At 36.4% G+C, this 60,948-nt stretch overlaps 2 protein-coding genes and 1 long non-coding RNA gene across 3 annotated transcripts; all 3 read left to right on the top strand.

Annotated features, from left to right (window-relative positions):
* Positions 1–13,098: 13,098 nt before the first annotated feature.
* LOC104247406 (LEAF RUST 10 DISEASE-RESISTANCE LOCUS RECEPTOR-LIKE PROTEIN KINASE-like 1.2) lies at positions 13,099–17,703 on the top strand. Its single transcript, XM_009803417.2, has 4 exons — positions 13,099–14,028; positions 15,971–16,003; positions 16,092–16,340; positions 16,433–17,703. Exons 1-4 carry the CDS (start codon positions 13,260–13,262, stop codon positions 17,404–17,406), a joined length of 2,025 nt encoding a protein of 674 aa, XP_009801719.1. The 5' UTR covers positions 13,099–13,259; the 3' UTR covers positions 17,407–17,703.
* Positions 17,704–17,797: 94 nt separating this feature from the next.
* On the top strand, positions 17,798–22,132 carry LOC104247405 (LEAF RUST 10 DISEASE-RESISTANCE LOCUS RECEPTOR-LIKE PROTEIN KINASE-like 1.1). Its single transcript, XM_009803416.2, has 4 exons — positions 17,798–20,197; positions 20,316–20,357; positions 20,744–20,974; positions 21,054–22,132. The coding sequence occupies exons 1-4, from the start codon at positions 19,477–19,479 to the stop codon at positions 22,031–22,033; spliced, it is 1,974 nt and encodes a 657-aa protein (XP_009801718.1). The 5' UTR covers positions 17,798–19,476; the 3' UTR covers positions 22,034–22,132.
* Positions 22,133–52,697: 30,565 nt separating this feature from the next.
* LOC138880307 (uncharacterized) lies at positions 52,698–54,121 on the top strand. Its single transcript, XR_011402841.1, has 3 exons — positions 52,698–52,759; positions 53,685–53,745; positions 54,047–54,121. It is a non-coding gene; the product is annotated as an uncharacterized lncRNA (long non-coding RNA).
* Positions 54,122–60,948: the final 6,827 nt, after the last annotated feature.

Genomic DNA, 60,948 nt, shown 5'->3' with positions numbered 1-60,948 from the left:
CACTTACTAAACACTTTACATTGCCCTGTTATTCATTGTATTCTTTTAAGTACATGTTCATTTGTAGGAAAATTCAGTGGATACAATGTTTGGAATATGAGAGGTCTATTTGCTGACTTTATGTTTTTTAATTAAAAAAGTTTATTGTATAGTCTTTACACATTCTTGAAATATATTCTCACAAGATTTTTAATTTATTCAAAATGGATCTTTAGACCGTATTCTGACAGGTTCATAAGTTGCAAAAAGAAAAGTTATCTCTTAAACAATTGTCGCAAAAAGGGACAACGGACGAAAATTGGTATAATAGTCGCCCGTCTAGTCTCTTATACTAAAAATAGCCGACGAATATATAATATATGTATAAATTTATATATATAATATATATATATATCACTGTGTATAATTAATATAAATTGTATATACTGGCTAAAAAAAGTAAACATTAAATATGACCGGTCATTTGTGTAACAATCCCGAAAAAGAACAACGAAGATATTGGGCCAGATAAGTTGGGCCTTTTTGGATTGTTAGCTATGCTCTGCTCGCTACGGGCTACGTAAAAGAAGCTATGATGGTTATAGCCCAAATTAGTAACTATTGTCCATAGCCCATTTTAGAGAATATGTAAATAACCATAGGAGGTTATTGTAAAAATAGCACGAGCTAGCCAGTTTTTGGACTGGTAATTAAAAAATACTCAATGTTTGCAAAGTCATTAAAAAATAATCACTATTTTGTTGCAACACGGAAAGTTCCAGCATAATATACTGGAGATTGGAGCATTTGTGTATGAACTTCCATCATATTATGCTGGACATGTATATTATACTGGAACTCCAGTAAATTATGCTGGTATTATACTGCAACTCTAGTATAATATACTGGAGTTCCAGTATATTATGCTGGAGTATTTTTCGGATTTTGAACAGTGTTTTTGTTCAGATTTATCTTTACATGAAAAATGGCTAAATTTCGATTACTTTTAAAATTGTGGCTATTTTTCAATTATCACTTGTAAATCTGACTATTTTTGAATTTCTCTCAAGGTTGTTTGTTTTGTAGGACTAGGGGAAATTACAATATTGTCAAAGGATGTCACTAAAATGTCATCGTTAATTGTCATTACCAAGGCCCATACTTTAAGGGGTCGTTTGGTAGGCGGAATAATGATACTAACCGTAAATGGAATTTAAGATTGTATTTATCCCTTGTTTGGTTATAGGTATTAGTTAGTGTCAGGATTAATTTTATATTAAAATAGTAAAATTAATTATCTCATATAAAAAGTGGTATAGTTAATTTCACGTGATTTCTCACACTTATAGAATATCCTAGTTTATCCCACCTTTATACCAAACGATCCGTAATAGTACTAATGGGAGTTACCGACTTACGTGTCTTCCATTCAATACGGTTGAGTTCAATTCCGACGTTACTTGTTACGTCTTACCTTTTCCCTCTCCTCATTTAATAGAATTGATTTTTTTTTTTTTTAAATAGGTTGTCAAATTGGGGAAACTATTTTTTTCTGACATTAATTAGGGATGAGAATTTGCTAGAAGAAATTATTAGTAGTAAGAATATTGTGGATGGTTCGTGTTTGAGCAAATAAGTGCTAAACCAATTAACAATGAATTAAAAGCCGAATCTTAGTTGAACTTAATAATTTTTAGACCGAATAAAATAGAGCACTGTGTAACGAGTAGCGCTCAAGAGCATTAAATAACGGATTTAATACACTATGATTGACAATAAATATGATAGCATAACTATGAAATAAATGTAAATAATGACAATGAATGTAATGGGAAAGGATCTACCACTCAATTATTATATGATTGGGATGTTCCTTTTCTCTGACTACGACGTGGAAATGTGAGAAGTCAAGATGGATGTGGAATCTTTGGGATTTATGGATAAAGATTAAACAACGTGTACTTGAATAAATCAATGAATAAGACAACTTTTTCGTATATTCTCTTGTCAACCTTTACAATATGTTCTTGTCAAAAAGAGAAGATCCCCTTTTGTTTCTTATCTCTTCCTATTTATAAGGGATATTCCCCAAAAATCCTAAAAAGTACAACATAAAGAATATCCAAAGGAATATTCTTTATGTCCACTTCTAAACCTATGCTATCGTTACTTTCTTATCTCGGCTGCCCGTTTTTGGCACCAAACTTTGTGAGAACAACCTTCAGTCGTTATATCATGGTCGACTCCGTCTTTTGTCTTACTTATCTGTTACCATTGAGTCACCAAATTTGGACCTATATAGTTCGATTTTTTGTTGTTGTTTGATCATAAGCAAAGGGTTGAAGGGCGGTAGAAAGCTGGGGAAGGAAGGTTGAAAATAATCTAAAATTGATCATATTAGTTGCATAGATAATTAATGAATGAAATGTATATAAAAAAGAAAATACCCTATTCATACTTGCCTCGAGGCTGCGATATAGTGGCAGAGCGCAATACATAATGTATAGATTAAGTATTTACCAAGAGTTTAAATCTTGTCAAAAATGAATTTTAGTATTTAATCCTAACATTCATCAAGATTTAAATCGTGCATCAGTTAATCCTCGAGGATTTCTCGATTATAAGAAGAACAATTCATATTTAGTCCATAAGCATTTGTTGATGATTGTGGAGATAGTAACTAAAAAACATTCTACTTACGAAATGACAAAATTATTTGCATTACTAACTTCTATTGAATTTATTATACATGTCCATTATTATAATTTGAGGATTTTTAAATTACGACCCCATCATATAATATTAGTTCTCTCAAGCTATTTTTGACGAATTATCCAGGTCCACTAGTTTAGATAATGGTCCCAAAAACTTGTCCATCGACGTCTTTATACTTGGGCTAGGTCATTAAATGATTTTCTGGTGCCACTTACAATTTGAAGTTTTATACAGACAAAATGATCATATAAAGATCTTGTGTGTTATTTTTACAAATTTGTATTATATTTTTTTCTATCTTTTGTAAAAAATATGACATAACTAAAATAATATTTGCGATGGATTAGAAAATTAAATCTTCGTCTATTAGGAGTGAGGCGTTCGAGCAATTCGGATTGCATATGAAAATATCGGTTGGATTTTTGATTTTCTGATTGAAGAAATGACAATCCAAATCCAATAAGTTCGGATTGGATTAGATTTTTTAAGTTCGGTTTTGAATTAATCGGTTTGGATATTCGGTTTGAACTTATAAGTTGAGATGTTTCTTCTCTTTACAAAAATAAATATCCAAATGAAGTACTCATGATAAAATTGCCTGAAAGTTCCTTATTCTCATCTCACCACAACCATCCAAAATTCAAATAATAAAATTATTATAAAAAAAATACAATAGAGACATTAATACGGTCGATAAGAAATAGAAATAGTAAAGTCATGTCCAAATAGAAAGTATTCTCATAGTAATATGGTAATTAATATTGAATATATGAGATAGTATCTAATGGGTAGGGTATTGAATTTATTACTATTGACATATGGATAATCGGCAAAATATAAAGTATAAGAATTTTGGATTTTTGGATATCCAAAAATTCAAAGTACCAAATCCAATATCCAATCTGAAATCCAAAAATTTTAAAAATTAAATTTTAAATCCAATCCGTAATCCAAAAATCCAAAAAATTCGAATTTTGAATTTGCCCAAACTATACTTACCCCTACCAAGAGGTTGTGAGTTCGAGTCTCTCCAAGAGCTGGTGGAAAGTTCTTGGAGGGAAGGATGTCGGGGGTCTATTTGGAAACAGCCTCTCTACCCTAGGGTAGGGGTAAGGTCTGCGTACACACTATCCTCCCTAGACCCCACTAAGTGGGATTATACTGGGTTGTTGTTATATTTACCCCTACCGTTTATACCACGTTGTGTGAGGTGGGCAGTGGCGAAACCAGAAATGTTTCTAAGAGTGTCCAGATTTGAAAGAACTAAAAAGAGTTCCTAACAAAGAGTGTTCAATATATATTTCATACACCTAAAATCAATATTTTACTTATATACACAGTATAATTTTTCATAATATTTCGGTAAAGGGTGATCAGTTGACCGCCCTTTATAAAAGGTGGCTTCGCCCCCGGAGGTGGGTATGAAATTTCTAGAAGCAAACGCCAATAAAATGTCAACCATGAGCTAAGTTGTCAGTCTGAAAAAACAAGTTGATCATGAAATTTGGTCGTTTTATTTTTAATTTAGAATTTTTTTAGCGCAAATTCAAATTAGTTGAGTCTCAAAATAAATTTTGAATATCAGATGAAAAATAAAGAGAAGCTGATCAAAATGGTTGGTCTGAAAATTGATTGTGATATTTACGTGGGTGTAAATCATGGGGATAAAACGAAAAACTAAATCAAATTTAAATTTGATCTTTAGGTTCAGTTTCTCTATTCTTGTTTTGAAGTTTGAAGTAGAAATAACGCTTTTCGTCCCTTTGTAATTGTCTAATTCCAATTTAATCCTTATGATATTGGGCTTAGCATATTTAACCTTTAATGAGATAACATGAATGTATATAGCACGGTATAGCTAGTTTTCGGACTAGTCATTCAAAAATAGTTAGCGTTTACGAAATCAATGAAAAATAGCTATTATTTTGCTGCAACAGAGACCGGTCCAACATAATATACTGGAGTTCGGTGCACCTGTGTATGAACTCCAGCATATTATGCTGGACCGATATACTTTGCTAACTTCAGTATAATATACTGGAGACTGGAGCACCGGTGCTCCAAATTTCAGTATATTATACTGGACAACTATACTTGCTGGAACTTCAATATATTATGTTAGAGTTCTAGTGTACTTATGCTGGAACTCCATCATATTATGCTGGAGTTCCAGCATACTTATGCTGGAACTCCAGTATAATATACTGGCGTATTTTCCGGGTTTTGAACAGTGTTTTCGCTTAAATTTATTTTTACATGAAAAGTGGCTAAATTTCGATTACTTTTGAAACTGGACTATTTTTGAACGACCAGTTGTAAATCTGGCTATTTTTGAATTTCTCCCATTACTATTGGAGGCAACAGTCCAAACAGAATGTTGACTACTACAAAGGGCAATTTGGGTATTATAACTATAACTCTTTTAAAAAAAAATTAATCCTAATAATATGGAAAAAAACTGCTCTATTTGTTTCATTTTATATGAATCTTTTTGCTTTTTGAGAGTTAATTTAACTAATCTTTGAAACTAAATTGGATTAGATTAACTCAATATTTTAAAGTTAGAATTTAGATATTTAAAAACTACAAGAAAAGTACTATAACTTGCAATTCTTCTCATGTCAATATAACGAAAAAAATTACTTCAAAATACTGGTCAAAGTTTACACGGTCTAAATCTCGAAAAGTAAAAAGGTTCACATAAACTAAAAGGGAGGGAGTAGATATCTTTCCGACGCATAAAAGAACATAAAAGAAAATTAATTGAATTGGTTTTACGCATGAATTTATCTTACACTAAAAAAATAACTACTCCATTCGTCCCAAAACGAATCATACATTCCGAATTTCGAGGGTGAAACTTCTTAGTCTTAAATATATAAGTATATATCAATTGCTTGAGTTGTCTAGAGGTGGACTTTCCATAAATAGCTACTACAAAATTAAAATTTCTTTTAAACATAGATGCTCTAGATAAACTATATGTAATGCTTGCATATAATCCACTTTACCCTAAGCAAATATCATGGATATCATTATTCCCTAAAGTGGAGCAAGAATGCTTGAGTAGATGGATTTAGACAATTTTGAACCACTTTGCGAGGGAACAATGAAACTTTGACAAATAGAGAATCCAATTGAGTGGCCAATAATGTAAAGAGACAATGACATGTCTATCAAGATATAAAGGTGATGTTGGCTCGCATTAAAGATGTGGTCGAGTGGTGATAGCACGGACTAGATAAACTATTAAGACAAAGGAATATTAAGAAAAAGACTTCAAAAAAAAAGAAAAATTAAAGTGGAAGAGTTAGCAAAGCAGAATAATTCATCATGTGCCAAACACGTGACCGTCACAAAAGAGACAAAATATTTAAAGGATGTAATATGTTATACTATGAATTATCATAGGAATATTAATCTGTATATTTGTAGAAAAATCCAAACATTACTTCAATTCTCACGTTGTGCTTTCCATCTATTTACTGGTTCTTGTGATGGTGTTATATTTTTTTTCTATGATCTTTATTGATGGTACTGATATTTGTCTATTTTCGTATTCCTCAGCCGAGGGTCTTTCGGAAACAGTCTTTCTACCCCTCGACATAGGGATAAGTTCTGCGTACACACTATCCTCCCCAGATCCTACTAGTGAGATTTCACCGAGTCGTTATTGTTGTTGTTATTGTACTTCAATTCTCATTATTCCTTACTCTTGTTATTAGAGTTCTTAAAAGAGAGAAATTATGAAGGGTCAATAAAAAAGAAGAGTTTAAGCAAAAAAAAAAAAAAAAGGAAGAAGAAGAAAGGAGGAGGAGAAGAGAAAAGTTTGAATTTGACCCACCCCCAAAAAAAAGAAAAAGAAAAAATCGACTCAGTAAAATATAGTAACTCAAACATATTACTACTAAATATTAATCATCCATAGATGTTGCTTTAAAAAAAATCTAGTTTCTTTGTTTAGGAGAATATTTTAAATTATGAACAAAAAAAATTGACCCTTCTAGAAAAACTATCAACTTCATGGTAAATAACTCCTAACCTTAGGATTTTACTAGTAGGATATGGATTCCTCCATTTTTAATCGAAAGTCGCAAATTCGAACTTCAAAAATTAAAATATTTCTAGTAGGAAGCATTTTTCCTTTTAATTGTTCTTACGCGGTACGGATTTGAATTAATCATGTTAATAAGTTTTGAATACCGAATGTTATATCACAAAGAGATTAAAAAAAAACTTAGGATATTCATCCTTTCTAGATTTTCCAAAGAATTTGAATGGTAAAAACTATGGGTGTTTATCGGGCTGGCTGGGACGGGCTGAACGGAGAAACCCCCAGCCCATTCGGTTAGCGGGTGGGCTATTAGCGGGCTGGGGATAACGGGTTGTTATAGGGCTGTGATTTTTCGGGTTTTTGTGGGCCCGTACGGGTTAAGGCTCACATGGGCTCGGGCGGGCTGGGCTCCAATTTCTATCTAGGCTAAATGGCGTAGGTATATTAATTCCAGGGTGACCGGGTTTTATTCCCTATAGAGTACCTAATATGATAATATCATTTTTTTTAATTTAAATTTTTTTTTTCTTATTCAATGTTATTGATAGCTAAGTATTTGCAAACTTTTAAGGTTAGAATTAAACTTTGAAGTTTAAAGTTTAAAGTTTTAAATTTGTATTTTAAAATTATAAAATTAAAATTAGAAAGTAAGTGGCTACAAAAAATTATTTAATAAGAGTATAAGACCAATAGGCAAATTCGTAAATGTAAGGAACAAACTCCGAAGGCTTTCATTTATATTTTTAATACTTCAAATTAATTTGCAAGTTCTTTTTTTTTATTTTTGAACTTGCAAATTTAAACTTAAAAGTTTACAATAATTATAAAAAGTAAGAAATAGTACATCACATGCTTTGCATCATTTTTGTAAGTTCTTCCATGTTAACATGAGGTTCTTGGTTTTCGGGATTGGTTGAATCTGAACCATAAACCATTATATCTCCAATTTCTTGGTCCTCCTCTTCGTCTACCTCGTCACGCCCTTGATTTCGCCATTCTGATCTTATCCAATCTCTGAAGCACACTAGAATTTCCAAAGCGTTGTTGCCCAATGAATGACGGGTATCTCCTAGTTGCTACCTTGCTTGGCTAAATGCGATCTCTGATGCGACTATTGAAATCGGCACATTTAGCACGTCTCGGGCCATGGCCGAAAGAACAGGAAATTGATTTGAGTTGCTCCTCCACCAACTCAGCGGTAGAAAATCCTTTGTGAGGGGCTCTGGTGACTTTTGCAAGTAGAATTGTAGTTCACCAATATTCCTGCTACTGGTTTGTTGATGCTCTTCTAGTGTAGACCAAATCTGATAATCTTGAACACAATCATCATCCATAGTTGTTCCAGATGTTGAAGGATTAGTTGAAGGAATATTTGCATCTACAACTGAAGAAGCATCAGCAATGTTAGCATAATAATTATATAAAGTTTGTAAATCTGTGTGTAGCTCAGAAATACAAGTGTCAATATCAGGAGTTTCAGTTGGGCCAATATCCATATAAGTATATAAAGCTCTAATTAATTGGCGACACTTTATCATTTTGATAGTAGGGTTTAAAATAGCACTAATTAGGTAAATATAGAAAATTGGGTAGAAATACTTTTTAAACTTATCTAGCATAGATTCAACAACAGTAGCATATCCTTCTTTCTGCTTCAAATTATGTAGTAAAAGAGAAATTTCAGCAATATGAACTAAACCATTTGAAATGGTAGGATAATAAAGCTCCAGAAAACTCAAGTGTAGCCACATAAATTTTTTGTAAAAATTGTATAACATCATGAATGACTTTCAAAGTTCTAGATGTTAACAAACGGTTAGGATCGGTACAATGAGAATTAACAACTTCAGTTTTAGGCATTCTATATTTATAACAACATCTTAAGAACAAATAAGTATAATTCCACCTAGTAACTATTTCTTCAGGCACGAGTCTTGGTTTTAGTCCATAGTGTACACATTTTTCCTTAAATGCATTTAATCTAGCACTTCTATTATTTCCTTGAATTACACCAACAACTCTCCTAACTAAAGTAATTTCATCTCTAAATAATTCAAGGCCACTCTTCACAATCAAGTTATAAATATGACATGCACATCTAACATGAAATATTTCAGGAATTGGTGGGTGTAGATGCAATTTTAATATTGTAATAGCAGCAGTGTTGTTAGAAGCATTATCAAATGACATACACAAAACTTTTTCTGCAAGATTATAAAATATAGCAACTTCATGTATAGTATTACTTATAAATGCACCAGTATGACTTTGATCTTCATCATATTTAAAAGCAATAATACATTTTTACATACAAAAATTATCATCTATCCAATGGCATGTAACAGTCAAATAATCATTTACATTCACATCACAACCAATATCAGAAGTAAGAGAAACTTTACAAGGAAGACTTGCGAACAAATAACGTATATATGTCTGATATTGTCCAAAAAGCCTAAAGATATCAGCTCTGCAAGTACTTCTAGGAATACCTTTAAACATAGGGTTATAAATTCTTTGAATATAAGTAACAAGATACGGTGAAGAAGCAAAACTAAAAAGTAAACAACCTAAAACAATCATTTTAGCTAATTCTTCCTGATCTTTCTTAATATCGTATTTTTCAAATAACCCACCAGTACTCGGGTTAAGTCTTTGTTGCCCAGATAACTCATCTACTCCCCAATCAAGAGGGTGTTTCTCTTCCATATGCCTACGAATTTGACCCTTTCCCCTCCTTTACCGGGCTCATGTTTATAATGTTCAGTACAAATTTTACATTTTACATAATTTTTTTGATCTTCTAGTCTTTCAAAAAACATCCAATACTTACTTCTTAATCGTCGATTCTTCTTAATAGGGAGAGGAGGCCTACTCGTTGCACCCCTAACATTTTGAGTTTGACTAGCATTACCAGGTGTAGGCGGTGGTGTGTCAAGATTATCGGGTGATTGAATATCATCTAACAAAGCATCTAAATCATCATCTACACCATAATTTTCTTGCATTCGCTCACAATCTACATTTAAATTTTTAGGTGAACTTTCAGAAATATGTGTAAAGCTACTAGAGGAACCAACACCACCTCTTGTTCTTTTTGAAGTTTTCTTACTACCACCTCTAGTGCACGCTTTTTTGGCCGCTATAAGTAAATCCATTATATAAATTAAAGTAAGAAATTAAATTAAGAAATTCAAGTAAGAAACTAAATTAATAAACTAAATTAAGAAACTAATTAATAAAATAAGTGTACACCAAATAAGAGAAAGAGATGGAACGAGTGTACCGGGATTCCTTATGCTGCACTAATTTTGAATTTTTGATATCAAAATTCAAACTTCAATTGATAGACCGAAACTTGATAGTTGATAATACTTGAATACTTGATAATTGATATCATACTTCACTTGAATAATTGATATTTGGTAATAATAATTTTGTAATGGCTAAACTAAATAATTGATGAAACTTGAAATAATAAATAATTGAGAATTTGAGATTTGAGAATTTAAGAACTATAATATCAAGAGAGAATTGAGAGTTTGATACTTGGGAGAGAATTAAAGTAGCAAGAGAGTGAATTTGTGAGAAAAAATGAAGAAGAAGGGGGGCTATTTATAGATTTTGGGGTGGGAGGGCTATATTATTAATGGGGGGGGCCGAAGAATTGACCATTTCTGCAATTTTTGGCCGTTCCCCAACAGTCATTTCTGAATTTGACCGTTGGGAACGGTCCAATTTAATTAAAAAAAAATTTAAACGATAACCGGGCTGCTAACGGGCTGCAGCCCGTGTTCAACCCGTTAAGCAATTTCGGGTTCAACGGGTTCGGGGCACCGATAATCTAAACGTGAACGTACACAACCCGTCCCAACCCGTCCTAATATGAACAATAGCGGGCTGAAGCGGGCTAAAAACGGGTCAGCCTTGCCCGATTAACACCCTTAGTAAAAACACTTTGAGCATAAAAATTGATCGTACTAAAGGTTGCTTATTGATCTAAAAAAGAGAATTTTCATAAAGCACTATCTTTTAGTGGTAATTAGCTATCTATAAATACCATTTGCTATATTACGGATTGTAGATACGTTTTCTGTTGTTATAAGATGTATTAGATGTATTTAAGCTACTGTATTCATGAATAGAGTAGCAAAAAATAGGCGTGAATCAGGGAAGTCCAGTTAATCAGTTGTTGTATTCGAGTGTATTCGACTGTATTCATGGCGTGGAACATGAGATTACAGCTGAACAAATTATTATATTCGACTGTATTCACGGCGTGAAACAGGGGAATACACTGTTTTTAAACGGAAAATGAATCAATTAACATAATAGACTCCTAATATAACTCAACAAACTCAATTATAACACACAAAATTTGTATTTTCGATTATAAAAAAGATTCTCAACCGAAAAATACCCCAAAAACATAGAAATCTTCAGAGAAATTATATAATACATCAGAATACATAAATTATATTAATTAAAAAAATATATGAATACATTCATGGCATATAGCGAGACAGTGAATACAATGAAAAACATAGAATACAACGGGATACATTGAAATACAATGAAAAAAAAGACAGTGAATACAATGAAATACATGAAATACAACGAGATACATTGAATTACAATGAAAAAAAGACAATGAATACAATGAAATACATGAAAATACAGCGTAATACGTTGAAAAACCATTGAAATATATGTAAAAATCCTTATTGATCTTCGGGTACGCATCCAAATTCTGTATTTTACTGATGAAACTATCCATATTTTGAGATCCTTACACTTTAATTTCTCTACAAATTATTAAAATATATACAGGAATTCAACCAAAAAAGTGGATTTGAAAAAAGTGGATTTGAGTTTTTCTTAAACTCCTTGTCGATGAAAGATGGATCGCCGATTGTTGGATTTATGAATCACGTGTTTCAACGAATTTCGACATAGAATTGGCGAGTTTTGCTCTTCGTCCTAATCCTCCTCTGATTTTGTGAATCTGAGAGGTTTTGTTATTATGAGGAAAAGGACAGAGAACATTCGCCGGAGAAGTGCATCATCGATGGAAGAGAGTGACATGTATCAAAATAGAGAGAGAAAGAAAAATAGTGTAACTGAATAGCGTATTTAGTGGCTTAGGGGTATGAGGTAACCAAAATCAGATATTTTGCTACAAACAATTAAAGGTATTTATAGAATATAATTTTTTTAAATGGTATTTTTTAAAAATAAATAAGGTGTTAACCTTTGCTATAGAAGGTAAAAATTCCTCTAAAAAAAGGGTAGCCCCGTGCACAAAGTACTTTGACTCACCCAGGATACGGAGAACGATCGTACATTAGGAGTATGATATAGACAACTTATCCTAATACAAATATTATTGGCTGCTTCCACATATCAAACCCGTAACCTACCGAAATGGAGCAACAAATCTTATTTTTCCAACAAAAAGAATGGAATCATTAAAGGCCCAAATTACACTTCATATAATAAAAATCCAATCTAATTGCTGCAGCAGCCATATGAACAGGAAACCCGTGTCCCACATTTAATATAAAATCAGAATTTTCTTTATCCTCTTATGAATTGACAAATATCTTTAAAGCCGACATTTTGTATTACTATTTCAAGCTAAATAATCATTAGTCAAATAGAGTTTATTTGGTCAATATATGCAACTTAATTGCTAAAAAAAGAAACCGAAACCTTTTTAATCGTTTTTTTTGACAAAAAATAATTTTGTACTACTTTAAAAAAAAAGTTACATAAATGAGTAAAACGCAGTATTATACTGCGAATTACGTTAACGGAAATTTTGCCGTTAAAGTAATTCGCAGTATTATACTGCGTTTTACTTAAAAATATTTTTTTTTTGTAAATCGCAGTAATATACTGCGTTTTACTAAGATATATTTGTAAAACGCAGTATAATAATGCGTTTTACATTAAATAATTGCGTACCAATAAAGAACTGACATAACAATAATTAATTAAATAACCTGTGATAATTAACTATTTTTGTTATGTCAGTTCTTTATTGGTACGCAATTATTTAATGTAAAACGCATTATTATACTGCGTTTTACAAATATATCTTAGTAAAACGCAGTATAGTACTGCGATTTACAATTTTTTTTTTTAAAGTAACACGCAGTACAATACTGCGAATTGCTTTAACGGCAAAATTTCCGTTAACGTAATTCACAGTATAATACCACATTTTACTCATTTATGTAATTTTTTTTTTTAAAGTAGTACAAAAGTGTTTTTTGTAAAAAAAAAAAATGATTAAAAAGGTTTCGGACTCAAAAAAATTGACCCCATTTAAGTTTAATCTTGAACCTTCAACTTTCTAAGGTGGATACAAAGTCAACTTTTGTATATCAAATGAATCCATTTTTTTGCTAACAAAAAGAAAAATCCAAGAAACACCCTCATCTCCCTTTAGTGTATTTTTCATTATCTACTTGTTTAGTTGTATATTTTGAGCTGTTCAAGATTACAAATGAACCAAGAAAACAGGTATATTTTGATAATATCATTTAACCTTTGTATATTTTCCTTAATCCTAGGTAAATGTTCTGGTGTTGATCCTCAGTTTGTAGCATGTCAGCCAATAAATTGCAAAAATGGTCCAAAAATAAGTTTTCCATTTTATATTCAAGATGAGCAAGAATCTTATTGTGGATATCCTGGATTTGGGTTAAATTGTAGTGAACAAGGTTTTCCTGTTGTACATATTACTGCAAATGATTATATAGTTGAAAAGATTTCATATCAAGATCATATTTTTCAGCTGAAAAATTCAGTCTTTAATAGTCCTAGTAGCAATGGTTGTGTTTCTGAGATCAAGAACATCACACTCGATAATCGCCCTTTTAAGTATGTGAATGAATCAAGAATTTATTTGTTGTCGAAGTGTAATGAGTCGATACCCGAGCATCTTTTGAAGCACAAGATTGGTTTTGGTTGTGGTGAAGAAAATAGAAATGAATGGGGTGTTGCTATGTTTGCGGAGGATGAAGGCTTTGAATCTGCATTACAAATGTGCAAAAATCATGTAATGGTACCAGTGGAAATGCTTGGAAATGAGGGAAGGAATCAAGTTCTTGATTATCAATTGATGTTGAGAAGTGGTTTTAGATTGAGTTGGACAGCTAGTAATTGCAGTGAGTGTGCAGAAAGCGGAGGGCGTTGTGGATTTGAAGAAAAACCTTATCAATTCAAATGTTTCTGCACTGACAGGCCTCATTCCGCGAGTTGCAAACCTACCAGTAAGCCTCTCTCTAGTTGTTAATTTCCAGTATAATTATTCAGAATCTTATGCTATGATTAGGCACCGCGTTGTAGGTTCTTTTCGTGTGATTACCAAGCGCTTAATAAGTATTGCTTGATGATCTAGGCATCAAGATACAGCTGAATTGGAGATTTGGATTATGCTGTAGATGATTAATGATGTGTAAAAACAACAAAATTTATGCAGCCAAGGAAATATCCTTATAGCAGCTAATAACTTATCTGATTAATGGTGTCTTGTTCTTATTAAACTATGCATTTTGGGGTTTGATCTTTTGTCTTGTTAATCCTTTGGTTACACCAGCAGTATTTTGTTAAGTATATGAGGATACAAATTGAGGACTTCTTTAATTCTTTTCTCAATCTAATAGGCCACTTAATCTCCTTCTTTATTAACAAGTTCAAGTTTACATTTTGAGTACACAATTGTAGAATCAAAAGGTCCTTTAAATGAATAACGCTTGTGATCATCTATTAGTTGAGCTATATCTGAGTTAATTCATGTCCAAGATGTCATCTCGAATGATACATATGAAGAACTAGGCTAATAGCTTGCAAAGATTTATTGAAGTAGGCTAACATGAAGTTGTTAATTCCCTTTGAACTTGTATTCCTTTCCCTGTATGTATCTTCAACAGCTTCTTCACTAAACTCCTCAATGGTACATTTCTGCACTATACAGCATGGAGAGTAAGTACCCTTCTATGGGGTTAAATTCAGTAAAATTGTTTAAGCGCAAGTCTGGAGGATAGTGTAGCAATTCTATATCATGCTCAAAACTTGAGCTTAATCTGTTCAACAGGTTCAATATCTTAAACTCATTCTTCTTTCAAATCCTTGAAAAGATTAGGCTTTTACTTGCTAACTAAGTTGCTCCGATACGGCAGTTTAGGTGCCGCACCCGTGTCGACACGACACTAGTATGGGTGTGGGTATGGGATCCCTATCGGATCTGGTCAAACAATTTTGGGTACTTTGACCATGACAGACGGAAAAATTCGAGACAAGATACAATTTAATTCCCGAAATCAGAACCAAAATTAGTACAAATTTGAAGAAAATAGCATACTTTATTTAGGATATCAATCCTTTACTTATCTACAACTTGAGAATAAAAAAGAAATCCACACTTTACAAGTTGTACATAAGTAGTGCACAATATTTCTCATAATTTAGATATATTTTTATATTTTTATTTTATTTTGAATTATTTTTAGTCGGATCGCCGCACCTGGATCCATTTCTCCGAATCTTAAAATTTACATTTCAAGGGATCCGACCTCTAGATCTGCACCCGTGTCCGAGCAACTTTCACTTCAGATCACTTTTAAGTTCTAGCAAGGAGTCAAGAATTGTAATTACACAAAGTAAGAAGCTTCAGAAATGCAGGACAATTGATTGTGTGCCTACACTGTTTCAACCTTTGATCCTATCTTTCTTCCAATGCTATCTAGTTAAATGCATTCTAAATAAGAATCTTTGACTTGCAAAGTTTTCTTTGATGTTGTCAAATGTTCCATGCTATGTATGACTGGGAACATAAGATAATACATGAAAAGTGAGTAGGTGACTGTTTCACTTATTCAATTGCCTGAAGAAAGTTCAAGGTCAAAGGGTGCTAACTTGTCTAAGATTTTGACCTATGGAGTTTTACTTATATAGGGAATTTCTGATGCTTGTTCAAAATCTGGCACTAGAGGAGGTCCGTTTCTTACTAACACTTGGATCGTATGGCACATCCCGCGAGCAGTTGCCTACTGATCCAAAGCCAATATTCTTATTCAAAAATGCATGTCCTTGTATATACATTTCTATCCACTGAAACATTTCATATGTTCTCTTTTCTTCCTTGTCAGATGCAGATCATTGCATTTCTGTACTACCTCCTCCATGATTTGTCTGACATTACCTCATTTTCAGGGAAAAATAAGTTGGGATTGATTCTTGGCTCAGGTAAGTTAATGCTATATTGTTATCCCCTACATCTGAGATATGATCATAGTTCCAACATCTTGTTAACTTTCATTTTTGTATTTTTCAGTTTTAGGTGGAGCAGTGTTAATAATCTTGGTGGTCGCCTTCATTGTCTGTCGTTACAAGAACGAACACAAAGGTTGTTTATTCTTCCAATCAAGAAACAAATTTTCTGATCCTTCCTCAAATTATGACTATGAGGGAGGTAGTAATTATGGCGTCCCGGTCTTCTCGTACACTGAACTTGAAGAAGCTACTAGTAAATTTGATTCCTCCAGAGAACTAGGAGATGGAGGTTTTGGAACTGTTTATTACGGTAAGAATCTTGAAAGCAAAAATAGATGTTCGAATGACAGGAATAGGTAACTAAATTTATACAGCTTGCTAAATTTGTACATTCCTTACTAGGTAAACTTAAGGATGGGAGAGAAGTTGCAGTGAAGAGACTTTATGAGCACAATTGCAAGAGAATGGAGCAGTTTAAGAATGAAATTGAAATTCTCACTCGCCTAAGGCACCGGAATCTTGTTACCCTTTTCGGTTGCACACCAAAGCATAGCCGTGAACTCCTCCTTGTTTACGAATACATTTCCAATGGAACAGTGGCTGATCACTTGCATGGTGATAGAGCAAAGGACGGATTCCTTGCGTGGCCTATCCGCATGAATATTGCTGTAGAAACTGCTTGTGCGTTGGCTTACCTCCATGCATCTGACATAATACACCGCGATGTGAAGACTAGCAACATACTCCTCGACGAAAATTGTTGTGTAAAAGTTGCAGATTTTGGGCTTTCAAGACTTTTTCCGAATGATGCTACTCATGTCTCAACTGCTCCTCAAGGGACAGCAGGATATGTCGATCCAGAATATCATGAATGTTACCAGCTTACTAATAAAAGTGATGTTTATAGCTTTGGTGTTGTCCTTGTTGAACTTATATCATCAATGCCTGCTGTTGATATTACAAGGCATCGACATGAGATCAATTTGGCTAACTTAGCGATGAAGAAGATTCAAAAATGTGCATTCGATGAGTTGATTGATCCGTCACTGGGATTTACATCAGATGCAGAAGTTAGGAGGATGACTACCTCAGTAGCCGAGCTAGCTTTTCAATGCTTGCAGCTTGAGAAGGACTTCAGACCGTCAATGGATGAAGTACTGGAGACGCTAAAACATATTCAACGCGCTGATGATATCAAAGATGATAAGATAAAGGAAAAGATTGTCAATGAAACTGAAGCTACAAGTGAAAATGTCCCTCCTTCTCCTGCACTCGATAACGTTGTACTGCTGAAGAAGAGGCAAATACCGCCTTCACCAATTTCTGTAACTGAAAAGTGGCTTAGTAGCTGTGGCAGTAGTAGTATTAGCGGGTGAAACTTTTACACGCTTTGCGTTCATCTAAAAGTACTTGATACAAATATGTACTGAAACACCCATTGCATCATCTGTAAAGGACAACAACAACAACAACATTCCCAGTATTATCTCACACTGTGGGATCTGGGGAGGGTAGTGTGTACACAGACCTTACCCCTACCTTGTGAGGATAGAGAGGTGGTTTCCAATAGACCCTCGACTCAGGAAAGCATAAGCACCATCATTTGTAAAGGAATCACCAGATTATCTCTTTCTTTGTATGTTTATATTAAGTACAGTTTTTTTTGGGGGAAATGGTAACAAGTTTTATATTATTAAAAACACAAAAGGCTGCGTAGGCCATAATTACAAAGTGAAGGAAGCAAAAAGGTATGAACTACCAAAAAGTATCTTCTACCTTATAGAGACTCTAAGTACTTCTAATAGAGACTCAGAATCATCCATATATTCCTGTTTACACCAGAAATAGAACAGTATGGTACAATTTAGTTTTATCTTCTGGATTGAGTTGCTTTTATCTTCAAAACATCTTGAATTCCTCTCCATCCAGACAGTCCACCATATGCAAGCTGGGATTATGCTTGAGCCGTGGAAACAGCCTCTTGCAGAAATGCAGGGTAATGCTACGTACAATAGACCCTTGTGGTCCGACCCTTCACCCTTTCTCGGACCCCGCGCATAGTGGGAGCTTAGTGCATCGGGCTGCCCTTTTCTTCTTTTCTGGTCTGTTGATCATTCAACTCTGCCAAAGTTTCCATTGGCATTGTTTCCAACTCAGGCCTATCATTGCTAGAAAGATGTCCCATAATTGTGCAGTCATTTTGCAATTTAGAAACAGATGGCAATCTCAAATTTTCCACACAAATGGCCATCAGAACACAGTGACATTCCCCTCCTCTTCAGATTTTCTTGAGTTAAACAAGCCTCCTTTGCTACCGGCCAAAGAAAGCATGCCACTTTGTATGGAACGTTTACCTTCCATATGTGCTTCCACAGCCGCTGTTCAAACTATTAAGTACAGTTTCTAATGTAGAGGATTCTAACTAGTGAAATGGAGGTGCTCTCCGCGCTAACTTACAATCATTTCCGTAGACTGTTATGTTCACTGTAGTTTGGCTCGACGTCCAGGAAGGCAAACCTTCATTTTTGTCATTGTCTTCTTCTGCCTTTCTCTTGGTAGAATCAAATCAATCTATAGCTTGACCGTCCTGGAAGCTGAGAATTGGTCCAGATACAATATACCTCTTCATTTAATGAGCTTACGCAATAGACCTTTGTTGTCCGTCCCTTCCCAGACCCCGCGCATAGCGAGAGCTTAGTGCACCGGGATTGCCCTTTTTTACACATTTACCATGTTATCTTAGCTTTGAGGTTGCTTATAATGAATATCATCCTCTTTACTCAAGACATTTGACAGAAAATATATAGTATATGGAATGCTTATAACTAAGTATGGTATGTGCATAAACAGTCAGTAATCCTTGCATATTAATTAAAAAGATATATGTCGTATATTCACAGGTTCAATAAGTTTTTTCCAGATTAGTTGATAACAGAATATCTGCCCTTCCAGGATAGGAGTAAGGCTGCGTACATTCTACCATCTTCAGACCCCACTTGTGGGATTGCACTGGCTTGTTGTTGTTGTGGATAATAGAATACCTTTACAGTTCACTAGAAAATGACCTGTAATTGATATACATACCAACTTCCCTTTGTTTCATGGAAATATGATGTGAGCCAAAATACTTACCTTCAGCTTCAGAAGGAAGATACATGCTTATTAGACTGCTTAAAATAGACAAAATGAAGCAGAAAAATCTCTTAGATTAAGAGTCAACAAGTCAAGTCTTTACATTATAGTCAATGAGGAAGAAAAGTGGAAAATTCTTCCATCTTGTCCCTCACTTGATTCTTGTTTGCTTTCCTCAAAGTCTTTGTAAAAAAATTCCAAGTCAACTGATAGAAAAATTAAACCAGATAACTAGGTTAATATTGCAGAAGAAACCATTAACATCCTTCTTTTCTTGTTTTCTTGCTTTTTGAGACCATATAGGAGTAGATAGTATGGCTTCTACTTTCTTGTTTTTGTGTTGTTTACTGATCTTTAACCTATCTCAACTACAAGGTAACTCCAAATCCAACTGCACCGAGGAATTCGAGTGTGGAAATCTTGGAGTTATGAAGTTTCCTTTCACAAATTCTAGCAACCCCGAGTGCGGATTATACAAGTTTGATTGTCAGGCTAAACCATATCCAAAGATTGAATTTGGTAAACACAAGTATGATGCTTTAGTGAAGAAGAGTGATTTTTTCCTTCTTTCAGATCCTGAGTTTCAGAAATACTTAGAAAAAAATAGTTGCAAGTCTTTTGACAAAAAATTCTTATTTCCAAACTCCCCTTTGATTTCTTTCCAAATTATTCCTAACTTAACTTTGTACAGATGCAACCATAGTCAGGACATCATGCAAAAGAAAACTGATGCCCTTTTTCATGATTTTGAGAAATACAGTGAGTGTAAAGATTTCAATGTCTATTATCATCATCCCATTAAAACATTGGGAAATTCTAGTCATAAGATAAGTGGCAAACTTCCAGATCACTGTTCAATTGTACAATTGCCAATTCCTTTGCCTACACCATCAAAACCATATGCTAGTAACTTGTTTGAACTGTTGACTTCTAATATTCTTCTAGAATGGGAGTTGTCTAAAGATTGTCATCACTGTCTTGACAAAGGAGGGAAATGCCTGATCGGTCGCGAACACAAATTTCATTGTTCCAAAGGTATAAGCAACTGAAACTTACTATTGTATCAACCCAACTTTGGTGGTAAAAAATTCTTGTTTTGCTTGTTTTCTATTGAGGTTTGCCTAAAATAGCTGTTCTTTTTCTTTTACTGCAGGAAAAAGAGGAAAAAGTAAGCTGAGAATGCTTCTGGCTGCAGGTAATTATCTGTTAACAGCAACAAACCCAGTGTAATCCCATAGGTGGGGTCTGGGGAGGTTAGTGTGTATGCAGACCTTACCCCTACCTTATAAAGATAGAGAGGCTGTTTTCGATAGACTCCTGGCTCAAGAAACAGTGAAAATAAAGCAACCAAGCAACAAACAATAGTAACAACAATGTAATATGGTAACGGACACAAATGACACATCAAGTAATAATAAAGAACCATGAATAAGAAAATACAAGAATAGTACTAGTGCTACTGGTAAACCTAGGTAATAGTATGTTATTAACAATATTTGTTGCCAATAACCACATTTGTAGTTTAGAATTAGTATATTTCAAAAGAATCAGATTTTGATTACTGTATCTTCTGTTTTCTAGTTTTTGGTGGAGTTGGTTTGATCCTAGTATCTTCCATTATCATCCTCTCTATCTGGCGTCGCAAGAGAGGGAGGAATGGTTCTACACAATTTCGTCGGGAGCTTGAGGTAGAGAGCAGATATTTTGGATTTCAGGTTCCAGTTTTTTCCTATGCTGAACTTAAAGAAGCCACCAACAATTTTGATCCCTCTAATGAGCTTGGAGATGGAGGTTTTGGAACTGTATATTATGGTAAGTATAGCTTTAAATATAAGAATTATGTTAAAAAGAAAAAACTCAGTATCTCATTGTTATTGCATGTTATATTTAGGAAAACTATATGATGGAAGAGAAGTTGCAGTAAAATGCCTATATGAGCACAACTGCAAGAGAATGCAACAGTTCATAAATGAAATCGAAATCCTTACTCGTTTGAGGCACCAAAATCTTGTGTCTCTTTATGGCTGCACATCAAGACGAAGCCGTGAACTTCTCCTTGTTTATGAATACATTCCTAATGGAACAGTTGCTGATCATCTCAACGGTGAAGGAGCAGAAGAGGGATTGCTCACGTGGCCAATCCGTATGAGTATTGCAGTAGAAACAGCCAGTGCATTGGCCTACCTCCATGCTTCTGATGTGATACATCGCGATGTCAAGACTAATAACATTCTTCTTGACGATAACTTTCGTGTCAAAGTTGCAGATTTTGGGTTGTCACGACTTTTTCCTAACGACGTTTCTCACATATCCACTGCTCCTCAAGGGACACCAGGATACGTCGATCCTGAGTATCATGAATGTTATCAACTTACTGACAAAAGTGACGTTTATAGTTTCGGGGTTGTCCTTATCGAGCTGATATCATCAATGCCAGCTGTGGACATAACTAGGCATAAGCATGAGATCAATTTGGCTAACTTGGCGATAAACAGGATACAAAGATGTGCATTTGATGAACTGATTGATCCATCACTCGGGTTTACATCAGATACACTTGTTAAGAGAATGACTATCTCTGTCGCTAAGCTAGCTTTTCGATGCTTGCAACTTGAGAAAGATATCAGGCCAACAATGGATGAAGTATTGGACATTTTGAGAAATATTCAGAGTGGAAAATTCCAAAATGAGAAGACATTAGAGACTAGTGCCAGTTTTAACTTAATCAAGTCTAAGAGTGTTAATATCCCTCCTTTTTCGCCTGAATCAGATGAAGTTGCACTGCTCAAGAAAGTTAAGTTCTTAAGTCCATCAGATACTAATAGTGAGATATGGATTAGTGGCTCTACTACAACTAGCACTGGTGAGTGAATATCTTAAGAATTTACAAAAGAATGTATTTTCAGACTTCAGAATCTACTATAGGCAATGTACATATAATAAATATGTTATGCTACTTTTGCTTTTTAACTGTCAATGTTCCTGAAATTATTTCCTTTCTAAAACATCAATGTGTTTTTGGTCTTGTTCCTGTGCCTTAACACAAGCTACTGGCTTCCAAGTTAAAAGTTGGAAAAACTGAGGAAAATGTTGGGATCGATGTTGCGGCCAAACGCACATGCAAGTATACGTGGTCGTTAAATAATAAAGTGACTAAAAGCCGGATGTCGAACCCACGAGGACTTGTGATTAACTATTAACTAAATTAGACTATCCTAATTATGTAAACAAGAATTAAACCTAGAAATATTCGATTCTAAACTAATCAAAATAAAGGAAAATAAATGGTGAACTCTGAACAAAAGGATAACAGATTTTTTATGTTATCAATGTGATGAAAACGATCTAGGGTTATGGGATATCTAATAATCATATTGTATTCTTCAATTGAATTAACTAATTAATTTATCTGGTTTATTGGTTGATAGGGTTAATATTGCTCATGTAACACTTCTCAAATTTATAAAAAAAATAAAATAAAAAAATTCGAAACACGCTATTTATAGAATTAAATTATTATTATAATTTTTTTCTTGCCTATAGTGAAAACATATAGATATATACACTTAAGTAGTTGGATGTACAATTAGGAGAATATTAATAATTTTGTTATTATTAAATATTAAAAGTAGATATAAGTTATTACTAGTTAAGTTAAAACCAAAAAAAAAAAAAAAAGAAATGGGAAAACAAATAAAGAAAAGGAAAACGTGAAAACAAGTCCTAACCCATAAAGGGTGATGGACTGCAAAAGAAATAAAAAGGTTTTAGGACTAAGAAACAGAATACGCTGAAACGTTGAGTTAAAAAAGGGGCCCTCGTTCACGCACAAACGCAGAATTGTAAGACAGAGTCTTGCTGCTCAATACTCCCGCAGGCAACGCGAAGTTTAGGTTTCTTTACAAGTCGCTAATTCTTGAACTCAGGTATGTAAAATCCCCTATTATCAATTACCCTACAGTAGTAATAGGTAAGATTGAATAGCTAATTCCCTTCTTCCTCTATATCATCAATAAATTTCATAATTAGGTGTAGTACTTGAAAATTAATTAAAATACACTGGTTATTGTAGAATCAATTGTTTGATGGATATAAATTGGATTGGAGTTTACGTATTGGCTCGAGAAGTTTTGAGGTGAGTTGACATAACCCTTTACTAAAGTGGTTTAACTCACAAAAGCACACATACAAGGTGTTTGATGAATTGCTTAAAAGAGTTTATCTTTATTTAATTAGAGCGACTGAGTACCCATTAATTTAGAATTGTTCTAGCAAAAGTTTAGATGATCTATTATGCTATATGTGCTTAAATTTTCAGATTTTTGTGTTATTCTTATATGTTATTTTCATGTTGAAGATTATGAAGAAGAAAGAGTCTTTAGAAATATTTTTATATGTTTATTTCATTCTTATTTCTTGCTTTACATTTAAGGGCACCAATATGAGCCTGTACATAATGTTCTATAAAGAAAAGATTTAGATTTGAAAAAGTCACAAGGAAGAAGTTTTAGAAAGAAAAGATTTTTGGGGAGTATCCGTTATTCTGAGAAGGGGTCATCGTCCAGGCCGAGGGTCCTGACCAAGGCGTTGACTTCCTGAAACTACTTGTGCCAAAGTAGGGAGCATACGAGCCGAGGGTCTCGTTGCTGAGAATTTACTTAGCCATGCTAAGGTATGATACATGAGCGCTGAGAACCATGAAGCGAGTGGCACCTCGTGGATTGGGCCTATTCGATCAGGTTGGGATCGAACCCATGCCGATCACACGGTGACTGAGACAGAATTAAGTCAGGATAGTTGGAACTCCCAAAGTATAAAGTGAAGTATTTCTTTTAAAGAAAGAAAAAAAAAGAATTTCTTTTAGAATATTCATAAATTGCTATTATGCAATTATTTTAGAATTATTCTTATAAGCTTTATGTTTTACATGCATTTAGAACCTTTGCTCGTAATGTATATGTTATTAAAGTTTCTCCCCCTGCTGTTGAGACTCACTGAGTACAGTGGATGGTACTGACGTTCTCTTTTGGGAACCTACGTTGGTCTGCGGTACAACGTAGGAACCGGATTTGCAGGCGAGCAGGCTACGAGTTAGGACTTCCTTCCCTTCCAGTGATATTGGTGAGCTCCGCTTTTGTTCGTGGAGTATTCTTAGAGTCATTTTCATTTAGCTATTTCTTTGTTTATCTAGAGAACTGACCAGGAAATCTCATGTCCTGAGCAGTGCGTCAGTTCATCAGTAGAGGCTTCATAGACATAGTCATTGGGTTGAGATTCAGATGTTATTTTATAATAACTTAGCAGTAATTCAGTAGTTACTATGAATAAAGCTTTGGAGTTGATTTATTTAAATATTTGAATTAATCAAAAGTATTTGGTTATAGTATTGCTTTGTTGCATATAAAGTTTGGAGTTATAATAGGTATGATAAGCAGAGATGGTTCGCTCGGTCATGTTTAGTGATCGAGTGCCGGTCTCGGCTTGTTCAGAAAATGGGTCGTGACAAACTTGGTATCAGAGCCTCAGGTTTATGGAGTCCTAGGGGTCTATGAAGCCGTGTTAGTAGAGTCTTGTTTATGTGTATGAAGCGCGCTATACTTATAAACAGGAGGCTACAAACATTTAGGAAAAATCTTTTTTTTTCCATACTTTAGATCGTGCAGTAGAGCCTACCTCTAAGAAATTATCTAATGTATTCTTTTCTCTGAAACTCGCAGAAATGGCTCGTACTCGCAACTCTGACACCGACACTCAGGATGCTGCTCAAGAAACTATTGCTACTATTGTGGCTCAAGGCATAACTAAAAAGGCTCAAACTCAGAAAAGGAAGGGTAAATCCACAAGGGGGTTCAAGTACCCCAGGTTGAACATGAAGAAGGGGTGGAGCATGATGAGCAAGTACCTCAGGATCCAACGCCAACCCCAACAGCAGCTCCGACTCAAACAACTATATCCCCAGAGGTGGGTCAGATGTTCAATGCAGTCAACAGTGCTATGGAGATGTTTAAGGCCTTTATGGCCAACCAGAACGAGAAAAGAGATAAGATTCCACCTCAAACAAATAGGTAGAACAATTCTGAGCCCTCAAGAGTGAATGAATTTCTGAAGTTGAGTCCTCAAGTGTTCCATGGTTCTATGGTTGATGAAGATCCAATGTTATGGATGGAGGGTGTTAAGAAAGCCCTCCGAGTGATGAAAGTATTTGATGACAAAGCTGTGGAGCTGGCTGCTTACCAGCTTAGAGATGTGGCTGGCGCTTGGTTTGAAATGTGGGAAAAAGAGAGAGATGAAGATGATGGTCCACCTACTTGGGAAGAATTTGAAAAGGCCTTCATGGCTAACTTTATCCCAGAAGAGGAAATAGCAGCTAAGGCTACAGAGTTCGAAAAACTCAAGCAAGGGAATAAAAGTGTGCAAGAGTACTACATGGAATTCATAAGGTTAGCTAAGCATGCTCCTCACATGGTTAAGACAGAAAAAGCAAAGATTCGCAGGTTTGTTGGCGGTTTGGCTTACCACATTAAGGATACGACATCAGCTGCAGCGGTAGGAATGACAGCTTTCTCATCTGTTGTGGGGTTCGCCAAGCACTTAGAAAAAGACAGATAACAAAGGAGAGAAGAGAAAGAGCATAATAAGAAATCCCGGACAACAGGCAGGTTTAATGGTACATCCAGCGAAGGCGGAAGGGATTCCTCTAATAAGGAGTCATTAGCACCAGCTCAGTTCAGTCATCAGTCAGGTGGTGAGTCTTCCTTCAGACGTACTCAGAGTAATGGAAATCAGTCTCGCAAGAATCAGAATTTTAGGACATCATCCTCACATAGCCAGAGTCATGCTGAGCAACATTCACACCATCAAAGTCTTTGTGGAACATGTAAGCGGCAACATTCAGGTCAGTGCAAGCTCGGGTTTCATGGTTGCTACCATTGTGGAGACATTGGTCATATAAAGGCCAACTGCCCAAAGTTGCAATGTAAGTTCAGTGGTGGATCAACTCGTCCTTCTAGTTCCTCAGCTACGGCAGTTGCACCACCTCAGGCTCGTGGTTCTCATAATCAGTCCGGGCATGGAGCAGGCAGAGGTGCAGACCGAGTTACTCAGGGAGGGGGACAACCCCGTTTATTTGCTACACTTGATCGTCAGAGTGCAGAGGCATCTGCAGAAGTTATTACAGGTATACTTTTAGTCTGCTCACATAATGCTTATGCCATAATGGATCCAGGTTCAACATTTTCATATGTGACTCCATACTTTGCAATTAACCTCGGACTAGAACCTGAACAACTTAGTGAGCCATTCCTAGTATCTACTCCAGTTGGCGAGTCAGTGAAAGTCACCAGAGTCTATAGAGGCTGTATAGTTTCAGTCCAAGGTCGCAACACCAAAGCTGATCTCATAGAGTTAGAAATGGTGGATTTTGATGTGATCATGGGTATGGATTAGTTGTCTTCCTGCTATGCCATGTTAGATTGTCATGCCAAGATAGTCAGGTTCCAATTTCCAAATGAAGAAGTCTTAGAGTGGAAGGGTAGTTCAACATTGCTTGTAGGTAAGTTTATTTCTTATCTTAAGGCACAACGAATGATCGGTAAGGGGTGTCTCGCCTATTTGGCTCACATTATTAATCCAGAATCAGAACCACCAGCTCTTCAGTCAGTGCCAATTGTTAGAGAATTTCCAGAAGTTTTCCCAGATGACCTTCCCGGACTTCCTCCCGAAAGAATCATAGACTTCGGCATTGATCTCATGCCAGGTACTCAGCCCATATCTATACCTCCTTATAGGATGGCTCCAGCAGAACTTAATGAGTTGAGAGAACAGTTGAAAGACCTTCTTGACAAGGGCTTCATCAGGCCGAGTGTTTCACCGTGGGGTGCCCCGGTCCTGTTTGTCAAAAAGAAAGATGGGTCTCTCAGAATGTGTGTCGACTATCGGCAGTTGAATAAAGTTACCATTAAGAACAAGTACCCACTGCCAAGAATTGATGATTTATTTGATCAACTTCATGGTGCAAAGTACTTTTCAAAAATAGACTTGAGGTCGGGATACCATCAGTTGAGAATCAGAAAGGAGGATATATCTAAAACAGCCTTTAGAACTCGCTACGGGCACTATGAATTTCTAGTAATGTCCTTCGGGTTGACAAATGCTCCAGCTGCATTCATGGACCTCATGAACAGAGTTTTCAAGCCATTCCTGGATACCTTTATTATCATGTTTATAGACGATATTTTGGTATACTCTAAGAGCAAGGAAGAACATGCAGAACACCTTAGAATAGCCTTGCAGACCTTGAAGGAGAATGAGCTTTATGCCAAGTTTTCAAAATGTGAGTTCTGGTTGCAGTCAGTAGCATTCTTAGGCCACGGGGTATCTAGTGAAGGAATAAAAGTAGACCCTCAGAAGACAGAAGCAGTCAAGAACTGGCCCAGGCCGACAACACCAACCGAAATTAGGAGTTTCTTGGGGTTAGCTGGCTACTATAGAAGGTTTGTAGAGGGGTTTTCCTCACTTGCAGCTCCATTAACTAAGTTGACTCAGAAAACAGTTAAGTTCCAATGGTCAGACGCTTGTGAGCAGAGTTTTCAAGAGTTAAAGAAGAGGTTGACCACTGCACCTGTGCTAACCTTGCCAACAGGTTCGGGTGGGTTCACAGTGTATTGTGATGCCTACAGAGTGGGCCTTGGTTGTGTTCTTATGCAAAATGGAAAAGTTATTGCTTATGCTTCCAGGCAGTTAAAGAATCATGAAAAGAACTACCCCACACACGACTTGGAGCTTGCAACAGTGGTGTTTGCATTAAAAATATGGCGACACTACCTTTATGGTGAGCATTCTGAAGTGTTTACAGATCACAAAAGCCTCCAGTACATTTTCAAGCAAAAAGAACTAAATTTGAGACAGAGAAGGTGGCTCGAGCTATTGAAGGATTATGACATCAATATCCTTTATCACCCGGGCAAAGCTAATGTGGTAGCAGATGCACTTAGTAGGAAGTCAATGGGTGTCTTGGCCCATCTTGCAGTACAAAGGCGATCTTTGGGTCGAGAAATTCAAAAACTAGCAAATGATGGAATTAGATTGGATGAGACCGAAGAAGGAGACATAACTGCTTATGCCTTAGCGCAATCCTCCCTTGTTGCGCATGTTAAGGCTAAGCATTGTCGCACCTCCTTTTCACCGCGCCCGCGGGGCGCGTGGGGAGTTTTCTCCAATTGAAGGACAGTCGAAACGGGATTTATTTAGTTATTTCAGAGTCGCCACCTGGGAATTTTAAGGCGTCCCAAGTCACCATTTTCAATCCCTGAATCGAGGAGAATATGACTCTGTTTATTATTCTGCGAACCAGAAATCCTGAGTAAGGAATTCTGTTAATCCGGAAGAAGGTGTTAGGCATTTCCGAATTCCGTGGTTCTAGCACGGTCGCTTAACTGTTTTTATTATTGGCTTAATTATCTTGATTTTTATTAAACATATTGATGTTACATGATTTTTTGCTACCGCTTATACTTACTGTGTTTGAGGACCCTTCTTTGAATCGAATTACGCGTACGTATATTCGTGTTTTAAAAAAAATTGCGGACTTGTGTCACGCGTACGTGTACACAATAACTTTTGATAATATATTTATTAAGCAATCATTTTTCAAAATTGTGTCGAATCAAGAATATTTGTTTTTCTTGAATAGTGAACCGTACATCTCGGGTTTTTATGAAATTGATTTAACGCCTTTGGATAAATCCTTTTATTAAATATTCGTTCGAAATTGCGCGTACGCATAATCCGAATTTTTACTTTTAAAAATATAATCAGGGTACGCGAACGTATCCCTAATTGCGCAAAATATTTGTAATGGTTTAGGGATTTTCCACAAATTGTTTATTATATTTATGTATTTCTTTTATGTGAAAATCATGAGAAACTCCTATTTAGAGGCCTATAAATTCTTTGAAAAGAATTCGCAATCTATTAAAGGTTGTTCGTCGATTATGATTTCCGAATATAAGTTATATTCATTCCAACTATTCAAATTCAAAGAACAGAATAAAAATATGATTAATACTATTTTTAAACAAATATGACATATATATATATATATATGCCAAAGAATAAATTGCATATGAAACTGAAAATAAATGATTCATAAAGGAAGGAAATATTTTCCGAGAATTTTCATGATTTACTTAATGCAAATTCTATTTCTAATTATCATTGATGTAAAGTGTGGCAATTTATGCTTGTACATCTCTTTTCATTCTCATATACTCGCTTTTAATCTAATAGGCCTAATTATTTGGCCACTTTGTTTTGTGAAGATAGATAAGCATCGAATTTATAGAAAGGGAATTATTATACAAGTTAGTTCAACAGAGTTACCTTACATGCAACCTAACTGTATATCATAAACATTCATAACGTTTTAACATTGTAACAAGCTATATCATATTACCTTTCGCCAACGTTTATACCCACATCTATTATATTATAAAATATACCATCAACACCATCTTAACCTTATTTAACAATAAATATCATTATTGTAGTTTTCTTGGTACTTCTACATCACTTCTTACTTAGCTAACAACAAAATTAAATAATGACCAACATTCATGCCATATTCCCTACTTGGACAATTTATTAAACTAATGAGATAATGAACTAATATTATTACAAACCTTTATACGAACTTTCAAAGTAAGACAATTAGCTCATAGCTATCAAATTGAATTCACTACTAATTAACTAACATGAAACAAAAATGAAATTTAAATTGATGAACTTGGACAAATAGAAAATAGACTTTCAATTCAAGCTTCATTGATGAGTCATGTTGAATCTCTTTCCAACTTAAAATTTAAAAGACATGTACCTGAAAATGAAGGTGGAAGGAGTAAATTTCAGCAGTAGCAGCAATAACAAAATCAGTAGAATATACCAATAACACAACAAGTCTGAACAAGACCCGTTGACCCAGATGAACAGTGACAGAGACTTAGGAAAAATTTCAGATTTGGACTGAACAACATTCACAGGCAAACAACAGATTCCAGAAAGAATGCATTTCAGATTTCATTTTCTTTCTGTTTCGGATTCCTTATTTCTGATTTTCTGTTTCTGCTTTTATATCTGTTTCAGATTGTGTGTGTGTGTGTGTGAATGTTATCTTTTCTATTTCTCTTTCTGTTTTCTTCCTCTCTTTCCTTTTAAACAAAATCTGAGTTCTTTTCTTTTCTTCAAAATCTCAATCCTAAAAATCTCTCCCTCTAAAATCTGTCCAGCTTCCTGTATTTATACAGGTCTGCCCCTTTCTTTTTAAGTGCTGCCTGGACCCCCTTTATCTTTTAAAAACAGAAAATTTCCATTAAAAATCTGTTTTTCCACTTTAAATCCCATTAGGCTAACTTTTCCCTGATTTTCAGCAGCCCATTATCCCTTGTTCCCCATTAGTATCATTAACTAATAGCCATTAACACTCCATTATCAGCCCACTATTATATCATATTACCCTTACTGTTTTATCTGTTTCATACCCAGAAATGTCCCTGAAATCCTACTGTAATTACTGTTATTACTGCCTCAAATGCAAAAATCATAACAGAATTTACAAAACAGATTTAAAAATCTGTTCAAACTTAATTATCAAACTGATTTAACACAGCTATAACCAATTCTCTTAGGTTCTGGACTGAATCCTAAGAATGTAAACATTCTATCACAATTACATCTAATCATCATTTGTAAACTTGAACTCAAACTTGACAATATTACACTGGGTTCAGCACAATAATGCAAACTGAACTTATAATTGAACTAAGATCAAACATACACAGGAGCATTGTCAATATACTGACAATGCCCTGTTCAGAAAACAACATATACAACATACATTTGAATTCACTGATTCACAAACAATCATGATTTAATTGACGAGCATTAATCAATTGACTATTTACAACATTTGTCAATAATTAGTCTAAAACAATAGAAGCAGACTGTTTTAGTTAACATTTTCAGAAATGAAAATTCGTAATATAACTAATCGACGAACTTAATCGAGTCGATTACACACATTGTAAACAATCACAACCAACAGAAACAATTCACATTCGGATTAAGTAGATAGGTAGGAGACAGAAATGACAGAATTGATCAAAACAAATATGAAAAATTAAAAAGCTATTAAGACAGACAACAATACACGTAGAATACACAAAGAAATAGAAAATACCTCTGAATCTTCAATCAGACTCGAACTTAACTCGGCTTTCGGATTTTTTGTTTGAAATCAAACAGACCTTAGTCGAAGTATTTTCCACTGAAAATACTTCGACTAAGGTCGATTAAACCTCAATCCTTTAATCAATTTGGACAAAAATCCAGAAGTTTGGTATTTCTAGGTTTCCTGAAGGTTCGATTTGGGACCTAATCATTTCTGGTTAGATTCGAAAGGAACCAAACATGATATAAGGGTGAGGGTAGCCTAGGGGTCATTTGGTGTTAGTTTGAAACGGATCTGAGTTCGTCCTTGTTTGGTCCGAATCTTCAAAAGAAGATTCGAGAAGTTCAGAACTGATTCGAGCCAAACAACCAACAGATCCATACTCAGGATGACTAGGGGAAGCTATGGTGTTAACTAGGTGTTGTTTGGTTTAGATTTGAACTTGGCTCGAATCTTCAAATGAAGATTCGAGAACCTTCAGGGAGATTCGAACCAAGCAGATAACATATTTGGATAGAGGAGGCTCAGGGGGTTCTGGGGTGTTACTTTGGTGACCGGCGGCGTTAATGCCACCGGGTTTCAGGCGAAGAGAAATAGGGGCGGCTAGGGTTAGGGGTCTGTTTGAGAAGACGATGAACAAGAGAGGATGGGGGGGTGTTTAGTTAGGGGCCGGGGTAAGGGTTTGGGATTTATATAGGGGTGGGGTGGATTGGTATCGTCCGTCCGATCAAGTAAGATGGAGGGCCAAGATCAATCCACTAATCCAAACGACGTCGTTTGGTTTAACGTTGGGGTCGGACTGAGTCGGGTCAATGGGTCGGGTTATGGGTTGCGGGTAAGGGCAGGGGATCTTGACCGTTGGTTGAATTTAATCCAACGGCCCTTGATGAGAGGTGACCAAACGACGTCGTTTGGTCTTAGCTTGGGACTGGGTCAGACTTGGGCTGTTCGGATTGGGCTGTGGGGGGGGGAATTAATGTTTTGGACCTGGATTTTAATCCAGGTCCGATTTTGTACAACTTGTATTATTTTTTTTATTTTTATTATTTTCTAATTTCATTATTAAATAACAAAATCTTAATTAAAATTATAAAAACAAAATTACCCTTACAAAGATATTAATTACCTTTTTAACAACTATTAACACATAGACAACATTAATCACACAGTGGAAAAAATAGAACATAATGCATATTTTTATGATTTTATTTAAATTAACTTAATTAAATGCATACTTAAATCCTAGATATACATGAAACATGTATTTTTATTTTAATTTTGTTTAATTATAACAAAGCAAACATTTTACGGACATAAACAAATATTTAACACCACGCAAATTCAGAAATTACACAGTAAAAGAAATTTATTTTGATTTATTTTGGAGTAGTTTTTCGTAAGGCAAAAATCACGTGCTCACAGCTGCCCCTCTTTGTGCGGAAACTCGAAGAGTTTTCGTACAAAGATAAAGTGAGCGGACACGAGCGATTTTTGCCCGTTCGAATACTCCGTGGGAAGCATTTTTAGAAAGATTTGACCGAACCTCTGCTTCAAAGGTTTCCTACATATCCTTGGCTATAAAGGAATCAGGTCAATGTAGTTCGGGAAGTTTTGGGTAGCTGGGACTACCGTGGGACTGTGATGTTACTGCTGCTTCGTGCTGTTTTTACTGCTTGCTGACCTCCTTATTACACCTTACTTTAAAGGAAATACAAAATTAAACTAGACTATGGTACATGAATTATAAAATCTTATCTAGATCATGCTCTTGCGTTTCTTGTTGTCTTGATATCTTGGTGACTCTTGGGCATTGGTCTTATTCCGTATTCCTTTTGGAACTCTTGTTGTTTCTTGTTGGGGATTTTGTTGGACTCCTCTGCTTTATTGATTCTAAGTGTGCTCCTTTTTCATATGAGCGGGCTTTTGATTTCAACACTTCAATTGCATTCCCTCGTTCTTCAGGTGGGTGCCTCGACTGCTTCTTTTCTTTCTTCATCCTCATTTTCCAGGTGGACGCCTGATTTCTTCTTTTTCTCATCCTCATTCTCCAGGTGGACGCCTGACTTCTTTAATTCTCATCCTCATTCTCCAGGTGGACGCCTGACTTCTTTAATTCTTTCATCCTCATTCTCCAGGTGGACGCCTGACTTCTTCTTCTCTCATCCTCATTCTCCAGGTGGACGCCTGACTTCTTCTTTTCTCATCCTCATTCTCCAGGTGGACGCCTGACTTCTTTTAATTCTCATCCTTATTCTCCAGGTGGACGCCTGACTTCTTCTTTTTCTCATCCTCATTCTCCAGGTGGACGCCTGACTTCTTCTTCTCTCATCCTCATTCTCCAGGTGGACGCCTGACTTCTTCTTTTCTCATCCTCATTCTCCAGGTGGACGCCTGACTTCTTCTTTTCTCATCCTCATTCTCCAGGTAGACGCCTGACTTCTTCTTTTTCTCATCCTCATTCTCCAGGTGGACGCCTGATTTCTTTAATTCTCATCCTCATTCTCCAGGTGGACGCCTAATTTCTTTAATTCTTCATCCTCATTCTCCAGGTGGACGCCTGATTTCTTTTAATTCTCATCCTCATTCTCCAGGTGGACGCCTGACTTCTTTTAATTCTCATCCTCATTCTCCAGGTGGACGCCTGACTTCTTCTTTTTCTCATCCTCATTCTCCAGGTGGACGCCTGACTTCTTCTTTTTCTTTACCAGGTATTTCCTGACACAAATATTGTTTTTGCCCCTGTTTTAAATCAAAGAAAACTTTGTTAGTTTAAAGCAGGGTGGTTGGCTGTGGTATTCTTGCAGATGGTGATATTTCTCTTCGTCTCTCTTTATTGCCTTGGAATGATTGAAAAGACTGTTTTGTCTTTGTAATTGAGCCTTGACTATAGGATTCCCATCTGTGTGTTTTCCTTCAAAACCTTTCAACTGTAATCATGTGCCTCTTCTGACTTTGCTGATCCACTTTTGATTTCATCTTTCTTACACCCATATTTTATCTCCCACCTTTCGTGGCTGTATTTTGTAACCTTGAATCTTGGTAGTATACCTTGACATTCCTTCTTATTTGTTTGGAATAAAACTTATCTCAAAGCTTGGAGAAAGTAAGATTATTAGTAACGAAATACGCTGATTTCGACAATTATAGAATGAAAAGAAAAATCCAATTTTTTGGATGACTGTTGGAAAAGGAATAAAGGACTTATCTGATTGGAATTACTGGCACCAATGATCAGGGTATGCATTTCGGATTAATCAACCCAGTCTTTTAATCCATCTCCTCTCAATTGTCTCAAGGAGTTTTCACCGATAAATTTTCCTCGTTTTTCACTTCTTCACTTCCTTTTCGCCTTATGGTGCCTGTGTGGGTTTTCACCTATAAGACTCTCTCATTTTACTTTTCTCTCAACTTCCGTCGCCTTATGGTGCCCGTGTGGGTTTTCACCTATAAGACTCTCTCATTTTACTTTCTTTCCTTGTTTGTACCAGAGTGTTATGAACCACTTCATTTGCTTGCCTCAGCATTTTTCTAAGATTGATCGAAAGGTCTTTTTGGTATTAAGGTTAGGAATGGAAAAGGTATTAAAAGCTAAATAGCTTTGGTATGGGTTTAAAATTACAACTCTTGGAATCTTTTCTTATTTCCAATACAATTCCTGCCCCAGTTTCTTGATTGGGGTCTCTTAATATTTCTTTTCCGTGCACATTGTGCATGTTGTGCACCCTATGACCGAGCCGTGAGGCGCCTACGTATCCTTCTTTGAGGAATCAGGTCAAACGTAGTTCACTACATAATAGTGAAGATTTTGATCTTTTTTTTTATTGATTCCAAGAGAGGGTAGGAAAGAAACAAGTATGGCTCAAAGGGGAAGCAAATGGTATAGTGTTTGGATAGCAGAATAAATTGCCTTTGTCATTTCAATCTTCGAAATAGTGCTAAATACAAACATTCAAAAAGTTATGCATAATATCTCTTTACCGCGTCAGAATTGATCGCCATATCTATGCATTTGCCTTCAATATCTGTTAAACATAGTGCACCATTCGATAATACTCTGGTCACAATGAATGGTCCTTGCCAATTCGGAGCAAATTTGCCTCTTGCTTCAACCTGATGTGGAAGAATACGTTTCAGCACATGCTGACCTACTTCAAACTTCCGGGGACGCACCTTTTTGTTGTATGCTCTTTCTATTCTTCTTTGATATAATTGACCATGGCATACTGCGGTCAATCGTTTTTCGTCAATCAAGTTTAACTGTTCTAGACGGGTTTTGACCCATTCATCATCATCAATCTTTGCTTCGGCGATGATCCGAAGGGAAGGAATCTCAATTTCTGCAGGAATTACTGCTTCAGTGCCGTATACCAACAAATAAGGAGTTGCTCCTACTGAAGTGCGAACAGTAGTGCGGTATCCCAATAATGCAAATGGTAATTTTTCATGCCATTGTTTTGAACCTTCTACCATTTTCCGAAGTATCTTCTTTATGTTTTTGTTGGCTGCTTCTACTGCTCCATTCGCCTTGGGCCGATATGGGGTAGAGTTACGATGTGTAATCTTAAACTGTTGACATACTTCTTTCATTAAGTTGCTGTTGAGATTAGCACCGTTATCTGTGATGATCACCTTCGGGATTCCGAATCGACATATGATATTTGAGTGGACAAAATCGACCACAGCTTTCTTGGTTACTGATTTGAATGTCTTGGCCTCAACCCATTTGGTAAAATAATCAATAGCTACCAGAATGAATCTGTGTCCATTGGATGCTGCCGGCTCAATTGGTCCAATCACATCCATGCCCCAAGCAACGAAAGGCCATGGTGCCGACATTGTGTGCAACTCGGATGGTGGAGAATGAATCAAATCTCCGTGTATTTGGCATTGATGACACTTGCGTACAAAACTGATACAATCTCGCTCCATGGTAAGCCAATAGTAACCGGCTCGGAGGATTTTCTTTGCCAACACATATCCACTCATGTGGGGTCCGCAAACTCCCGAATGTACTTCAGACATGACAGTTGTAGCTTGTCTGGCATCTATGCATCTTAATAATCCGAGATCTGGTGTTCTTTTATACAAAACTCCTCCGCTTAAGAAGAATCCATTTGCCAGTCGCCTTATGGTTCTCGTTTGATCTCCTGTGGCTTGTGCGGTATATATACCCATCCTGATATATTCTTTGATGTCGTGGAACCATGGTTCTCCATCAAATTCTTCCTCAACCATATTGCAATAAGCGTGCTGATTGTGGACTTGAATATGTATTGGATCTACATAAGCTTTGTCCGGATGGTGCAACATTGATGCTAGGGTAGCCAATGCATCGGCAACCTCATTATGGATTCTTGGAATATGTTGGAATTCCACTGATTGAAACCGCTGACAAAGATCATGTAGACATTGCCGGTATGGGATGAGCTTCAAGTCTCGGGTTTCCCATTCTCCTTGAATTTGATGTACCAAAAGATCCGAATCTCCCATGACTAAGATTTCTCGGATACCCATGTCTGCAGCTAGCCTTAACCCCAAAATGCAAGCTTCATATTCAGCCATATTATTGGTGCAATAAAATCGCAATTGAGCCGTAACAGGATAGTGATGCCCTGTTTCAGAAATGATTACAGCTCCTATTCCGACTCCTTTCATGTTGGCGGCTCCATCAAAGAAAAGTTTCCAGCCAGGTTTTTCAATTTGTTCCACCTCGTCGATATGCATTGTTTCTTCATCAGGAAAATAAGTCTTCAACGGCTCATATTCCTCATCGACCGGGTTTTCGGCTAAATGATCGGCCAGTGCTTGAGCCTTCATTGCAGTTCTAGTCACATAGATGATGTCGAATTCCGTGAGCAATATCTGCCACTTTGCAAGTCTTCCCGTTGGCATAGGCTTTTGAAAAATGTATTTCAAGGGATCCAAACGAGAAATGAGGTAAGTAGTGTAGGATGACAAATAGTGTTTCAATTTTTGAGCTACCCATGTTAGGGCGCAACATGTCTTTTCCAGATGAGTATACTTAACCTCATAAGCTGTGAACTTCTTGCTAAGGTAGTAGATGGCCTGTTCTTTTCTGCCAGTGAGGTCATGCTGCCCCAATACACAACCAAATGAATTTTCCAAAACCGTCAAGTAAAGAATCAAAGGTCTTCCTGGCTCTGGCGGGACCAACACGGGTGGGTTTGATAAGTACCCTTTTATTTTATTGAACGCTTCCTGACACTCATCGGTCCATTTGACTGCAGCATCCTTTTTTAACAATTTGAAAATTGGCTCACAGGTTGTTGTGAGCTGAGCAATAAACCTGCTGATATAATTTAACCTTCCCAACAAACTCATTACTTCAGTTTTGTTTCTTGGGGGTGGCAGTTCTTGGATGGCTTTGATCTTTGACGGATCTAGCTCAATGCCTCGTCGACTGACTATGAATCCCAGCAACTTTCCGGATGGAACTCCAAATGCGCACTTGGCAGGGTTAAGCTTGAGGTTGTACCTGCGAAGTCTTAAGAAGAACTTCCTCAAATCCCCAACGTGGTCGGCCTGATGCTTTGATTTTATGATCACATCGTCCACGTATACCTCAATCTCCTTGTGTATCATATCATGAAACACTGTGGTCATTGCTCTCATATAGGTTGCTCCGGCGTTCTTTAAACCGAATGGCATTACCCGGTAGCAATAAGTTCCCCATGGTGTGATGAATGCCGTCTTTTCTGCATCTTCTTCATCCATTAGAATTTGATGATATCCGGCATAACAATCCACGAAAGACCCTATATCATGCTTGGCACAATTGTCGATCAAAATATGGATATTGGGTAATGGGAAATTATCCTTTGGACTTGCTTTGTTGAGATTGCGATAGTCGACGCATACTCTAATTTTGCCGTCTTTCTTTGGTACAGGAACGATATTAGCCAACCAAACAGGATATCGAGTGACTCGAATGACCTTTGCTTCCAATTGTTTGGTGATTTCTTCCTTAATTCTCATACTCATCTCAGGCTTGAATTTTCTCAGCCTCTGCTTGACAGGAGGCACCGTTGGATCGGTGGGTAATTTGTGGACCACTAAATCAGTGCTCAAGCCCGGCATGTCGTCATACGACCATGCAAAAACATCTTTGAATTCTATGAGTGCTTTAATTAAATCCTCTCGGATTTTTGGCTCGAGATGGACACTTATTTTAGTTTCCCGGACATTACTCGTGTCCCCTATATTGACGTCCTCGGTATCATTCAAGTTAGGTTTGATTTTTTCCTCAAAGTGAATTAACTCCTTACTAATCTCTTCAAAAACATCATCTTCATCATATTCTGATTCATAATCACAATATATTTCTTGAATTATTACTTCGGAACCAAATTGATTTTTAAGACTGGGCTGAGGATTCCTCATGCATGCCATATCACTAGAGCCAGCGTAAAAGGAACTGCATAGAAAAGAAGAAAAAGAAAAGAAAACTATTAGGAATGATAATAAAAGGGAAACTGCTTTTTATTGGATGATGAAAGATAACAAGGTTTTGCACACTTCAAACCAACTGTAAGATAAACTTTGGGATTACAACCTTGAAATAACCCAAACAAACTGAAAGAAAATCAAAATAAACTACCAAGACTCCTTTCGAATTGGGAGAGGAGTGGCTTTCCAATTATTGAGCTTTGTTTCTGGTCCAACGAATTGAACTTCTGCGTTGCTACACCCTTCTCCGCCTTCCAACATATTCACATCACTAAACAATTTCTCGAACCTTTCAATTAATTCCTCCTCAGGATTGACCTGGGATTTAGGAATTGTTGTTATCGGGCGATTTTTAGCACCAGTCTTGACAAAAGACTTCGACAGCTATGGTACTGGTTTTGGAAGAACCCATGCTTGGTGTTTCAACTTCCTGGCCCTTATCACGTCATTGGCGGTAGGTGTGAACCCTAAACCGAATGTTCCCCAGTTCTCGGGGAGAGATACTGGTTGTACAATTCCTTGCAGAGATAAGCCCAGACCTTTGCCGGGTATAAAGCCATTCTTCAGCATTTCATAAGCTACCATGACTGATGCAGAGGATATCTTTGGATTCGAAAGGTGTTTCCCCTCTGGAATTTTCTCTACCGACACCGTGTCGGACACTTGGTATACCCATGGTCCTTGGTCAATTTCTGTTCTCTCGACCGGTACAATGGTGCTGTTGTGAGCATTTAAACTTTCTTCTCCATGCACGACTATTTCTTGATGGTCCCATTCAAACTTGACAGCCTGATGTAGTGTTGACAGGACTGCTTTAGCAGCATGGATCCATGGTCGACCCAATAACAAGTTGTAAGAAACAGATATGTCCAACACGTGGAATTCCATTGTGAATTCAACTGGCCCTATAGTTAGTTCCAACACTAGGTCGCCAAATGAATCTCTACTTCCACCGTCAAACCCTCGTACGCAGATACTATTCTTTTGGATCCTCTCCTCTTTAATTTTTAATTTGTTTAAAGTGGAGAGAGGGCATATGTTTGCACTGGACCCATTGTCAACCAATACCCGGGTTACTACGGAGTTTTCACATTTCACGGTGAGGTAAAGAGCTCTGTTGTGCTCGGTACCTTCCACAGGTAATTCATCATCAGCAAATGTAATTCTGTTTGTCTCAAAGATTCTGTTGGCTATTTTTCCCAAATGATTTACAGAGATCTTTTCAGGAACATGAGCTTCATTCAGGATTTTCATCAACGCCAGACGGTGTTCCTCTGAATGGATCAGTAATGACAACAATGAAATTTGAGCGGGGGTCTTCTTTAATTGATCCACAACAGAATAATCATGGAGTTTCATTTTTCTTAAAAACTCCTCCGCCTCTTCTTCCGTCACAGCTCTCTTTGTTGGCATTGGATTGTTTTTAGTTTTTCTCAGCTCTTCGGGAGTAAAACATCTTCCCGAACGAGTCAAGCCTTGCACCTCACACACTTCTTCCTTGATTTCTTTGCCCTTGTACATTACGGTCATCGTTCGTAGTTCCATGGGATGGCTTTGTTGTTGATGACGGGCAGCTGGATTACAGGTGCAATAATAACTCGATCTGTACGGTCTCCTTCCATGAATACAATGGGTTTGTTAGCAACCCCTGGTACTATCACTTTCGGCCTTTCTTGTTTTGCGGCAACTTTGCTCGATGATCCCTCATCGACTATTATAGACGGTTCATCACCATTTTTGTTCTGCTTAGACACCGGCTTCTCCTCCATTAACTGCTTATCTGGCTTGGTTTCATGAGTCTTGATCATCATGACAGTTTGTGACGGCTTCTTTGTCTCCCCATCAGCTTGTATGATTTCTATCATGTTAGCCTCTTGATGGGCTGGCATTGGATTTCTATTGATATTTGGAGCTTCGGGGGTTTGAACCTCGATTTTATTAGTATCAATCAGCTCTTGTATTGCATTTTTCAAATGCCAACATTTCTCCGTATCATGGCCTGGTGCACCGGAGCAATATTCACAGCTAATGGTGTAATCCAGATTCTTTGGAGGAGGATTGGGTAGTTTGGATTGTATTGGTCTCAGCATGTCTAGCTGTCTCAGCCTGTGGAACAGACTAGTGTAAGACTCTCCCAATGGAGTGTAAGTTTTCTTTTTCTGTTCCCTTTCTCCCCTGAATGCTGGCCTAGGCCTGAAACCTGGTCCGGGATAGGCTCGTGGGTAAGTATTTGGTGTGACAGGAGCACGCCAATTGGTGTGAACAGGTGGCTGATTGTATGCTTGAGCATGGTTAATGGAAAAATGAGGCTCTGAAGGGTGATAGTAGTGTTGGGACGAATCATGGTGGTAAGATGATTGGCGAGGTCGTTGTTGATTATAGTAAAGCGGTGAACCTCTAGGTCCCGGCCAAATTACTGAATCAACTACGGCTGCTTCCTCCCTCTTCTTTCTTCCGATTCCTCCTACCCCGCCTTGAATAGCTTGAGTAGTTGCCTTAATTGCTGAATAGCTCATGATTTTATTTGTTTTGAGGCCTTCTTCCACCATACCTCCCATCTTCACTACCTCGTTGAATGATTTTCCAACCGCTGAAACCAAGTGGGCATAGTAAGTTGGTTCCAAGGCTTGGAGGAAGTAGTCTACCATTTCGCTCTCCTTCATAGGAGGATCCACTCTTGCTGCCTGTTCTCTCCACCGAAAACCATACTCTCTGAAACTTTCATTGTGTTTCTTCTCAAATTTGGTCAAAGATAATCGATCTGGGATGATTTCCAGATTGTATTGGAAATGGTATGCGAATGCCTGTGCCAGGTCATCCCAGGTGTACCATCTTCCATGGTCCTGGCGTGTATACCACTCCAAAGCTGATCCGCTTAGACTTTGACTGAAGTAAGCCATCAATAATTCATCCTTTCCCCCAGCTCCTCGCATCTTGCTACAGAAACCCCTTAAGTGGGCTACTGGGTCGCCGTGCCCGCTGTATAGGTCAAATTTGGGCATCTTGAAGCCAACTGGCAATTGTACATTAGGGAATAAGCATAAATCTTTGTATGCTACACTGACTTGCCCACCTAATCCCCGCATGTCTCGGAACGATTGTTCTAGACTTTTGACCTTCCTGAACATCTCTTCTTGTTCAGCATTTTTGGCTGGCTTGTCAATTTCGGTTGGGAGATCAAACCGAGGAGCAGTTGAATTGATTTCGGAGGCTTTGAAGGTGGGCTCCGGGGGGTAATATTGGTTGTCTTGGGCCTGAAATGTAGGCTCACTAGGAGATTTGTGAAATGTAGCAGGGGGAGGTGCTACGAAAACAGGAGTCATAGGTGGAGGAAGGTACGGAACTGGTTTTGGAGGTGGAGACTGTGGTGTCTGAGAGGTGGTGCCTCGGTAGTGCTGATAAATGGGGAAACTTGGGGATAATTCAGTGGTGATATTATCCTGAGTTTGGATCATTGATGGAGCAGGGTTATTTGGGTAAGATGGGGGTAACTGTCCTGTAGACCAAGCTTGGTACATTTCAGCCATTTGCTGCTTGAGCTTAAGCATCTCTTCTTTCATTTTCCCGACATCCATCTCTTCTATCTCCATACCTGTGTCAACATCTGGGATAGACATACTTTCGGGTATTGGTCCTTTTGATCTTGTGTGATAGTGATAATATGCCAGTATACTCTTTAGAAAAACTAACTGGTTGAATTCTGAAAATGAACAAACTTGTTAGTTTTGAGAGTTTAACACATATATAATCACACGTTGAGATGCAATGCTCCTAGACAAATAATCCCTTTCTATTATGCATTCGCTCGGTTGCTTGTGTCGTCCCAGCTTTCTTGAAATTGAAAAATTGTCATTCGCTTTTATTTACTACATATATCTTTATCGTGGTGGTCGAATCTTAGAGATTGCCTACGTATCATGCCGAACATGAATCAGACCTTGCGTAGTTCAGACCAAAGTCAATCACGTTTATTCATTACACAAAGATGGAATTACATTTGAAAACTTTAAGAAAATAGCTTAAAACACACACACTTAAATCAAAATAAAAGATACAATTCATAACATCTCACAACATGCCCCACTTTCCACTTTTGTTCTCTAATATTGGATTATCTGCTCAATGTGGGGCTTGACCTGGATGGCCTCCCAGCGTACGATACATCCTTTCCAACTCCATTGCTAGATGACGAGCAAAAGTGGGCGCATGCTCTGTAAACCTTTCATAATCCATTCCTTGGCAGTTTACATAACTTTGAGATGTGAAGACTGCCAGGTCGTGGATTTGTGCCCTGAAACCTTGGAGACGTTGGTCTTGGTCTTGCAATTGCTGCTGACGAGTGGTGGCTATATCTCTGACACAGTTTTCACGATCTAATGCTGATTCTAATAGAGCTCGGAGTCTGGCCTGCTCTAATCTTGCTTGAAATCTTTCCCTGTCGAGGTCTGTTTGTTGATATTCTCTGTTGCATCTTCTAGCCTCTTCTAGTTGTGCACGAAGCTGGTCTTCTGATCGCATCCAATAGTCTTTTTCCTTCTTGAATTGAGCCTTTTCTTTTTCGGATTGCCTATCTTGGCATTCCTTGTTAGATCTGGCTTCTTCGTTTAATTGTTGGATCCTTTCTTTTGCTTTGCTCAATGCCCTTTCGATTTCCGCAAGAATGGAATCATAATCTTGCATTTTTTCGAAGAGATTGGCGATGGTTTTTTTATCCTTCCAGCTCCTCTTTGGCGTTTCAGAGATTCTTTTCATTTTTTGGAATCGAGCATGAAGATTTTCATTCTCCCAAGCTAAACTCTTTTTCTCGCCTTCGGCTTCTTGTTCTTGCAAATCTTTCTCTAAACTGAGGCTTCTTAGATTTTCTTTTAGGGCATGAATAGTTGCTTTGTACCCTTTTTCTTTTTCTCCCCAGATCAACCGCTCTTGGATTTTATCATTGAAGTTTTGAACATGGGGTCTTTTTGTTGGCCTTTTTAGCTCTGGTTCTGGTGCATCATCCATGCGAGACCGTTTTTCGAACCACCTTGCATACCCAGGATTTATCTCACCTTTGGTAGCGTCTAGGACTTGAGTATCACTTTTCAAGTATCGGCACCCATTCCACATCTGCTGTAGTAGAGCTTCGGGAATAGTGGCTTCTGGGTGTAATTCGATTACTTGCATACTCAAATCTTCCTCATCAGGAACTATTTGATATCTCCCTAGTTGCCTTAGGACTCTTAGTGGTGCATACGGCTGAATGCTTCTCAATCCCAATAGTAGTAGATAACTATTTGAGGTTGACATATGTATTACTTCTCTCATCGGGAGCCATCCCAGAGTCCATTCAATTTGATTTGCCGTTAAAGCCTTTAGATGAGATACCCATGCTTCTATCCCTTCTGGAGCTTGATAATTTTTTGTTCTTTCCTCATAGCTCTCGATGCAATTAGCTTTGTTTGACCCATACTGTATGATCTTGGGCTGTTGTTGGAGATGTTCAATCACCCACATTTGCAACAAAATTTTGCATCCTTCGAAGACTTTCGCTCCTGATTTGCATAAAGTCAAAGCCCGATAAATATCTGATAGAATGATGGGGACAAGGGTGTGATTTTCTTTAGTGGTGAGGATTTGCACAACTTTTGCGGTGCGAATATCAATTGTTCGCTCTTTATTTGGGAAGACCATGACTCCTAGAAAAGCCACCATGAAAGCAAATCGACGGTGCATCTGCCAAGTGTCTTTGTTTTGCTTATTAGTAAGGCCTTTCTCATGAATTTCGAACCCATCTGACTTTCCAAACCTGGAATACAAAAAGTTGAAGGAACAACATCCATTGATGACATTGCTTTTCCTGATTTGACTGCTGATGTTCAGAAGACCGAAGAATCGATGTATTGAAGGAGCCTTTGTGAATATCAAGCTTTGATTTCTTAAACTTCCGTCAAAACCAACATAGCCAGCTATCTCCTCTAATGTAGGAGTAAGCTCGAAGTCAGAGAAACGAAAAACATTGTGAACAGGATCCCAGAAAGTTACTAATGCCGTAATCAGATCATCCCGAGGCTCAACTTTCATAATGTCCGTGAGATTTCCCAAATGCTTGACGACCCATTTTTGACCGTCTTCGCCTAAATCATACCACCACATTTGAAGCTGACATAGAAATTCCTCCGTACTTGTGGATGAGGGGCTTTGTGTAGTGCTCATTTTGTATCTGAAATTTAATTTTAATAAAGTCAAAATTTATTTTGGAAAAATTTATACTAAAAATCATTTTCGAAATTTTTCTTTTATTTATTAAATATCTTTATTTCAAAATTTAAAACTATATTTTTTCGAAATTTTTAAAGCAACCCATTTTATTCCTTGCTTCTTACCATGATTTTATTTAAGCTGGTCAACAAGCATGTTCGAGGCAAATGAATGCACAAGTAACAAGTAGGATGCATCATGATGGTCTTTTAATTTTTTGGTTCACCTGTCCTAGACAGACCCAACCCCTGTGTTGAGTCTCCAAGGCCAAATGCATATGATGCAAATATTCGTTCCTACTAGGGATCCGGTACATGGCTGAGTTATTCTAAGTGTAAAACCTTAGGTTGATTGTTCTAAACCTGGCTTACCCAAACGGACAGTTTGAGCCGAAGCGGGGGCAACGTACCGGGAGCACGAAAGTCTGCCCGGCCTAGTTACTTGTCCCAACTCCGTCTTATTTGGTATGACTTTAACAGAAAGGTGGGTCACGCGCACGTGTACACCATAAATTCAGAAGACTCAGAAAGAAGGGGGTTTCGTAGCAATTGTATATATTCACAATTCAAATAATATTAAAGCGGTAAATTTTTTTTTAGCATATTAGCATATAAACAGTTGAAAATCATATAGTAAATAAAGCCAATTAACACAGATATTTAAGTTCGAATTCTTTAAACCCTGAACCAATGGTTTTGGGTTACAATAACACTTTTGTTCGTTCCCCAGCAAAGTCGCCAGAGCTGTCGCACCTCCTTTTCACCGCGCCCGCGGGGCGCGTGGGGAGTTTTCTCCAATTGAAGGACAGTCGAAACGGGATTTACTTAGTTATTTCAGAGTCGCCACCTGGGAATTTTAAGGCGTCCCAAGTCACCGTTTTCAATCCCTGAATCGAGGAGAATATGACTCTGTTTATTATTCTGCGAACCAGAAATCCTGAGTAAGGAATTCTGTTAATCCGGATTCTGTTAATCCTGAGTAATAATATTTATTAAGCAATCATTTTTCAAAATTGTGTCGAATCAAGAATATTTGTTTTTCTTGAATAGTGAACCGTACATCTCGGGTTTATATGAAATTGATTTAACGCCTTTGGATAAATCCTTTTATTAAATATTCGTTCGAAATTGCGCGTACGCATAATCCGAATTTTTACTTTTAAAAATATAATCAGGGTACGCGAACGTATCCCTAATTGCGCAAAATATTTGTAATGGTTTAGGGATTTTCCACAAATTGTTTATTATATTTATGTATTTCTTTTATGTGAAAATCATGAGAAACTCCTATTTAGAGGCCTATAAATTCTTTGAAAAGAATTCGCAATCTATTAAAGGTTGTTCGTCGATTATGATTTCCGAATATAAGTTATATTCATTCCAACTATTCAAATTCAAAGAACAGAATAAAAATATGATTAATACTATTTTTAAACAAATATGGCATACATATATATATATATATATATTTTTTTTTAACAAACAAATATGACATATATATATATATGCCAAAGAATAAATTGCATATGAAACTGAAAATAAATGATTCATAAAGGAAGGAAATATTTTCCGAGAATTTTCATGATTTACTTAATGCAAATTCTATTTCTAATTATCATTGATGTAAAGTGTGGCAATTTATGCTTGTACATCTCTTTTCATTCTCATATACTCGCTTTTAATCTAATAGGCCTAATTATTTGGCCACTTTGTTTTGTGAAGATAGATAAGCATCGAATTTATAGAAAGGGAATTATTATACAAGTTAGTTCAACAGAGTTACCTTACATGCAACCTAACTGTATATCATAAACATTCATAACGTTTTAACATTGTAACAAGCTATATCATATTACCTTTCGCCAACGTTTATACCCACATCTATTATATTATAAAATATACCATCAACACCATCTTAACCTTATTTAACAATAAATATCATTATTGTAGTTTTCTTGGTACTTCTACATCACTTCTTACTTAGCTAACAACAAAATTAAATAATGACCAACATTCATGCCATATTCCCTACTTGGACAATTTATTAAACTAATGAGATAATGAACTAATATTATTACAAACCTTTATACGAACTTTCAAAGTAAGACAATTAGCTCATAGCTATCAAATTGAATTCACTACTAATTAACTAACATGAAACAAAAATGAAATTTAAATTGATGAACTTGGACAAATAGAAAATAGACTTTCAATTCAAGCTTCATTGATGAGTCATGTTGAATCTCTTTCCAACTTAAAATTTAAAAGACATGTACCTGAAAATGAAGGTGGAAGGAGTAAATTTCAGCAGTAGCAGCAATAACAAAATCAGTAGAATATACCAATAACACAACAAGTCTGAACAAGACCCGTTGACCCAGATGAACAGTGACAGAGACTTAGGAAAAATTTCAGATTTGGACTGAACAACATTCACAGGCAAACAACAGATTCCAGAAAGAATGCATTTCAGATTTCATTTTCTTTCTGTTTCGGATTCCTTATTTCTGATTTTCTGTTTCTGCTTTTATATCTGTTTCAGATTGTGTGTGTGTGTGTGTGTGAATGTTATCTTTTCTATTTCTCTTTCTGTTTTCTTCCTCTCTTTCCTTTTAAACAAAATCTGAGTTCTTTTCTTTTCTTCAAAATCTCAATCCTAAAAATCTCTCCCTCTAAAATCTGTCCAGCTTCCTGTATTTATACAGGTCTGCCCCTTTCTTTTTAAGTGTTGCCTGGACCCCCTTTATCTTTTAAAAACAGAAAATTTCCATTAAAAATCTGTTTTTCCACTTTAAATCCCATTAGGCTAACTTTTCCCTGATTTTCAGCAGCCCATTATCCCTTGTTCCCCATTAGTATCATTAACTAATAGCCATTAACACTCCATTATCAGCCCACTATTATATCATATTACCCTTACTGTTTTATCTGTTTCATACCCAGAAATGTCCCTGAAATCCTACTGTAATTACTGTTATTACTGCCTCAAATGCAAAAATCATAACAGAATTTACAAAACAGATTTAAAAATCTGTTCAAACTTAATTATCAAACTGATTTAACACAGCTATAACCAATTCTCTTAGGTTCTGGACTGAATCCTAAGAATGTAAACATTCTATCACAATTACATCTAATCATCATTTGTAAACTTGAACTCAAACTTGACAATATTACACTGGGTTCAGCACAATAATGCAAACTGAACTTATAATTGAACTAAGATCAAACATACACAGGAGCATTGTCAATATACTGACAATGCCCTGTTCAGAAAACAACATATACAACATACATTTGAATTCACTGATTCACAAACAATCATGATTTAATTGACGAGCATTAATCAATTGACTATTTACAACATTTGTCAATAATTAGTCTAAAACAATAGAAGCAGACTGTTTTAGTTAACATTTTCAGAAATGAAAATTCGTAATATAACTAATCGACGAACTTAATCGAGTCGATTACACACATTGTAAACAATCACAACCAACAGAAACAATTCACATTCGGATTAAGTAGATAGGTAGGAGACAGAAATGACAGAATTGATCAAAACAAATATGAAAAATTAAAAAGCTATTAAGACAGACAACAATACACGTAGAATACACAAAGAAATAGAAAATACCTCTGAATCTTCAATCAGACTCGAACTTAACTCGGCTTTCGGATTTTTTGTTTGAAATCAAACAGACCTTAGTCGAAGTATTTTCCACTGAAAATACTTCGACTAAGGTCGATTAAACCTCAATCCTTTAATCAATTTGGACAAAAATCTAGAAGTTTGGTATTTCTAGGTTTCCTGAAGGTTCGATTTGGGACCTAATCATTTCTGGTTAGATTCGAAAGGAACCAAACATGATATAAGGGTGAGGGTAGCCTAGGGGTCATTTGGTGTTAGTTTGAAACGGATCTGAGTTCGTCCTTGTTTGGTCCGAATCTTCAAAAGAAGATTCGAGAAGTTCAGAACTGATTCGAGCCAAACAACCAACAGATCCATACTCAGGATGACTAGGGGAAGCTATGGTGTTAACTAGGTGTTGTTTGGTTTAGATTTGAACTTGGCTCGAATCTTCAAATGAAGATTCGAGAACCTTCAGGGAGATTCGAACCAAGCAGATAACATATTTGGATAGAGGAGGCTCAGGGGGTTCTGGGGTGTTACTTTGGTGACCGGCGGCGTTAATGCCGCCGGGTTTCAGGCGAAGGGGAATAGGGGCGGCTAGGGTTAGGGGTCTGTTTGAGAAGATGATGAACAGGAGAGGATGGGGGGGTGTTTAGTTAGGGGCCGGGGTAAGGGTTTGGGATTTATATAGGGGTGGGGTGGATTGGTATCGTCCGTCCGATCAAGTAAGATGGAGGGCCAGGATCAATCCACTAATCCAAACGACGTCGTTTGGTTTAACGTTGGGGTCGGACTGAGTCGGGTCAATGGGTCGGGTTATGGGTTGCGGGTAAGGGCAGGGGATCTTGACCGTTGGTTGAATTTAATCCAACGGCCCTTGATGAGAGGTGGGTGACCAAACGACGTCGTTTGGTCTTAGCTTGGGACTGGGTCAGACTTGGGCTGTTCGGATTGGGCTGTGGGGGGGGGGGAATTAATGTTTTGGGCCTGGATTTTAATCCAGGTCCGATTTTGTACAACTTGTATTATTTTTTTATTTTTATTATTTTCTAATTTCATTATTAAATAACAAAATCTTAATTAAAATTATAAAAACAAAATTACCCTTACAAAGATATTAATTACCTTTTTAACAACTATTAACACATAGACAACATTAATCACACAGTGGAAAAAATAGAACATAATGCATATTTTTATGATTTTATTTAAATTAACTTAATTAAATGCATACTTAAATCCTAGATATACATGAAACATGTATTTTTATTTTAATTTTGTTTAATTATAACAAAGCAAACATTTTACGGACATAAACAAATATTTAACACCACGCAAATTCAGAAATTACACAGTAAAAGAAATTTATTTTGATTTATTTTGGAGTAGTTTTTCGTAAGGCAAAAATCACGTGCTCACAAGCATGACGAAGATCCGTACTTAGTGAAATTAAAAGAAGGAGTCAGGAACAAAGAAATCACTTGTTTCACTCTAGGAAGTGACGGAGTTTTGAAGTTGAATGATCGGTTATGTGTGCCTGATGTAGATGGTCTTAGGAAGGCCATAATGAAGGAAGCTCACAGTTCGAGGTACTCTATCCACCCAGGTGCTACCAAAATGTATCTAGATTTGAAAGAGTTTTATTGGTGGAAAGGCATGAAGAAACAAGTAGCAGATCATGTAGCTAAATGTTTAAATTGTCAGCAAGTCAAAGCCGAGCATCAGAGGCCTGGTGGCCTAGCTCAAGATATAGAGATACCACAGTGGAAGTGGGAGATGATTAATATGGATTTCGTAGTAGGTATACCTCACACATACCATAAACATGATTCAATTTGGGTTATTGTAGATCGACTGACAAAGTCCGCGCATTTCCTACCAGTAAAGACGACAGACTCCGCAGAGCAGTATGCACAGTTGTACATAAAAGAAATAGTCCGGTTGCATGGTACTCCCGTTTCAATCATATCTGACAGAAGCCCTCAGTTCACGGCAAATTTTTGGCAGGCATTTCAGAAAAGATTAGGTACCAAGGTCAATTTAAGCACCGCTTTTCATCCACAGACCGATGACCAGGCAGAAAGGACCATTCAGACTCTCGAAGATATGATGCGTGCGTGTGTTATAGATTTTGGAAGTAATTGGGATGATCACTTGCCACTTATAGAATTTGCTTACAATAATAGCTACCAGGCCAGCATTGGTATGGCTCCTTATGAAGCATTGTATGGGCGGAGATGTAGGTCTCCGGTGGGTTGGTTTGAACCAGCAGAGGTGCAGTTGATTGGTCCAGAGTTTGTTTGTGAGGCCTTGGAGAAAGTTCAGCTAATTAGAGAAAGACTTAAAGCGGCTCAGAGTCGTCAAAAGTCTTATTCTGACAAGAGGCATCGTGAGTTAGAGTTCATGGTTGGTGATAAGGTGTTTCTGAAAGTTTCACCAATGAAAGGAGTTATGAGGTTTGGTAAGAAAGGGAAACTTAGCCCTAGATTTATCGGACCTTATGAAGTTCTAGAAAAGAAATGAAACGTGGCTTATAAGCTAGCGCTACCCGTTGAGTTGTCCTCTGTTCATCCTGTCTTTCATGTGTCTATGCTTAGAAAGTACATTCATGATGAGTCGCATATAATACCTGCCGATACTATAGAAATTAAAGAAGGCTTGACTTATGAAGATGTACCTATAGAAATTCTCGATAGGCAAGTAAGAAAGTTGAGAACAAAAGATTTAGCATCGGTAAAAGTTTTGTGGAGTAATCATGATTCAAAAGAGGCTACATGGGAGGTCGAGGAAGATATGAGAAAGAAATATCCATATTTATTTGAGGAAAAAGGTATGTGAACCTAAGTTTGGTTTGACATTTATATTTCATTTATTAAATACAAGTTAGCAAGTGTTTCTGTCATTCCTAGATTATATGTAGTTGTTGTAGTAATTTAGTTTATGTCGTAGTATATTTAATTCATTAAAGTGATTTACTTGTTCTAAAATTGTTGTACCTTAGATTCTTGTTAGTTATTGTGGTACCTCCTTGCTGGAGTGTGAGTAATTAATTTATGAGCTGTGTATGATGCCTATGAATGGCCTGTTATGGTATATTTGGTTGTTGTTGGTGTATTTGTGGTATTTGTGACAGAGATATTTTTTTGGATAGTCCAATTTACAAGGGAAACTCTGCCGAAATTTTTGAAAATTTAGGGAGTTAGCCAAAATTTTGAGCCCCTTAGAAGAGTTAGTAGTGCCAAGAAAATTTAAGAGGTTCAAGGACCTAAGGTATGATTGTTAGCTTAAGAATAAGACCCTAGTAACATTCGAGGACGAATGTTTTTAAGGAGGGAAGATTGTAACACTTCTCAAATTTATAAAAAAAAATAAAAAAATTCGAAACACGCTATTTATAGAATTAAATTATTATTATAATTTTTTTCTTGCCTATAGTGAAAATATATAGATATATACACTTAAGTAGTTGGATGTACAATTAGGAGAATATTAATAATTTTGTTATTATTAAATATTAAAAGTAGATATAAGTTATTACTAGTTAAGTTAAAACCAAAAAAAGAAAAAAGAAAAAAAAAAAGAAATGGGAAAACAAATAAAGAAAAGGAAAACGTGAAAACAAGTCCTAACCCATAAAGGGTTATGGACTGCAAAAGAAATAAAAAGGTTTTAGGACTAAGAAACAGAATACGCTGAAACGTTGAGTTAAAAAAGGGGCCCTCGTTCACGCACAAACGCAGAATTGTAAGACAGAGCCTTGCTGCTCAATACTCCCGCAGGCAACGCGAAGTTTAGGTTTCTTTACAAGTCGCTAATTCTTGAACTCAGGTATGTAAAATCCCCTATTATCAATTACCTTACAGTAGTAATAGGTAAGATTGAATAGCTAATTTCCTTCTTCCTCTATATCATCAATAAATTTCATAATTACGTGTATTACTTGAAAATTAATTAAAATACACTGGTTATTGTAGAATCAATTGTTTGACGGATATAAATTGGATTGGAGTCTACGTATTGGCTCGAGAAGTTTTGAGGTGAGTTGACATAACCCTTTACTAAAGTGGTTTAACTCACAAAAGCACACATACAAGGTGTTTGATGAATTGCTTAAAAGAGTTTATCTTTATTTAATTAGAGCGAGTGAGTACCCATTAATTTAGAATTGTTCTAGCAAAAGTTTAGATGATCTATTATGCTATATGTGCTTAAATTTTCAGATTTTTGTGTTATTCTTATATGCTATTTTCATGTTGAAGATTATGAAGAAGAAAGAGTCTTTAGAAATATTTTTATATGTTTATTTCATTCTTATGTCTTGCTTTACATTTAAGGGCACCAATATGAGCATGTACATAATGTTCTATAAAGAAAAGATTTAGACTTGAAAAAGTCACAAGGAAGAAGTTTTAGAAAGAAAAGATTTTTGGGGAGTATCCGTTATTCTGAGAAGGGGTCATCGTCCAGGCCGAGGGTCCTGACCAAGGCGTTGACTTCCTGAAACTACTTGTGCCAAAGTAGGGAGCATACGAGCCGAGGGTCTCGTTGCTGAGAATTTACTTAGCCATGCTAAGGTATGATACATGAGCGCTGAGAACCATGAAGCGAGTGGCACCTCGTGGATTGGGCCTATTCGATCAGGTTGGGATCGAACCCGTGCCGATCACACGGTGACTGAGACAGAATTAAGTCAGGATAGTTCGAACTCCCAAAGTATAAAGTGAAGTATTTCTTTTAAAGAAAGAAAAAAAAAGAATTTCTTTTAGAATATTCATAAATTGCTATTATGCAATTATTTTAGAATTATTCTTATAAGCTTTATGTTTTACATGCATTTAGAACCTTTGCTCGTAATGTATATGTTATTAAAGTTTCTCCCCCTGCTGTTGAGACTCACTGAGTACAGTGGATGGTACTGACGTTCTCTTTTGGGAACCTACGTTGGTCTGCGGTACAACGTAGGAACCGGATTTGCAGGCGAGCAGGCTACGAGTTAGGACTTCCTTCCCTTCCAGTGATATTGGTGAGCTCCGCTTTTGTTCGTGGAGTATTCTTAGAGTCATTTTCATTTAGCTATTTCTTTGTTTATCTAGAGAACTGACCAGGAAATCTCATGTCCTGAGCAGTGCGTCAGTTCATCAGTAGAGGCTTCATAGACATAGTCATTGGGTTGAGATTCAGATGTTATTTTATAATAACTTAGCAGTAATTCAGTAGTTACTATGAATAAAGCTTTGGAGTTGATTTATTTAAATATTTGAATTAATCAAAAGTATTTGGTTATATTATTGCTTTGTTGCATATAAAGTTTGGAGTTATAATAGGTATGATAAGCAGAGATGGTTCGCTCGGTCATGTTTAGTGATCGAGTGCCGGTCTCGGCTTGTTCAGAAAATGGGTCGTGACAGCTCATAAGAATCTGTCGAGTTCTTACTCGCCAATTCAAGCTAACCTAACACCTATATATCTATGGAGTTAGAATCAATAAGAACGCATTAATAATTCTTGTAAATCAACCAAGTAAGGTAATTAGGTGTATGTTTATCCTAACCGCGAATCCATTCCCTGATGCCCAGGTTCAAGAACTTGCTCTACTCAATCCTATAAGCAATCTAGAATTTTCACTTTCGAGTTCAATTCTAGATTCGTAGATAATATTTAATTGGTGATCAAGCAATCAAATAATTAAGCGCAAGATTGAATGAATAAACCAATATGATAAACTAAGAAAGAAAAATCAATATCCGAATAACAATAGTCATGAAAGAACCACAACCCTAGAACGTGAAGTGTAGCTCCACATAGACATGGTAGCAAAACAATAAATCACACAAAGAAACATAAAAATTACTAAGTTTGGTAAAAGAAAAGATGAAACTCGGCCTCCAGTGTGGCTTTGTGCTTGTGTTTTCCTCTCAAAAAACGTTCTTCCCTCTCAAAATAGGTTTAAGTTGGCTTTTATATGAGTTGGGGACGTCTTGGGGCCAAAATAACCAAGTTCTAGTCAGAATAGGACAACTTCACGTTCCAAGCGTCCAGGGCAGCGTGGGGCGCTGGCCCCGGCGCCCAAAATATTTTGCTTGTGTAAATTGCGCCACAACCAGCGACCCAAGTTCGATGTGGCCCTCAAATTTTATTTTTTGCTTTTTCTTCCCAATTTCGTTCTAATTTGCGCCATTTCGTCCCAAATTGCATCTGAATGATTCCTACACATAGAAATACTACAAATGAGCACAAATCTATCATATTATACATCCGAAATCTATGAGACATGAGCATAATGTGAGGCAATACATATCAAAATATGCATACATTAAGCCAAACATCAATCGAAAATAACAAGGCGTCATGCAGAAGCTAACAAAGCAAACATTAGTGACGATAAATCAACAAACCCAGTGGAATCTCACTAGTGGGGTCTGAGGAGGATAGTGTGTACGTAGACCTTACCCCTACTTTATGAAGGTAGAGACGCTGTTTTCGATAGATCCTCGGCTCAAGAACAGTGAGTGAAAACTTCTCTTATAAGGGAGCAACAATAAGCCAAACATTAACACCCCACATTTAAACGTTGCTCGTCCTTGAGTCAACCAACAAATAACTCTATCTTTGAGTACTCTACACCAATGACCATGGTTGATACTTGATAGCAACAATAAACTCTAAGCATATGCAATTACCACACACTTCCCTTTAACTTATGCCATACTTAAAAATATTCAAACAAAGACAACATGCTCATAACAATCCTAGCCTCACAAACCGACTCAATGTCACAATGTACTCTTGACTTGGAAGCCCAACATCCTAGAGAAGTCTAATAACGTTACCTATCCCTCGTGAGACCATGTACCCTCAACAAGAACAAGAGAGCAAGTTCAATCCACACATTCGAATCTCATGATCAAATATATTTTAATGACTCACATATATCAAAGAAAATCGTTCACTCTCACAAAGAAGTTACATGCATGCAATTGGTACCATAGGCTTGCCCTTAATGTAAATCTCTACTAATGTAAGCTCGCTCGAACTAAAATCAATTAGGACTTTTTCATGGTTGTAATATGGGCTAAAGGACGGGTAGGATATATTTATGGAATAGTGACTCACCCTCCTAAGCACTTTAACATATCACAAAATTACTTTAAGCGTATTTTCTTCAATACCACTTCAATTTCACAAACAATATCACCTCCAAAAAGGTTTCCTTCTTCTTTAAGCGCTATTTTAATTCATACCCACCAGCAAGAACAAGACAACAATTTATTCATCTCTATTTTCCTTCCTTTTTTTCCAGATTTCTCTATTTTTTTCCCAACTATTTTTTTTTTCAATTTTCACTAGTGGTGTATTATTTTACAAAACAAGTGCACATTTCTTCCTTTCATTGGTTCCACTCAATCACCCAAATCCCCTCCTTACTTCTTTTAACGTTCATTTCACAATTAAAATTCTTTAAGAGGTAAAAGGATCAAAACAATGTCAATTAAGAAAAAAAAGGGTATAGGCTTGTAATGTGGGTGCTAAATAAAAGTCTATACACTCAAAAAGGTTTACTATGGATCAATTTTATTTATGATAAGCAATTAAGCTCAAAACGATCAAAGAAAGCCTAAAATCATTTCTCAAACCGAGCATTACCTAAAATTTCGCTTCGACTCACATACCGGGCAAGTTCTAGACACAAGTACAATACATAGACTACACAAAAACCTCACCACACATGGCACATGACTCACTAAGGGCAGTTTCATTCCGACTCTCAAACTAATGCAAGTATTCACGGAGCCATGAGATATTAAGCATTAAGCATAAAGTGAAAACAAGTCAAGAAAACGAGACATAGGCGTCACAAAACATGCTATCCAAGTAAGCAAGGCTTCATCAATAATTTCAAATCATAGGGAAGATACTACACATGCCAAAGCCTAAATATGCTACTATCAAACAAGTCAAAGGCACCTAGGTTTATCATTTTTTCTCCTTTTATTCCCTAAATTCCTAATACTACTCTAAAAATAAAAATTTACTACCCGATTTAAAATACATCCCATGGAAAAGAACCGAGGCACAAAGAAAAACCATGGGGTTTATTACTAGCTAAAAAAATAATAAAAAGATATATTTTTGGATTTTTTCTACTTTTTTTTTTGTATTTTTGGTTAAACTTTAATCCCTCAAGAAGACTGTCTAGGAGATCCATCGTCGGGAAAAGTCCAAAAAAAATATTTACTCTTTTTTCCATATTTTTCCTGATTTTTCACATTTAAAAAAGAATAAAAAATTAAGCTACTAAAATTACTACTAAATTACTACACAACTACAAAAACAAAAATAATAAGTTAAAATAAAAAAAAAGGAGTTAACATTTTTATTAACATACTACTACTAATTATCTAAAGGAATTCTCACACCCCATACTTAAAAGAGTGCAATGTCCCCAATGCACAAATAAAACAAAAATAATAAGGGTGAACAAGAAACTCCTTGAAAGGCCGAAGCAATAGCAGCTCACGGGATACTCAGACTTCTCCCAGACATGATCCTTTGTGCGACACCCCACACTTGTTCCAAAAGACTAGCTCACTTTTGCGCATCTTATGGCCTTTTCTTCCTATACTCATAATCCTACAAAACAAAAGCAACATTACAAATATATTAGAAAAATAAAATAAACAAAAATAAACAAAAATAAAAGAAAGCAGTAAAGTAGGGTTGCCTCCCAACAAGCGCCTAATTTAACGTTGTGGCACGACGTGAACCACTTTTTGTCCCCACCTTGAACTTATGAATTGTGCCCCTAACAGGGCATCTGCTCTGTGGCTATGCTCCTTTGGCGGGGCTACAAAGATAACCGGGCCAAGTAATAAATATTTCACTCTGTACTTCTCGGCCTTTAAACGAGGAATGTAATTTTTTTCTCTGGCATGACAAATCCAAGAATGTAAGCACCTTGTTCCTCTTTCGTTGACTCCTCCAAAGGCTCAAGTGACTCGATTTCCATATCATAATCCAAACACAATGTCGAAAACTATTTAGAATGAGGACCAACACGCCCCAATTATGGAATTGTCTTACTATTTACATCCTCATATATACACACACTCATATCTACTCTCTCATATGACTCTAGATCACCCTTCTCAACACTGGCACCATCAAGGAAAATATGGTCTAATGATTGGTATTCTCGTTTTAGCTCCTCAATTTGGTTTAGAAGATTTTTTAGCTTCAAACAACTCATCATTAAATTATTGGGCGTTACATGCATCAACCTTTGCACTCAAATCTTCATCCAAGCTATGCACAACCAATCCAAAATTATTAATTTTATGTGCAAGTTCATCTCTCTCCTTAGACCAATCATTCACCAACGTTGTTAGAAGACAACGTCATTCTGTATATTCGTTTAATCGAGAATATCCATCACAATACCAACCATTACTCCCATATTCAAATTCAGACCTCCCAGAGTTCAAGGCATGGCAAGACCAAAAAGATGGGCCATAAAAGTCTTCCGTCAACCAAGCATCTTCATCCATAACCTTATCCGGATACTTCATCCTCATATGTCGTGCTAAAAGAACTAGAAACACACTAAGAGAAAAATCAAATATTTACAAAAAAAAACCCTGTAAAAATAAAAGTAAAAGTCTAATCTAGAAAATAGCTAATTCTAAGTCCCCGACAATGACGCCAAAACTTTGTTGCCGCCAAACGCACTCGCAAGTGTACGCGGTCGTTAAGTAATAAAGTGACTAAAAATCAGATGTCAAACCTACGAGGACTTGTGATTAACTATTAACTAAATTAGACTATCCTAATTATCTAAACAAGAATTAAACCTAGAAATATTCAATTCTAAACTAATCAAAATAAAGGAAAATAAATGGTGAACTCTGAACAAAGGGATATCACATTTATGTTATCAATGTGATGAAAACGATCTAGGATTATGAGATATCTAACAATCATATTGTATTCTTCAATTGAATTGACTAATTAATTTATCTGGTTTATTGGTTGACAGGGTTAGTATTGCTCATAAGAATCTGTCGAGTTCTTACTTGCCTATTCAAGCTAACCTAACGCCTATATATTTATGGAGTTAGAATCAACAAGAACACATTAATAATTCCTGTAAATTAACCAAGCAAGACAATTAGGTATATGTCTATCCTAACCGCGAATCCATTCCCCGATACCCAGGTTCAAGAACTTGCTCTACTCAACTATAAGCAATCTAGAATTCTCACTTTCGAGTTCAATTCTAGATTCGTAGATACTATTTAATAGGTGATCAAACAATCAAATAATTAAGCGCAAGATTGAATAAATAAACCAATATGATAAACTAAGAAAGCAAAATCAATATCCGAATAACAATAGTCATGAAAGAACCATAACCCTAGAACATGAAGTTTAGCTCCACATAGATATGGTAGCAAAACAATAAATCATACAAAAAAACATAAAAATTACTAAGTTTGGTAGAAGAAAAGATAAAACCCGGCCTCCACGGCGGCTCTATGCTTGTGTTTTCCTCTCAAAAACGTTCTCCCCTCTCAAAATAGATTTAGGTTAACTTTTATATGAGTTGGGGACGTCTTGGGGCCAAAATAACCAAGTTCTAGTGGAATAGGACAACTTCACGTTCCGAGCGTCCAGGGCAGCATGAGGCGCTGGCCCTGGCGCCCAAAATATTTTGCTTGTGTAAATTGCGCCACAGCTAGCACCCCACGCTGGCCGTGGCCCTCAAATTTTATTTTTTGCTTTTTCTTCCTAATTTCGTTCTAATTCGCGCCATTTCGTTCCAAATTGCATCCGAATAATTCCTACACATAGAAATACCACAAATGAGCACAAATCATCATATTATACATCCGAAATCTATAAGACATGAGCATAATGTGAGGCCGTACATATCAAAATATGCATACATTAAGCCAAACATCAATCGAAAATAACAAGGCGTCATGCGAAAGCAAACAAAGCAAATATTAGCGACGATAAATCAATAAACATAGTGGAATCTCACTAGTAAGGTCTGAGGAGGGTAGTGTGTATGTAGACTTTACCCCTACTTTATGAAGGTAGAGAGGTTGTTTTCGATAGATCCTCGGCTCAAGAATAGTGAGTTACAAATTCTCTTACGAGGGAGCAATAAAAAGCAAGGGAAAAAAAACAACCATCAAATTTGTTCTTAGTGGCCTTAGTTAAACTCAAACTTGGTTATTTATAACACGAGAAATTCCTTAGATATAGTAGGCTAGATTCATCAAAAGACCAAAAATAAGGAGACAACAAATCATTCTCTCAATCAACGTTGGACATTTTAACATTTTTGCATGTCAAGGGATTGAGTTAGAACATGTACAGTAGATGGATCCAACATTGGGTAAACTGAAAATAGATATGAGCCTGACTCTAATACCATATTAAATAAAATGGACATAGGATTAACTCAATCGAAAAAAACTAAACTTGTGATATGAGGATTACCTAAGATCATATAAGTAGATGCCGGAAGTAGGATTTTCACCAAGAAGATTCCAAAAAATAAAAAAAGTAAACACGCAAAGAAGCTAAGTGGATTCAATACCTACTATTATACATGAAAAAAATTAACCTTATATATCCAATGTAATTTTTGATGAAAGAAAATGATGGGTGTCACATCTCCTTCTTACCACCCCCGGAAGGGGTAAGAAACGAGATTTATTTATTTAATGATTCAGAGTCGCCGCTTGAAATAATTTATGGTGTCCCAAGTCACCAGTTCAAATCCCAAATCGAGGAAAAGATTGACTCTGTTCTATATAGTCCGCGAACACAGAAATCTGGGTAAGGAATTCTGTTACCGGGAAAAGGTATTAGGCATTCCCGAGTTCTGTGGTTTTAGCACGGTCGCTCAACTGCTATTATTGGCCTATTATCTAATTTTTTATACACGTTTGAACCTATGGTTCAATTTTAACTTTAACCACTTTATTTAATTAATTTTTAGGAAAAAATTCAACGTCATCTAAAACACGTCTTGAACCACGTCACATAAATGCACTCACGGTCCACGACATATTTTATCTAACATTGTTGGAATTGGGATTTAGGTCACATAAATGCGCACCCGAGTTTAGGAAATTAGTTTTTAAAATAACGCGCCTAAAGTAACTACACACTTCAACTTTGCGAGGGCCATGAGAAATGAATAATGGCACACCTC

This window comes from Nicotiana sylvestris, chromosome 10 (assembly GCF_000393655.2).
Source record: "Nicotiana sylvestris chromosome 10, ASM39365v2, whole genome shotgun sequence".
Taxonomy (NCBI): domain Eukaryota; kingdom Viridiplantae; phylum Streptophyta; class Magnoliopsida; order Solanales; family Solanaceae; genus Nicotiana; species Nicotiana sylvestris.
The sequence above is the reverse complement of the archived record's forward strand: the minus strand, read 5'-3'. Positions and strand labels throughout refer to the sequence as shown.

What these genes read in the sequence shown, in the direction of transcription:
- LOC104247406 (XM_009803417.2), top strand. Translation starts at nt 13,260, where the DNA reads ATGAACCAAGAAAACAGGTATATTTTGATAATATCATTTAACCTTTGT. An exon ending in CGCGAGTTGCAAACCTACCA is followed by an intron (nt 14,029 to 15,970) that starts GTAAGCCTCTCT and finishes CCTCATTTTCAG; the next exon opens with GGAAAAATAAGTTGGGATTG. An exon ending in GGGATTGATTCTTGGCTCAG is followed by an intron (nt 16,004 to 16,091) that starts GTAAGTTAATGC and finishes TGTATTTTTCAG; the next exon opens with TTTTAGGTGGAGCAGTGTTA.
- LOC104247405 (XM_009803416.2), top strand. Translation starts at nt 19,477, where the DNA reads ATGGCTTCTACTTTCTTGTTTTTGTGTTGTTTACTGATCTTTAACCTA. An exon ending in GAGAATGCTTCTGGCTGCAG is followed by an intron (nt 20,358 to 20,743) that starts GTAATTATCTGT and finishes TCTGTTTTCTAG; the next exon opens with TTTTTGGTGGAGTTGGTTTG. An exon ending in TTTTGGAACTGTATATTATG is followed by an intron (nt 20,975 to 21,053) that starts GTAAGTATAGCT and finishes TGTTATATTTAG; the next exon opens with GAAAACTATATGATGGAAGA.